Raw genomic sequence first — 71783 nt, 5'->3', positions numbered from 1 at the left:
CCTGGTTGTTTCGGCCCTTGAATAAGCATGCTCATGTGAATGTACTTCGACTTCATGCACAACCAGGGGGGAGGTTGTACATCCATACAAACACGGGCCATGTGCTATGGTTGGTGTTCTGGTTGCCAAACGGATTCATGCCATCGGTACACGCGCCGAGCACGATGTTCCTTGCATCACATTCGAAATACCGATAGAAGCTGTTCAACGCTCTCCACTGGCTTCCATCCTTGACGTGTCTCAGCTTCGGATCATCTGCATCGTCGGGCTTCTTCCTCTCCGCGTGCCAGCGCATTAGCTTTGCTTCCTTGGGATCTACAAAATACCTCTGGAGACGGGGAGTGATCGGTAAGTACCATACAACTTTCTGGGGACATTTCTTCCCGACCTTCTTGTATCGAGAAGCATTGCACACCGGACAGCTAGTTTTTTCCGCGTGCTCCTTCCGATAAATTATGCAATCGTTGATGCATGCATGGTATCTAACGTGCGGCAGATCAAGAGGGCACACGATCTTCTTGGCCTCATCAACACTAGTAGGACATAGATTCCCCGCGGGAAGACCATCCTTTAGGTATTTGAGATGCTCATCGAGGCTAGTGTCGGTCCATTTGTTTTTAGCCTTCGTCTTCAGGAGTTGGAGCGTGAAACTCAAGCGGGTCACCTCAGGATTGCAACCATCATACAATGGAGTGTTCGAGTCTACCACTAGTTGCTCCAGCTTAGCCTCCTCTCTAGAAGAAGCTCTCTCAGTACTCGTCTCCTTGCGAAGCAATGCTTGAACATGAGGGTCCCGCACGACTGAACTTAGTACCGGCGAACTCTGCTGCATGGAGTCCATGTCGTTCTCTCCGCCGCCATGTCCGGCCCCTTCTCCTCCGCCATGTCCGGCCCTTCTCCGCCGCCATGTCCGGCCTCTTCCCCGCCGCCATTATCGATCATCTCTTCGTCTTGCCCCGTGTCATCATTGCCTGCCTCGTCGGCATCCTCAACATCGTCATCCTCATCTTTAATTATCCACCGAGTATAGCCATCCATGAAACCATTCATGAGCAGGTGCGCTTCGACATGACCATCGTCATGGGGGTCGAGCCAAACTATTCCTTTGCATTTTCGACACGGACATAAAACCTCTGTCCGGTTATTTTCTTTCATGTCCTGCACCGCCAACCGCAACCACCTATCCACCATCGTTCCACTAACCATCGTCAACTCTGCATGGTAATAATAAACAAATTGATTATAAAAATGCGTGCATGCATCAAAGTCATACAAAAATTCGGCATGACCTTCCTTTAAAATAGGACATATATAGATCTAGAGTTTGCCCGGAATTCGCCGAAACGGAAATAAATCGACATTTCGGCAAAACATAGGCAACTCAAAAGAACAATTTGGCGTCAACTCATGCCACACACACAATTTCCATAAACATATCACACACACATAAACATATTTCCATTTTGCAAAAGCATGACATTTTAATCACCCCTATCTCGAGATCGAGCACACGGTGGAGATGATGATGTAGGGAGATCAAAAGTGCACAAAGCTCTTCTTGACAAAGATAGATTTAGTTAGGGGGCAAATAGGTCACTTAACTAAATGCTACATCTACCTAGCTAGCTAATTTGGGAGGAGACAACTTCAACTAGTGGAGGGGGAAGGAAAAAGACAAAGGAGATGCATTAATGGAGGTGGTGTAGTTAGGTAGGAGTAATGAAGAGAGAGAAAGGTAGGTAGAAGAGGGAGAGTAATGGGGGAGAAGTATTGAGGAAGAAGAAGAGTGAGAGTGGGAGGATGTGGGAGGTAGGGGAAAGGGAAGAGAGGAGGGGGAGGGGAGGACGGGTGGGGAAAGGTGGTGGGTTGGTGCGGCTTAGCAGTAGCGCGGGACGTAAAACGCGCTGCTGATAAGAAAGTAGCAGTAGCGCGCTTTCCGCACAAGCGCTACTGCTAATCGGGACCAACAGTGTGCCCAATTTGAAAATTAGCAGCAGCGACCTCAGAAAAACCGCGCTACTACTACAGCTTTAGCAGTAGCGTGGCTCGCGACACCGCGCTGCTGCTAAATGTAGGTTGGGGGACACTGTCGGTCGATATTTGTAGCAGCGCGGGTTACACCGCGCGCGCTACTGCTAACCCTTGTCAGTAGCGAGTTTTGCGCACCCGCGCTACTGCTAATTAGTAGCAGCGCCTCTTTTTGAGCCGCGCTGCTGCTAAGATTCTGTGTATAGGGTTTTCCCTAGTAGTGTTCGGCCCACAACTACTCGAAACACCGTTGCAACCCCCGCAACTCCCCTAGTTGATTTCCCTCTGACTCGGTCATCGCTCTCTCGCACGTCCTTTCTCGCCTTCAACGTCGCAGCATGGTATTATTGCAAAAAACTTTGTTGTTCTCTTTAATTATTATAAATAAGCTACAAAACTACACACCGGTAGTCCACTTGGAATGGAACAAATTTCGTCCCACAAATTAAAGTGCTACAAACTACACACCGAGGGGCCCACATGTCATCAAACAAATTTGGACCCATATACAAATTAAAAAATAAAGGACGAGGATCGAACATGCGACCTGGGCCTTCAAGCCGCACGTCAATAGGCAACATACGTAGAACAGGAATGTTTGTTGTACCTCCCTTTGTTCACATAATGTTTTTATATTACCACAGCCTATTTAATTGATAACATGTAATATTATTTTTAGTACTATTCGCCTTCACTTACTGGTGGGTTCCATGTGTGCTCTCTCTCTCTCCTCCCCTTCTGCGTTTAGACGCACGGGCAAACACGAAGATCTCGCGGACGATGTTGCCGTTGACCATATCTGGACGCGTTCACAAGTTACTGCACCAGTTTCACGTGCTAGCAGCACTAGTCAGTGTGTACGTGCAATGCACGTTAATTTGGAAGTATATTAAGTGCATGCGGATATTAAGTAGGATATTATTTGTGTGTTATTACGTGATTAGCACTATTTTTGGCATGAAATTAACTGCATGCTAAACGTGTTGAGCGCTCGACATTGCAGCAGTCTAGGTCGTTGGATGACAAGGAATACATGTGGCTTGATGACGTTTTATATTTAATTTGATACGGCTCTAGCAGAACATTCAATCGACCAAACCATAGATTTTGTTCAGTCTGACTCCGACTTTAAATTATACGACGATCGATCTAAAATAAACGGAAATGATAAACGTTCGGATTTTAAGCATGGCAATCCGAACGTTTTTCATGGCAAATTTAGATTACGCGGCGGCGGCAGGGGCGTCTTCCGGTGGGAAGCGGCTCCTCTGCCGTGCTTTGTGTGTCGTCGGGCCACTGACCGACGGTGATGGCGGCGCCTTGCGCCGTTGCTGGCGTACTCCTGGACGTTTGCCTAGCTTCAAGGAGGGCCAAAATGTTCTGGACTTCGGAGCGAGTCAACTCGAGGGAGGAGGCGACTGGCGTTGGTGCAAGGAAGCGGTCGATGGCGGCCGTCCATGCCGCTGAGGGGGGCACTGGCACCCGCGCGGGGATAGGCGCTGTCAACGGCGCGGCGGCGACATTCGCGTGCACGGGCACCGGCACGGGCGCGCACATCGGTGCACGTGCAGGCGCATGCGCTGGCAGGTGCACGGGCACTGGCACGGGCGTGCGCGTCAGTGCACGCGCAAGCGCATGCGCTGGCAGGTGCACGGACGCGTGAAAGTCGGCGGGGACCTCGTGGAACCCCGTGGCATCAAGCTCGGCGACAATGTGCGGCTCCTAGCCCATCAATGCCACTGGGATGGGCGTTGGCGCAGTCGGGGCGACGGGAGCCGGAACGGGAGCGGGGAAAGGCGCGGCGTCTTCCCGCAAGGCCAGTTCAAGCTCGTCCCAAAGCGCCTTATGTTCTTGAGACTCCGGCTAGGTGTCTTCCTCAGGAAACTGGAAGACTAAGGGCAGACCATCGTTATGCGGCATGGCCTACGTTTAGGTTAGGCTGGTTGGAGGTAGACGATAGGAGAATCGGAGAGGAAGAGAGAAGATTGAAGCGATACCGGGTAGTGCGGGGTTGATTTTAAACTGCGGCGCCGGCGACATTAAAAGTGGGAGCAGTTGGGACGAAGGTGGGCGGCGGAGCCTGGTCAAAGGGCTCGCCTCCCGATGAGCCTGCACAGCGGTCTGCTCGCACGCCTCCCTGTCAGCCGGCGCAGCGGTCTGCTCGCACGCCTCCCGTTGACTCACACGCTTGCTCGGACGGCACCTGCCAATGAGAAGCGGGACTCGTGGCGGCACGTAAACGCCCACGGTTTCAATAGTGAAAGCGTTCGCCTTAACGTGACAGGTCTTTGTTCCAACATACCTTGGCTCTTCATTTGTGCAACTTGTCATAAGCAGCTTGTCTCCAATTGAAGAAAAAAATTACGAAGTAATATTTGTGGCACATCACGTGACCATGCTCAGTTTCAAGAATTTATGGTCACTTTTGGATTTTCTGAAATTTAAGATCCAGGATTCGAAACAATATCATAAACTCCATCATGCAATAAATTTTCAAGCCATACATCTGTCCTGTTGTATTTCTTAAGAAAGGATTTGGTCAAACATTTTGCTTAGTTAGACTTCAGACAAGTTATATATGCAGAGCAAAAGGATAATCCCTCCGTACCAGTGCATTGCCTGATATATTAACTCAAGTACTAGGCACGAAAAAACGGGCTCAATTCTATGCTCATCCTGGTGTAGTAGTAGTAGTACTAGGCAATGCAGTTGACGGGTGACCTTGGCGAGCGGCGACCGAGGGAATTGAACCGTGCTCGGCACAGCAAGTAACGTTGTCTAGTTACTAAAGCATCCCTCCGTTGTTCATCGGTAGTCATTATGGACCGGGGACATGAGGGGAATTTCCTAGGGCTGGAATTCTGGCCGCCAGATATTTCGACTCGAAACGCGGAGGCTCGACTGGTTGGGGTTGCCTAATGTGCATACCACGCATGCCACCAGAAGGACACGAGCCTGGTTTTTTTATTTTTTATTTTTTAGGATCAACACGAGCCAAGGTCTAGCCGGTACGCCGTTGGGTCCTACAATTCGAGAATACGAAAGGAACCTTTTAAATTGCCGAACGAATCTATGTGTATTACAATGCCTGTATTTTCCTTGCAAATACTAATCTCAACGTGGTAATTGATTTATGACGAGTTGTTGAATTAGAGTGAGTTTTTGATATAGTGATCTCAACGTGGATTTCACATTTCATGGTATCCCTGGTATGTTTTTCAATGCAAATTCAAATTTAAAAGATGAACAATATGGAGGTGAGAAAACTTTGTATGTATCAAGCATATGACCACACACACACAGAGAGAGACACCCACACACGAACACAACAACAATCCAATAAGTATAGTGCACCTATTTTTCCAAACCATGCATGTATGACACGAATTCAAAAATACTCCTTCTGTTCCTAAATATTAGTCTTTTAGAGATTTCAACAAGCGACTACATACGGAGCAAAATGAGTGAATCTACACTCTAAAATATGTCTATATACATCCGTATGTGCCAGTCCACTTGAAATATCTAAAAAGACTAATATTTAGGAACTAAGGGAGTAAAATGTAAGACATGGATGGTCCTCAATTCAATATTTAAAACGAACATGAAACTGAAACATGAATATTAAGTCTAGTACTACAGTACATGCAAATGTTGTGTTTAATTAGGCAGAGCTATGATTGTCGGGGGTCACCCCCTCGACCTTAGATAAAATTGTGAAGCTCTGTTTAGGGTTGTTTAGATTATATTTGTCCCCACCCTCCCAAGTCCCAACCACCGATTGGTTGTGCACCCCCACCCCTCCTCCCCGGGAGAATATCATGTGCCCCCATACCTTAGATATGCCGATACGAGTTGCTTGGAGCTTGTAGATCTGAGATATAGCAGCTCACATGATGTCTTAATATTTGTACAGGAAACCTTGATGAGTTTGAGAATTGCACACAATTTGTACAAAAACTACTCAGATGCCCTTGGATCCCATATCCAACGACCTCGAAGCTCGTATCACCGTAGCATCTAAGATGAAGGAGGACATCATATTCTCCTGTATGTAAGAATATCATGTGCTACCACACCTTAGATGCTTTGGTGATACAAGCTCTTCGGAGCCGTTGGATTTGTGACCCAACACCTCCTCGGTGGTTTGAATGCTTTTTTGCAGAAAAGCCCCCAAAGAGTTCGGCCACTGCTTACAAGCACAAAGACTGCTCAGATGCCATTGGATCTCAGATCAAACGACCTCGAAGCTCGTATCACCGTAGCATCCAAGCTGCGAGAGCACCTTATGTTTTCTCGCACAGGAGAATATGAGGTGCTCCCGCACCGTAGAGTCTATGGTGATACGAGTTCACGGAGATCCAATGGCCCATGGTAGGAGGTTTGAATGTTTTTGCAATATACGGCTGAGAGAGTTTGGAAATTGCGCATAATTACAAAGACTACTCCCAAGCCATTGGATCTCACTTCCAACGGTGTAAAAACTCGTATCACCATAGCATCTAAGCTGCGGGGTGGATGTGATATTCTATGCCGCTGTCATTTTTGTTCGTAAACTTGCAAAATACGTGTAACTTGTGCCGTTACTTGTCTAACCGCGCAAAGTGTTTGTTCAAAAAAACCATCCTACACTGAAATATCGGAACAACACACCGGGGTCCCACTTGTCATTAATCAAATTTGGACCTAAAACTAACAAATATGAAAGACGAGATTCGAACTGGCAACCTGGACTACAAAGCGTAAGTCGATAGCCTAAAACAACAATGGTTGTTGGCTTTGTCCCATAACATGATTTTATACAGTATTACGTTGAGTAGAGTAGAGGGAGTGCCTCGTCAACACATGCATGACCGTTGACTCACTTACTGGTGGGTCCCAAGTCTGCGATCTCTCTCTTCTCTCCATCGTCTAACCTTTGCACGGGCACACACGAAGAGCGGCGCTAGCTTGCCATGGTGTTATTACAACTAAAAAAGCTTGGAAAATAGAAGAATCGCCTAGAACAAGAGACGTTGTGGCTGGTCGAGATGGAGCTAACCACACCTATCCTTCGTGCCATGTTAGCATGATGAAGCTGTGTGGCTAGTGGGGTGTTTTCGATCGACTGGCTGGGTCCCGAGGTCGAACCATAGGTACTACGTCTGATACAGTAAATTTTTGCACGCACATTTTTCCTCCGTGCCGAGACATGGCACACCCTACCGCGCGGTTTCAGGGTCCTCCCGGGTGGTGCACGCATATATTCTTCCTGGCGTGGGACGCCCTACCACGCGTTTTCACCGAAGCAAGTAAATGAGTCGTCAAATCACAAAAGACCACTTTTCCCACCGAGTACATCAGTGAAGCATGGTGGCTAGCTAGTTGGGCTAGTTCGACCGATTAGCTAGCCCGCCGCCACATTTGTTTTTTCACCCCTTTTTTATCTACTTGCCGGCAGGTAAATTTAAATATCCACCGCGGCGTTGCTCTGGTGTTTGAGTGCGGCAGGATTTTTAATTTTTTGATTGACAGGAGCAGGCGCGACAGGATTTTTAATTTTTTGATTAACGGGAGCAGGCGCGGCAGCAGTTAGTCATGATGACTCCGCCTGTAAAACCCACTGCTCCCTGATGTGAGAAGTCGTCGACTGGTGTTTTACCATGGTGAAAACCAAAAGAATCCCCGCTCCTCGGCCGGCTCCCTCCGCCTTCCCGTAGATTGCATTGCCTTTCAGCCGTTTCGCCCCCTGAATCACCAATGTCGTGTGCCTCGAGAAACAGAGGGACTTCGGTGGTGTTTAGGCGCCCTCTGCATGGGCATGTCCATGTCTCGGCGCAACATGACCATTGGATCAAACTCAGACGGTGCAGATCAGTCACTGTAGCACAAAGCGTGTGGGTGTGTTTGGTTGCATTCTCATCTCAATATACTCCTCTGTCTAGGTGTGTAAGTCACCTTACGAAAACCAAATAATCCCAAAACACTTAGGCACGGTACATTAACTCCCTCCCAGTTTCTTGTTTTGTGACATATCAACCAATAAGAGACGTGGGCCGTGCATGCTTTCAATTACTTGAGACTAATAAACATGACATGCAGTGGTTAGTTCATTGCATGCAATGCTATTAATTAGCAAAAAGACATTAAGTTTTCTCGTTTTCCTCTCCGCCTTGGTCGCAGTGCACAACGTAAGATGACTTACACACCTAGACAGAGGGAGTAGTTGTTTCCTCTTCATGTATTTGTGTTAACCTACTAGTGTGGACTCATGCACTCTGCCAAACACCCCAAAGTGGGTCGAGAAGGGAACTTTTTCTCCCATCCCGTGCACCCTTCATACACCCTGCCTAACACTATTCGTGCTTCATATGGTTCATGTTTCGTGGAGTACTGTAGCACCATACTCTCCGTGCGCTGTAGACCTAGTTCTGTTAACATTGATCTCACCGTTCATTCTCGACCGGACAGTCGAGAAAGCGGTACTATGTTACTACATTACTGTTCATATAGTTGACATGCGCACAACATCATTTGTTGTCGTCATATCTTACTACACAAGCAACAAGATTATGTAGTACTGATGTATGAACCACTGCACATGCCTAGTAGTAGGAGCACTGTCTATGTTCAAGTGGCTGTCGTGTTTCGCACTCCTCCGTCGTAAGAGTGGAAACGCTTGCTGTAATCATTTTTTCTTCAGAAAAACAGTGGACACGCTCTACCGTGCGGATCCTCCTCCAGCCATGCACTAAACTACTCACTTTCACCGACGTGTGGGACAGCCAGCATCGGGGTCCACCAGCCATGCACTAAATTACTCGGTAGTAGAGTGAAAGTAGACTACCCCAGTCGAAGCGCCGCAGTAATGCCCAATGAGCCGTCAAATCACAAAACCCACTCCTTTCCAGCAGTAAGTTGGACGGACGAAGCAACCATCATTTCACTCTTCTCTCTCAGCTTCCTCTCTACCCAACTCAATTCTCCCTCATCTTGTTCCTCATTTCTTCAAGAAACCCCCGACCTGCTTCTGCCATTATTCTTCTCTCCCAAAGAAGGAAAGGTGAGCGCATCAATGGTGTTGATTCTGGCCAAGGCCCGGTCTTGCAACCCCGAGACTGATCCTATAACTCCCTCTCTTTTCTTCTTTTGGGTTTGTGATTATGGTTTCTTTTCTTTTATTTCTATTTGACAGTTTCTTGATGGACGCTGGAGCACAGGCCGAAGTGATGTCTATGGCTCTGGCCAAAACCGTCGAGGCTCATGGTACGAAGAAGCGCAAGCACCCCGCCGAGACTACCGCAGACAAGCTCAAAGCCATCGCCCTATCCAAGCCCCCCTCTCCGGGATCCCTCATTAAGCAAGTCCAGGTAATATCTCTTCTTGATGATCTTTTTCTCGATCTTGATCGTGTTTTTTCATCTAACACGCAGTACTAGTACTAGTAGTACAACTTTCTGGGTGATCTTGCATGTGATTTTTGTGTGCCAAATGACGGTTCTAAATTCCTCTTTTAACCAAAACATGCGAGAGGTTGACACTGATTTCTTACAGATTACTTTCAACTACTCCCTCTGTCCAAATTTCTTGTCTTAGATTTGTCTAGATACGGATGTATCTAATACTAAAATGTGACTTGATACATCCGTATCTAGACAAATCTAAGAAAAGAATCTTGGGACAGAGGGAGTACTTTATGAACATCAATGCTACCTTTGAAGAGGGTATATTTGCCTCAGTAACTTGTGTTATGGATATTGCAAGTAATCCCTCTGCTCTCATGCCTTTGAAGACATGTTCTAGTGTCTTTGTTCACTCATTTCTGTGCGTATATGTAGTCATATATGGAGTATTATCAAAAATCATCTTATATTTCTGAATGGAGGTGGTAATAAAATATGGTTTCTATTTGAATTAGAACCAGGTCCGCGGTGGAGATGAAGTTCTCAAAGTCATGCCTTGTGAACTGGAAGACCTGAGGATGAGTTCTACTACTAAACTATCCAGCTGCTGTGTCCTTGTCGCCACGTGTCCTGAACTAGTGTTTTCCTGTAGCATTGTTGTCAGGCGTTCTCGAGGCTGTACTTGACCACAACAATTTCCTGGCTGTGCCTTCGATTACGAAGGGTGTGGTTCTTGTAAAGCTTCCCAACAAATCTGATGCGGCCTGTCTTCATGATCATGTTTATGAGTGGAAAGACCACTCTGTTAGGTTCTCCAAGGTTGACGAGATGGTGATGGTGCATGTAGACATCTCTCACGAAGTCCATGGCCTAGACAGTTATGCGGGGTTCATCCCGTAGGTCGGTGGCAAGAAATAGTCTGCAGAGTTTAATTAGTGCAACTTTGCTTTTCTGTAGTAAGTACTATTGTTCAGTACTTGATTTGTGTTTGTGAACCCTGTATTGTTTATTAGTACTGCCGCTTTTGGTGTGTGGTCAGTCCTGAGAACGGTCTATGTTAATGTCTGTCCACTCAATTCAGTCTGTATATTTTGAAGTATCCAGATCATATTTTTTGTGAGGACGGTTTATCAATTATGGTTACACTCCAATATCTGTATGCATTGCAGGGTTTATCGCACCCACCAGGATTTCCAGTCCCATGGATGTTTGGTCCATACGATTTGTCACGACCTTTGGACGGTCCTGCTTGTGGGAGTAGGCGGGGCCCCTGCATGCCACCCGTAGTTGGACGATCAATCTTCTGTTTAGTACTTCAACATAGTGATTTCCTGGTAAGGATTCACTCGTGTCACATCAAGTAAATCTTATTGATTTACTATCTAAATCTTATTGATTTAATGTCATGTTTTCTTTCTTTTCCTGCAATTTTACGATGCAGATTTTGCCATGTGACATTCATCACAGAATAAACCGTTTGGTTTGCTCTACGATGGCTATTTTTGCAGGTTTCACTTCTTATGTCGTGTCAGTAATGAAGGCACTATCCATCACTTATATTACTAGAAAAATTGGCTCTGTTGTCTGAGTACAAGCTGAATCCCTATGATGAACTGCAGTTTGGTTTAACAAAAACGCCACAATTAGTCCTTCTCGCGTTTAAAAGAAATGAAGAAAAAAAAGTGGATAACGGTTACGAAGCCTAGTCAAGTTAGAAAGCTGATCATAGCAGACCAGACACGATCGCCACTGTCTCGCACATCGGTACCACCTTCAGCAACGGATCGAGCACCGGCAGTTGCTCTAGCACTGACAGCGGCAGCATCTCAGTCTGATCTAGCTGAGGATTGGGCACCGACCGCGTCAGCGGATCAGGCTGATCTACCGGAGGATCAGACATCGACACCGGCACCTACTCCGACACCAGCACCAGCTCTACAAGGAGCACCATCTCCGGCAGCAGCTGCGGCTTCGGCACCTGCACCAACACTTGCACTTGCATCTGCTCCGGCCCGTGCAGCGGCAACTGAACGAGGAGTTGCACCGGCAACAGACTGGGCTGCAGTTCGCACTTCATATACCAAAGTCCTTACAAAAACTGACATGTCCACCTTCTTGGTAAGCATTGGCTGCCCAAGTGTTTCGTTCTTTTTTCTTTCCATTTTGTTTCGCATGATTCACTGTGTTGATCTAACTGTTTGGGTATGTCTTCTTGTTTGCAAACAGAGAAATCCTAGAGCAACGAGGGAGTCATTCAACAATCCGAGCGACAGCTGCCAAGTTTATCTTACCATGCACAGCCTTGGTGTGAATGAACCTGCTCAATATACCGTAAGTACAAAGGATGGTCGCATGATGATTGATGCTAAAGGATGGTCAAGGTTCAAATCTAAATCATATCTTGCGGTAGGGGATGATCTCAAAATCGAACTTTCTCGGCAAGGAGAGCTGGTCCAAATCAACTTTGAAATTCTTCAGTAGCAGCACGCAACTGCCGAACTGATCTATCCTACGAGAGATTTTGATGTAATAATCTGGCATGGTGAAACAAGTGTCCTGTGTGTATAAGTAATACGACAGTATTATTTATCACATGGTATATCGTTGATAGAATTGCAACTCTCATTGTTGGTTAGGAACTATCGTTCGATTTCATTCCAACAGCTGCCATGCTTTATTCAATTTTGTGTATTCGCCTTGCGATCGCATGTAAAACCAACGCCATACCGATCGCTTGCAATATGAAAAGCGCTGAGGTAGAACACATGGGACCCCAAACATGCAGGGTGGGCCTGCGGCCCAAAGTCCAGAACCATGAGCCTGTCTGAGTATTATATTCTCAGCTGAACCCCCGTAATGCCCGTGCGTTGCAAGTAACATCAAGATGCATTTGTATGAGTATTTTATCTTGTGAGAGAAAAGGATGAATGAGGGAAGGCCTTATTTGCAAATGTTGAGAGGTGTGTGGGTACCTTTTTTGCAAAATTGCCATAGTTTCCTTCCTATCCGTCAGATATAAATCGGACGACCTATATTGCAGGATGGCAGGCACACCATCATCACCAACTCGTCTATACTGTGTTAAAAACAACTCTGTTTTTTATAATTATATATGTTATATATATTCCCCTTGATTTTTCTTATGTATAAAGTTGTGATATAAAAGATTTGTATATTTCTTTACAGAGGGAGTATCTCTCTGTCAAAAATATATTTTTGTGTAACTAGTTACTCCTGTCTTTCTACTTCCTTTCGCTGATATGTGGGGCATCCGGCAACGGGGTCCACGTGCCATATGCACAAACTAGAGTGCACAACTGCACGGTAGACACACCCGGGTCGTAGCGCCGCAGTAATGCCCAATGAGCCGTCAAATCACAACCCCCCCCCCTTTCCAGCTTTAGCAGTAAGCTGGACGGACGAAGCGGCAATATTTCGCTGGGCCTGAATCCCCTTCTCCCTCATCTGCTTGTTCAGAGAAAAAACCCCTCTCGGCGATTGCATAGGGTTTTCTCATGGAGAACCAGGTACGAATTCTTCATCCATCCCCGATAAATCCAAGTCCCTTGGTCGCGGGTAATCCTAGGATGGCAGCCGCCGCCGTTGATGCATTTTTCTTCCTACTGAATCTAGTGTGTTTCATTTGCAGTGCCCAAAGTGCGAGGACCCTACAGGTTTCTGCGCCCTCAGCGAGACGCCACACTTGTTCCTTCTCATCCTAACACAGGATTTTAAAACGCGCATAGTATGTTCCTAGAATCGTCTTTTCTATCCGGGAGGGTGGGGTTTTTTTGAACATGCTGTCGACTAATTTGGAAATTTGGATTGCTATATTTGGATAAAAGGTACTACCAGTACGATGGTCAACACTGACGTGGAGGAGGAAGTTATTTCTAGATTTGGATAGGGAATACATTGTGTTCTCATATTATTTTTCCTGCAGTGCATTATTTGCTCTGCCAGAACACATGTACTCAAGATGCTCGGCCTTGACATAACTGAATGCACCAGTTTAATGGTCACAGTGAAGACAAGCCATGGATATAAGTTCCGAGTTGGGTTCATGAACCAAGAAGATCGCTGCTTTTTTATGGCCGAACTTGGATAAACTTTCTCAATTGTTACAGACTGAAAGTTGGCGCACGAATGTTGATGGAAATAGCAGAACCTGGTCTCATCTTCACTGCGATCTTCCACCCCGACGTCGTTCCAATTGTTCATCCATGTTAGTTTTGTATCTGGTTCTTGCTTGTTGCCTCGATTACTTCTTAATCTACCTATTCTGTCTAACTAATCATAATTTAACTTTAGAAGTAGCAACGAATCTCTCACGAAGATGCTACTTCTAACTAATATTTTCTTATAATTGGTGGCACGTGTAGGTTTTTTCAGAGTTAAGCAGGTTGCTCGTTTGTTATTCTGTAACAACTCGGCTGTTACTGATGGCACTGAAGTTGACTGGGACGACATCCACAAGTTCCTACACTTTATTGATCGTCTTGAGGTCCTTGTGGGGCGTTTCAATGGTGGAAGGCCACGTGGGATATGTGTGCCACTGCTGCACTCGTTGAACAAGCCCAACTGTGTCGAGAAACTTATGGTACGAGCTGTTTTCTGTTATATATGTTGTTCATAAACTATTGCTTATACACAGTTTTACAGTTGTGATCTTCTTGAAACAGAAACTGCCCAGTTCTATTGTTCCTATACAGATGCCTGACCATGGTCGGGTCAGACTTGCGCTTGGTCACAACATGATGTTTATGTCAACCTACTCCATTCCCCTTGGAGGTGAAAAGATACCTATTCATGGGTGGTCTCAAATAATGAAGGTCCGTCCATCTTGGAGAATAGGACAGAAGTTTATGTTCCTGCTTTTCCATGGCTCTAAAGCGAATATCCCGTTTATTGACCACATTGCGAGATGAAGCCGCTTTCAGAAGGTTGTGGATGCGCAGGGTGGCGCCTGGGCCTTGTCCTGGGGCTTGGCGGCCTCACCCTTGGTTAACTGTAGGCAAAGTAGCACTGTTCGAGGCGTGCTTTGTACGGTTGAACCTGTATAAGTACTCATACTGCTTTCAGCTATGGTTGTTAAGTGCCCCTGCTGGTTTCAGTTAAGGTTGCTAAGTACTCCTGCTGCTTTTACAGTCTGTCATGTTTCTTCAGTCCTTTCTTCCTCCAGCCGCCAAAACCAAACCAGCGCCGGCGGGGCCGCCTGCTTCCGCCTCCCATGGCTGGCTGCGCCTCAGCGCACGCACCGCCGCCTCACCGTCTCCTAAATCATTAACGCTGACGTCCGAGGCCTCGCCGTCGTCCTCCGCGCGCTTTGGTGCGCTCGCCGCGGCGCCGCCCTCTTGCGTTGTCAACATGGTCAACAAACAACAGGAATCGGCAGAAGTACGTGGAGAGGATGACAGTACGGGCCCACCATGTCAGCGTATGGAAAAATAAAATGCTTCCTCCTAGTGTTTTCCTGACATATGGGACCCACGACATTGTGAGCGTATATAGTCAATAGACAAGAGAACAGCACAAGATCGGCTGACACCTGGGACGTAGCCGCTCGAGCAGTATTTTTTTTGTTATTGTTGAGACGGAGAAGGGTTTGAACTGGGTTGTGGCCCGTCTAGCCCAGGCTTATATTTTATGTTCACCATGTGACCATCCCAGCTATTTTTTCTTTGTGAAAATGAGCCCAGTTTAATTTTTCTAAAGAATACCCAATCCAGGCCTATTTATTTTTCTACGCCCTGATGGGCTGCAACTCTTTCAAGACACCTGCAAATCTTGAAAGTAATATGAAATTTGTTGTAAATATAAAAACAGATGACAAATTGGCAATTACTTTATAATTTTTGAATTTTTTCACATTTTCAGATTCCTATTTCGCTGGGCATTAACCTAATTTAAATATATCTTCAAAGTACTTTAAATCTGGCTCGACATTTTGATATTAAAAATAGTTTGGAACCCACAGAAATATGCGAAATTGGCCCTGGCCAACCAAAAAAACGGACTGCAATAAATTGCATAAGAAGTCGCAACGAGCTATATATAAATTATTAAAAAAGAGGGAATGGTCTGACTTATGGGCCTATTAAGTTCACGCGTATGCAAGATTTTTTAGTTATTATATACGTCAACAAACGATTCTAGCAGACGTAACCGTTGGATGTCAATCCAACGGCCGTCGTGTTTCTTCAATCTCTGATCATCTTGCTCCAGCCGCCAAATCTAGCGCCGGCGGGACCGCCTGCTCCCGCCTCCCGTGCAGGCCTCACCGCCCCCTACTACTCCCAGCGCTGGCCAGGGCATCCCTCTACTCACCCACACTCCCTGTTATTCTGCGGCAACGGCAGCCTCACACCGCAGCCGAACTAGTGAGCCCTCGTACTCCTCTCCGCGCGGGCATCCGCTGTCGCATCTTCCCCGGCTCCGCGTCGTCCCCTTCCTAGGCCTCGCCATCGTCCACCGTCCTGGTGCTCTCGGCGCGGTGTGGTCAACGTGGTCAAGGAACGACTTCCATCGGAAGAGTACTGTCTTGAAGAGGCTGACAGCTGGGTCCACATCAGCCGCAAGGAAGTGCCTCCTTATTACGCGGAAAATAATTATTCCTCCACCTGACAGCAGGGACCCATCGGACGGGCCACCGTATTTGGCGAAAAAACGTTCCCCCCTGACTGTTGGGACCCACCAGACGGGCCACCGTATTTCGCGAAAAAAATGTCCCCCCCCCAGCTGTCAGCTCGGACCCACCGGAAGTGCCTCCTTATTACGCACAAAAAAAAAAAGAATACTCCCCCTGCTAGCTGGGACCCAGTATAGTGGGAGGCTGACTTGTGGGCCTACTAAGTTGACAGGGATGGAGGGCTTTGTCAACTTAGTCAATATGCACGATTCTAGCTCCATTGACCGTACGATGTCCATCCAACGGACGCAGTGCTTCTTCAACCTCTGGTCTTCTTGCTCCAGCCGCCCAAACCAGCGTCGGTCGTGCCTCGTGCTCCTGCCTCCCGTGGCCGGCTGTGATGCCGCAGAGGCCTCACCGCCCGCTACTACTCCCACCGCTGGCCAGGCCATCCCTCTACTCACCCACACCCCCTGCTATTCTGCGGCGACGGCAGCCTCACACCGCAGCCGAACCAGTGAACCCTTGTACTCCTCTCCGCGTGGGCATCCACTGCCGCGTCTTCCCTGGCTCCGCATCGTCCCCTTCCTAGGCCTCGCCGTCGTCCACCGCCTTGGTGCTCTTGGCGCGGCGTGGTCAATGTGGTCAACGACCGACTTCCATCGGAAGAGTACTGTACGTGGAGAGGCTGACAGCTGGGTCCACGGCCGCAGCAAGGAAGTGCCTCCTTATTACGCGCAAAATAATTATTCCTCCACCTGACAGCGGGGACCCACCGGACGGGCCACCGTATTTTGCGAAAAAAAACATTTCCCCCTGACTGCTGGGACCCACCAGCTACATCTTCGCACGCAAGGAAGTGCGTCCCGGCAAAAAAAACGATTCACCCCCCTGACTGCTGGGACCCACCAGCTACATCTTCGCACGCAAGGAAGTGCCTGACAATCGGGACCCACCTGGTCGAAGCATACGTGGCGTTTTCATTCTGGTCGCGAACGTGTACGTACATGCTGGTCGATGTAGAGGCGCGCACGTGTCGTAGTAGAGGCACGTACGTAGCATGTACACGTACGTACAACGGCCAGGGTGCAAGAAAGTAAATACAGCCATGTACGTACATACGGGCGGGGTCTTGAACGCCTACTCGCGCGTACATACGGCCAGGGCTCGTGTACATGGCTGGGTCGGAACGGAGAAACTGTGTCGTCGTCGTGTTCATGGGGAGCCAACCGGCTGGGTCGGAACGGAATGCGTCATCGTGTTCATCGGGAGGGCTTGGACGGAACAGCCGATGGAAACGAGGCCTGGAGTACCACAGAACGGAGGAAACGGCCTTGTGTTCGACCGGCCACAGTCGAAACGGGATCCTGTTCATCGGGAGGGGTCTGGCGTACCGCAAAACGGAGGAAACGGACCTCCTACGGTCGAAACGGGGGTCCTGTTGATCGGGAGGGGTGTGGCGTACCGCAAAACGAAGGAAACGGACTTGTGTTGGAGTGCTACGGTCGAAACGGGGGTCCTATTCATCGGGAGGGGTGTGGCGTACCGCAAAACGGGACTCCACGGGATACTGTTCATCTCCACCGTCGACCCCCTCCAGTCTCCACAGGCTACTGTTCATCCACCGTCGACCTCCTCCTGCCTCCACCTGCGACTGTTCATCCACGGGCTCCTGTTCATCCAGCCTCCACCGCGCGCTACTCCACCGGCTACTGTTCAACCAGCCCTCTCCATGGGCTCCTGTTCAACCACCCCTCCACGGGCTACTATTCATCCAGCCCTCCACTGTCTATTGTTCATCCTGCCCTCCACGGGGTGGTCCTGTTCATCCAGCCCTCCACGGGGTCCTGTTCATCCAGCCCAAACCGGCTCGATCGATCGGAGTCCTGTTCATCCAGAGGCAACACCACGGGGTCATGTTCATCCACCCCCACCAGGAACTGTTTATCCAAACCCCCCAAGAACGCTCACTGTTCATCCAGAGGCAGCATCGATTGGCTTCAGTTAGTAGCAGTAGCGAAGGAATCGCTCGATCGGGTTCAGTTAACAGCCATCGATCGATCGCTCGGGTTCAGTAACGCATAGCCTGCAGTGCAATCGCTCGGGTTCAGTTAGAGCCCAACGCCTCGCTCGGGTTCAGTTAGAGCCCAACGCCTCGCGCCCACGCACGTGCGTGTACGAGAGAAACGCGCATCGCTCGGCCCCGACCACCCACCGTAACCGGGAACACCCTGATATTTTCCTCGCCCTCGCTTATACCACGGTTTTTTCCGTCATGGACGGCCCAAAGAATGTCATGCAGCTGCGTCTTTCGGCCCGCCCAGGACGAAAAGCCCATTTTCTGTCATGATTTTTTGTCATAGAAGTAGGACCCCACCACATCTATGATGATACCGTGTTTTGTCACAATTATTGTCATAGAAGTGTCATAAGTATGACAGAAATTTTTTTCGTTCGGCCCAAAATGTCACGGATGTGTCTTTTTTTGTAGTGTAAAGAGGGGACGTTACTGATAATGTCAGCATTAAAGTCATATAAATGATCATTAAGACTACAGAGTGAACGTACGACCATTGCCATCCAGAGTGACTTTAGATCTTCTGTATTCTGAGTGGTTTCTGATGTGGTCGAGTGATTATACCCTGGTCGAATGGAATTGGGTTATCCGAGTGGAACTCATAGTCGAGTGGGCTGCATCATACGATGATTTCAGTCGGTAGAATTTGCTGTCCTTTGAATGTCTTTGACTGTAAGGCAGTGTCCTTGGAAAGGGTACTTAGATCAGGTCTATTGCCCTACCCTAGGTACATGTCATCGTCAGTACCCGCCATCAACCAGATGCTCTAGCGGTCTCGGTGACCGTGGAAGCCATCCACTTTCCTTTGACTTTGACGACACCTTCTCCTTTGGCCATGCAGCGGCGGTGCACTTCCCGGCTACGACGAGCTTTCCATTCTTTGCCAAGCATCAACGACCCATGGTGTTGCGAGGAAGCTCCGTGCAGTGGAGCTGTGGTGGTGCGGTGACGCGGCAAGGTACATAGTGGTGCAGAGCAATAGCGAGGCATGACAGTCGCGAAGCATCTGCAGGAGGAGGAAGAAGAAGTGGAGGGTGGTGAGAGTATAACCTCTCCCTCACTCCGTCCATTCCCCTTTATTAGTGGATGGAAGGTGATATGATGGTAGGCAATCCTTTTCGCATGGCAGGCGAATCCTCTTGTATCCTGTTAACTCCGTTAATCCACGGGGGAGTCGAGGGGTCCGCCGTTGCTGCCCGCTGGAATTGAGGCGCAGGCCACCGGGTGATGGGACATGGCCTAGGTGGGCTCCACCCAGCCCACATGTTTCTTTGGCCGACAATACGGGTGTGTTTGGTTGCATTCTCATCTCAGCATAGTTGTTCCCTCTTCGTGCATGCTCAACTCAACACCCCTCTTCATGCATGCTCCTAGTGTATTTGTGTTGAACTAGTGTGGACTCATGCACCCTCCATACACTCTACCAAACACCCAAAAGTGGGTCGAGAAGGGAACTTTTGGACTCATGCACTCTTCATACACCCTACCAAACACACCCTACATGTCTAACGCGTGGTCTGCCTGACCAGCTGACGAGACTAATCTGGTCTAACTGATAAGACTAGACATGTTAAGTATACAAGTGTTATGCGGGAATTTGACTCAGAAAGGCAAAGGCCTACCGCGTTGGAAGCTTTTTGGCGCAGGTCGGCTATTTTCATCAACAATTCAAGATTGGAGTTGTTCGTCCAAATTTCGGAAGCAATACGACAAACGGAGACCTGTGGCGAATTGTTGCTGTTAGGTGAGCTTTGAAGAACCAGATTCAACCTCGGCAACCTGGAGACGGTGTGTAGTCTGGTGTTGGTCGAGGTGCAACCAAGCTTGAAGAACGATTTAGGGGCTACTGACGGTGTTATGACCCAGCAGTGCCTCACCTTGACGGTTGCCGACCTAAGTAGGCCAGCCCGAGGCACCATAGGTCAGTTCTGCCCTTGGCCATCAGTCCGGCCCATGGGCCTCGTATGAGAAGACTCTGCAAGCCTTATCATCCAAGACAAAGAAGACGGAGCCGTGGAGGACTCCCCTCCGCCGACGTAGCTGACTAGGTTGTGTAACGCTAGAGCAGGGGAGCTTCGGCAAGAGCAATACCAAGGATGAGCAAGCCGATGACTATGACTTTGCAAGTCTGACCCTGATCCGCTTTTAATAGAATCTTTGGAGGATTATAATCTTTAGGTCCCCCCCCATGTCACTTGTTTGATTCGTATCCTTCTGGAATTGTCACGGCAGATGTCCTAGTGTGAGGACTTAGTCGTGAGGCCAACGCATCTATGCGGTAGCTTGAGAGGGGTTGATCGGAATCGCGAGACGCAACACAAGACAAGGATTTAGACAGCTTCGGGCCCCGGGAAACATCATCCGGTAACACCCCTACATGCTGTTTGAGGCTAAGTCTCATTATGATCACGGGAGAGTCGCCGGGAACCGGCTCTCGGTTTCTAGCCCTAGAGATTGTTTCTTGTCCCTCTTTGGGGTGCCCTGCCCCTCCTTATATAAGTTAGAGGGGCGGGTTACATGTGGAGTGCTAGTAGGACTAGGACTAGTCTATCTTCTCTTACAAGTTAATTACAAGTCCGGGTCTTGCTTCCTCGTAAAGGAAATATTCGTCATCCCTTTCCTTTTAATCCGGCCCATCATAACGTGAGCCGGCCTTCTGGACTTTAGGCCTTGTTGTCCATCTGACCCGCCCGCCGGGTTACTAATGAGTCGCCAAGATCGGGCAGGTTATCTGTGAATCGCCAAGCTCCGGGCGGGTCACCAGTGAGTCGCCAAGTCTGGCCGGGTCGTACCGCGGGGTATATCCCCGACATTAGCCCCCAGTTTAATTTGGATTTATCCATGTTAAAATGATCCTGCAACATAAACACAATAACAAATTTGACAGGTTGTGCTCCGGGTTAAATATTCTTGTAAACCGGCACCTGATCATCCTTGAGTCCTTGACATTTTCTCCTGAAATATCCGGGTCAATAGGCCAGCTTCATAACCCATTTGCTGATATTGGCTCTTGTAAATAAAGAATCCATTTGAATTGGCTTTTAATGCTCTGACTTGACAAAAATATTAGTCTCTGAAATATTCAACTGATATCCAGCCGGCTTGAAGATGTAAAACTTGCCAGTTTATGATTACCACCATTGTCGGGTTATAAAAGCTGATAATTCCGGGTCACGATCGTTGCCAACGCAGGTTCATGATTATTGATGACGTCGGGTTGTAGACACAGGGTCATAATGATTGGTGATGCCGGGTCAATCTGGTTTGCTCAAAACAAAGAATTTGAAAATATTTCTTCGATAATAATATAATACCTGTAGCCCCCAAGTCTTGAGTAGAACAAAGTGATGGCTTAAGACTTGCTTCAATATAAATGCTGCCACTTTGAAGAAATCCATATTGTTCATCTCAGTCACTAGTAAAAACTGAATACTCCATATTATGTAGCCCCCAAGTGTCGGGTTGTCATGCTTGCAGCAACCTGGGACTTGTAATTGCCTCATGCTCATATAAACTTCAACCAGCGTAGCCTCCAAGGGCCGGGTCATTATGCAATAATGAGCAGGGACTTTGTAAATATGATCATTGACAATAACAGTATATGATGTAATCTCCACCATGGGGCTTGAACCCACGTCCACAAGGTTAAGAGCTTTGTACTCTACCAACTGAATAGTGGATCTTTCAATATAATGGATTAAGGCTTGTGTACCTCGAATTTTCGACAGGAGCAATTGGTAGCCTCTAAGGGCCGGCTCATTTAGAATGTGATGAGTCGGGTCTTCAATAAGTTGAGCAAAAAATGACTTTGCATTAGCCCCCAAGTGCCATGGTGCATGCTGGCAGTGACATGGGACTTGCATATTTGATGTAATATCAATTTGATTAATGTAGCCCCCAAGTGCCGGGCCGTAAGCCTGCAGCGACTCGGGACTATTCTTTCCATTGTAGAATAAATCATATCCATTGATAAAATAATAGCCATTGCGCCAAAGCGACTTTGAATACCTCATCTGCTGATAGGTCAATCCGGAGTTTAAATACCCGGCGGCTCTTGGCCGATGGCGATTTAATACGCCTCCATTATAAGCCGGAATTTGTACAACCCGGCGGCTTATAGCCTTTGAGAAAATCAAGAATTGATAACCCTTTTGAGACACCAATTTCCATCTATGATGATGGGCTTGAATTTAATCATTTATGTAAGTCATAGCTCTGTAAATCCTACAAAGTTTAAACAACATATGCCCTGGCGACTTAACATCAAAAACCAGGGCGGGTAACCACCCAAATGTAGTCTTATCCTGCACGCAAGTAGATCACAAGAACCCTTGGCGGTTTACCGCAGGGCATGTCATAATATCTCACATATAACCACTGTGATATTGAATTTTCACTGCCGGTTTATGTGACCTATGCAGTAAGGGTGATAACCCAATCTTTAGAAATCAAGACTTCCAAATGTTTATGATTGTCATATGATGGCGACTTATCATCCGAAGTCAAACCGGGTTAAATAGCAACCACTCATATACACTTTAGATATGATCAAAAGAGCTTCAAATAAAATCCAAAAATTGTTTGCAAAAAGAGACTTATGCTAAATTCGACTCTGATTCGAATACGATCAGGGTCACACCAAAAGGGTTAAGCTAAATTCGAATACGATCAGCTCCCAATGGTCATTAAAGCAGGGTACCTATATTTGAGTTGTGCTTTGTGACAGACTCTCTTTGGTCCCTTTTTTCTGAGAACTCAAACTTTGCGAGAGATAACTTCTTTTTGAACCGGAAATTTGTAAACCGGATATTGAGAGCTCCAAAGCTTTGTAAGATATAAATTTACCTTGAGCTGGATGTTTGAACCGGATTTGAGAGCTTCAAAACTTTGCGGGAGAGAGATATCTCTTGAACCGGATTTTAAACCGGAATCTTTATTTTGAACCGGCAATTTTCTGACGGCCTTTAAATTTTCATCAATATGGTAGGAGCCTCCGGAACCGGGTTATCATTCCCTCCAACGACCCGGAGTTCTTGAATGCATTGAAACCGACCAATGATGCCGAGTCATATCATTGTAGCCCCCAAGTCTCAAGACGACTCGAGGAGTTGGCTTTGAGATTCTCCATATTGACCATAGCATAAGGGTTATATCATTGGTGTTGACAGCGCGATGTGAATCCACAGAAGGTTCAGGTGACTGCAGCGGGTTATAAATGATCCCGTATGAGCCGTGTCAGCAACTCGGCCAATGGTTCCTTCCAACTGGATGTTCTGAAGTTAACCAAACTGTAGTGGCGGCGACTTGTGCGCATGCCCATTGAGCCGTCCAATGCCGACGGCGGCTGATAACACATGACAATTTTCCTCCAAGCTGTTGGAAGAAAAAACCGGGCTTCCCAAGCAGTGACTTGCTCATATTCAATAATCCGCTCATGCAGACAGGTGCAGTCCTGGTGTGTCGATGTAGACCCGGCCGCAATAGACAGATGGAAAAGACGACCGCCGCGTCAGAGGCAGCTCAAACAGATGAACCGGCTGCGGCGCTGTAAACCGGCGCAGGCGAGTCAACCATGTTTGTTTTGACGTAGTGAACAAATGTCCTGCATCAACAATAGTGCAGACCAAGGCAAAGATAAACTGCTCTTTGACAAAAATACTATGTGTTAAGAACAAACTTGGATGAATATCACCTGATTCGCCCGGGCAACAGATGAGCTGGCCACGGCACTGTAAGCCGGTGCGGACGGGCGAGTCGGCCGCGGGGGGGAGGGGGGTGAATCAGCCGCAGGAGCAGACAGATGAATCGGCCGCGGCATTGTAAGCCAGTGCGGACGAGCAAATTATCCTCCTCGTTGTAAGCCGATGCGGACGCGTGAACCGGTCGCGAGGGCGGGCGGGCGAGTCGTATGTGGTGCTGCAATGCGGCGCGGACGGGCGAGCCGGCCGGCGCGTTGATGTAATCCGGACCATGACACACCAGTCCGTGAAGCCGCGCGATACCGCCAAACGTGCCTCCGTGGCATAACACCACTTTGTAACGGATAATTCTCCTGCATACAAAAATACCGTAAGGCAGAGTAGTTGTGCTCATAGTAATTAAAGTATACTAAGAAAATGCATAGGAGAAATAACACCTGATGTGTCTAGGCCGGAAGTAATCCGCCATGAAGTTAATCACAGGTGAGTCAACCGCAGCACTGTAAACCGGTGCGGGCGGGAGAGTCGGCCGCGGCATTGTAAGCCAGTGCGGGAATCCGTTGAGTAAGGACAACCACCTGTGCCAAATAACGTTTGGCGTGTCTCCATCTCCGCGGTATAATGCCACTTTGCGACGGGTAATTTCCCTGCATACAAAATACAACAGGGCAAAGTAGTTTTGCTCGGATGATTTAATATGTGCTGACAAAATACATAGAAAGGATAGCACCTTGTATTTTTTGTTGGACGGATGAATTGGCCGCGGCGTTTGTAAACCGGTGCGGACGGGTGAGTCGGCCGCGAAAGCGGACGTGCGAGTCGTCCGTGGTGTTGTAAGCCGGTGTGGACGCGTGAACCGGTCGCGAGGGCGAACGGGTGAATCGTCCGTGGCGTTTGTAAGGCGGCGCGGACGGGCGAGTCGTCTGTGGTGTTGGATGTGGCGGGGGCGATGACTTGCGTATGTATCCATCCCGCAGCACGGCACGGACAAGCGCTAGTGCAAAGATAATCTTGACGCACGCCCCTTTGCGACACCTTTATAATGTATACTTGTCATCAACCTTGATCCACGTAGTGCAAGTAACATCAGTAGTTGAGGTGACTTGTTTTGACCATCGTGGAAAAAGAAGCAGCCACAACCGAAACCAGAGAAAAGAGCATCGGAGCCGACAACTCTCCTCTTAGATGCAGAACAGCTCGGCGAGGCAGCAGCGGCGGCCTGGCAACAAGGGCGGTCGGGCCAGCGAAGTGGAGGCACAGGCGGCTCCAATGATTCAGAGCAATGGCGGCTTAGAGGCATGACAGCGGCGGTGGTTCCAGCGAGGCCAGCTTGGCGTACTGGCGGTTTGGAGGAGGCTGTGTGGAGGCGACTTGGCGCACCGGCGTGGCTCGCAGGCGAGGGCAGGCGGAGACGCGGCACACTGGCGTAGGCGGAGCCCAGCGGCGGAGGCAGGACAGCAAGGCCGCCGAGTCCGAGTCGATCCTCCGGTCCCGTGCTCGTCCTAGTCGTGGTCGGTTTGACCATCCCCGATCCGTCTCCTCCAGGTTGTGGGCTCATGGCCCTTTTTTTTGACCTACAGCTGCTGCAGGATATGCATGCATAGTTCGCCCGGTGGGCAGTCCGTGATTTCAGTTCCAAGTGCTTTCAGCTTATACTGACTGCTTATCCTTCTTGGTAACTTCCTTGGGTAGACGTAGTGTTTAGAGAAAAAACCAATCTGAACTTGCAGCTCCGCTCGGCCTTCATGTGACAAACAGAGTACTAGTTGACAACGACTTGAGAGATCAATCATGACATCGACCACGTACTAGAAGTATAGTATTAGTAGATCAAGTAGTATCAGTTTTGATTTTTATGTGAGATGTTCCTGATCCGTCAAATCTGGAATAGCAGCGAAAAAAGACTGCGGTTGCCTTGGGCCCGTGGCTGCCGTCAAGTAAAGGTGAATCACGCGTGGAGCTGCTGTAAGTCAAGCACCTGCAACGCTGTGTACAGTACGCGAACGAACCAAAACGGATTGATGCAACTGATTGAATTCCTGTCGGTCTCGGCCACACAGCACAACGCTCCAAAAATTGATCTGGTTTTTGGATTGATGAATCGCTCTCGTCGGCCTTGGCGACTCTCCAGCGGTTTCAGCAAAAATCAATCTGGCTTTTGCGACTCATCCGGTCGTGGCGGCGCATAACAGGCACTCTCATCCCCTTGATTCAGAGTAGAGCTTCACGCACCGTCTGTTAATTATTTAGCTGATTGCGAACTTCTCGATCCTTAGGAAAATCCCTCCAAGAACTCAACACCACCGTGCGCGGGCCCCACGGTGGGCGCCAACTGTCGTGGAATTGTCACGGCAGATGTCCTAGCGTGAGGACTTAGTCGTGAGGCCAACGCATCTATGCGGTAGCTTGAGAGGGATTGATCGGAATCGCGAGACGCAACACAAGACAAGGATTTAGACAGCTTCGGGCCCCGGAAAACATCATCCGGTAACAACCCTACATGTTGTTTGAGGCTAGGATTTTTATTAGGAATCATAGAATATCTAGCATACACTCAAACCTTTTAAAAGAATAATTGTGTTTCCTGGGGTGCAACCTATATATTCGAATTGACATGATATTTCAGTCCAGTGTTGATTCTACTCCTACATTTTTAATACAATCATGTGAATCAAAGAGGCCCTTGGTGTGAGGCTCCATCGAGACACAACTTTACCACACATGCATGATATGGAGGCCTCTAATCAGATATGCATTAGATGTTTAGGGTCGAGAGTAATAATTGGCACATTGTCAATTTAATTTTCTCCTATAATATAGAGTGTTTACCATCCTCGCTATATATTCTTGATTCACACTTTTTTTCAAAAAGAAGGATTATGCCCGGTCTGTGCATCGAGCGATGCACACGGTCATTTCTTACAAAAAAAACATAGATCAACCCAAAGCGACCTTCCCGACGAAAATCATCGCTCCACCTACAAGATTGATGATGTGCCCTAACCTCACGTCATGCACAGTAAGAAATCCGATAGCCTCACCAAGCCGCCCGCTGGCTAGCCGGGAGCACCAACCGGTCTAGCAGACCCTCAGTGTGCACCGCATGCACACGCTGTGGAATTTATAACCATCTTCTTTCGCGGTCCCATCTTCATGAGAAATTAACGCACTGATCTTGCCAGACCCTTCTGCCGTCAACACCACCACGTCGCCGGACAGCCAGCGTCCTGCGCGCGCCCAGCAAACAGTTTCCAGCGCCGAGACCCCGTTGCACCTTGCCGCCAAGACTCACCAGCATCGATGTTGTAGATGAAACGCCACTCCACCTTGGTCACCGCACAAGAAGCATACGAAGACTGGGCTCTTTCACCAAGTCAAACACTTGTCCCCCCAGCTGATGTATAACCGCAAAGATGATGCCCCCCTTGGGGCGATGATGCAGGAACATCGCCATCATCCAATCTGGAAAGCCCGAACCTGGTGTTTTCCTCGGGGCACACAGGGAACACGAATCACCCCATAAAGCCTTCATTGAGGGAACGAAGCATGTGAGCGCCACCGTTGACGAATCTGACCAAGGCCGAACCAAGCTTTCACAGGCAAATTCGCGCCTATCCCCGGCTGGATCACCAGATCAACCTCCTCCATCATCTAGCATGCCCATGGGTAATGTCTGCCGCCGAGAAACCGCACGACTGGAGCCGCATCACTATCCACGACACCCGCGTGGATCTTCGCCGCAATGGAGGAAGGCCCCGCTACCGCCATCGTCCCCTGCCCGAGCTTTGTCCTGCGGAGCTCCGGCGGCGGCGAGGAGAGGGGCGGCGGTGACTCGAAGCCTAGATTAGATCAGGAAGGAGGAGATCGGGAGGGAGGTTCGAGGAGAGGGGCGGCGGTGACTTGAAGACAAGATTAGATCAGGAAGGATGAGATCGGGAGGGAGGGGGTCGAGGAGAGGGGCGGCGGTGACTTGAAAACTAGATTAGATCAGGAAGGATGAGATCGGGAGGGAGGGGGTCGAGGAGAGGGGCGGCGGCCAGGCTTCGACGCAGTGATTACAATCTTTTTAGAATCATCTGTTAAGTTGGCTAATCAATGTACGGTGATTCAAAAGGATGTAGAGCAATTGAACTTTCAATATATATATTTGGATTTTGTAAAAGTTGAGAGTCATGAAGTTTTGAATTCCTAAAAGTTTGTTTTGAGTGCTTTCAAATTTCAAAATTCACAAGGCTATCACACAATTTATTGAATGTATATGCATTTCTAAAGTTCGACAATTACAGAAAAGTTGCCAAAAAAGAGAAGAGCTAAAAAGTGTAAACTTACCCAAAAGGGTTGTCGGAATCCAACTACACAACACTCGAAACAGGCTTTCGTCCCCTTTATAAATAAAGGCACAAAACAAACAAAATACACAGTCGAAAGATACAAGGTGGTGAAGTAACCCTCTTACAAAGCATATCCCAAGCTACCCGGAACGCGAAGAAGGCAATGAACTAGGCTACCGAAGGAGAACCCAGGAGAAACTGAGAACTACCCCATGCAACCACCTAGGACACCTAAGCTCCTCGACAAATGCCCTCAAGAGGTAGAACAGACCAACGTGTTGTCGCTGTCTAGCCACACCGGACAAGGGTCTTCACCCGGAACTCTGACGCGGAGAGGAGATCCACAACGACGTCTTCCCTAGCGGTCGACTGCCCCCTCTCATAAATCCAAGCTTTTCAACATTCTTGGATTGTCTCGTTCGTCTACATAGTCCATTCAGTATGGCATGAAACACCGGTAGTAGTCTTATAAATACCTAGTCTTGACAACTCGTAAAATGGACAATCAAGTTGATGTATCTTTTCTTTGGGAATCATTGTGAGTTTTCTGTGTCCTCCTCTGATTTTATTTTGAACGCAATTCTTCATTGCGTCTGACGTTTATCGGGGAAGAACGCCCGACGGATTCTTTAGAAAGAGGGTGTTCATAAACGGGACACGTGGTGTCCGATTTTGATGCGAGTAATCGAGTGAAAGTCTTTACAATGAGATGGACCCATCTTTTACCAAATGATTGATCCGACTGACCCGGGGTGAAATTAATAATGCCCTGCTACTAACAATTTCTCCGAGAGGCAGAGAATTGGAGGAAGGGGCATTTCGTCGAACACATGGACGACGACTGTTGGGGTTTAAAAGAGAGACGAGCGCCCCTCGCCCCTCCTCAAACTCAAACTCAAACGCATCCCGCCCGCCAGCAAAAGCAACTGACAACCGTAACAGAATCTCTTTCTTCCTCTGCAAGCTCCCCTCGCGGCCATGGGCTCCGCCGCGCCGGAATCCACCGCCGCCTCCTCCTCCTCTTCGGCGGGGTCTGCAGCCAGCGCCGCGGCCCTGCCCGCGCCCGAGACCACCGAGGTCGGCGCCTCCTCCTCGACGGGTCTCGCCACCTCCGTGGCCCCGCTCGCCGCCTCCTGCTCCTCCGCGCTCGAGCCTACCGCCTGCGCGACGCTGTTCGCCGGTTCGACCTCTTTCTCCGCGGCCGCGCTCGACTCTACCATCTGCACGGCGGTCTTCGCCGGTTCCGCCTCCTCCGCCGCGACCGCGCTCGACTCTACCGCCTGCACGACGCTCGTCGCCGGCTCCTCCGCCACGACCACGGCTTCATCCTCGGCGACGGCGCCGGCCACGCCCAACGCCGCCTTGCTCCGGTTTATTCCGCCTGGCTCAGGTACAACTCTCAACTCTGGCCCCGCCGTTTCTTCTTCGATTCGAATCACCGTGCACGCGCGCGCGTCTTGTTTGTTGCTAATCAACCAGTGATTTGGGTGATTTTGGGTTGCTGTTATTTTTCCTTCTGCAATTTAATGCTGTCAATTCTCTTTTCCGTTTGGTGGATCAAATCAACTAATCGCTTACAAATCCAGCACATACGCGTGATTTTACAGATTTGTTTGACTGACTTACTGAAATCTAGCTCCGTACGTGTCTGTTTCTTGGATGTGGATCAAGCTCCCTTTGTCGATGAGTTCTAGATTCTGGTTCACCATGTTTCGCTGATGAATGAATGCGTTAGAGCATGATCTGTTGCATTGGTGGCTAATGGAAGAATTAACAAGAAGTGCATCAGATTCTAGTCACTTAATTCTTGATGTATACATTTTCTGATTGGTCAATCAGCTAGTTAGCTACAGTATACCTTGATCAGGGAAATCTTAACCTGTGGTTCTTGGATAGGTCCCTTTTTTAACCCTTTTTATCTGAATCCCAGGAAGAAGTAGATGAGCCTAGTTTATTTAACAGGCATGCTATCTTATTAAATCAGGGGAAAATTAGTGCCTGGATAGCTGCTGTTTTCTTTGTCAGTGGATGTTCAGGGTGGACACAGCGATTTTGGTGATTTACGGTTGCTGTTAGTTTTGCTTCTGCAATTTTAATGCTGTCAATTCTCTTTCCCGTTTGGTGGATCAACTAATTATTGCTTACAAATCCAGCAGGCACGAATGCTTAATTTTACAGATTTGTTTGACTGACTTCCTGAAATCTAGTTCCGTGTCTGTTTCTTGGATGTGGATCAAGTCTCCCTTTGTCGATGAGTTCTAGATTCCCGTTCACCATGTTTCGCTGATGAATGAATGCGTTAGAACATGATCTGTTGCATTGGTGGCTAATGGAAAAATTAACCAAGTGCATCAGATTCCGTCCATTAACACGGTTCTAGTCACATAGTTCTTGCCTCAAGGTAGTTAGCTACAGTATACCTTGATCAGGGAAAGTCGATGGTCAAAGAATTAACATTCATTCTCCAAATCTTAGCCTGCTTCTTGGATAGGTCTCTTTTGTAACCCCTTTTTATTTGAATCCCAGGAAGAAGCAGATGAGCCTAGTACCTTGAACAGGCATGCTGTCATATTAAATTCAGAGGAAAGTTAATGCCTCGATGGCTGTTTTCTTTTGTGAAGTCAGTGGATGTTGATCAAGTCCCCCTTTGTCAATGAGTTACTGATTCCCGTTAATTAGAAATAAGAGAAAGTTTTGCTATGTCGAACCGTGCCTGCTGTTTGGAAATAAGCTTATTGTTTCTTGCATCAAGGAAGAACTTCACCATCTTTCCTTGATGAATGAGTTATTGATTTCCGGTAGAAATAAGAGAAAGTTCTGTCGCATCAGGTGGCGGTATTGTCAGGGTTCGACAACTAGTGCCTAATTGATGAATGAACTAAGTGCATTATATTGGGTCCATTAACATGATTCTAATCAATTAATTCTTGCCTCAAGGTTAGGGCGAACATTCACTGTTTGCTCAATTTGCTAGTTAGAAACAGTATAACTTGATCATGGAAATTCGATGGTCAATTCGATAGCGAGGAATGCTTATTTATACTAATGTTGTTGAATTAATATTCATTGAACAAATCATGACCTGTGGTTCTGGGATATATTCCTTTTTGAACGATCCGAGGAAGAAGTAGATAAGCTTAGTTTCTTACTTTGTTATAAAGGCATGCTGTCTTCTTAAATCAGGGGATAAATTGTCTCCTCGATTGCTGTTGTAACCAGTCAGAAAATAATATTGTTTTATTCTTGCATTATGGTTAACCGACTCACTGCTGGAATTGGTGTGCATCAGCATTTGGGCATGTGCCGGACCCCTATGCCATGTGCCCAGCTGACACGGTGTTCCCAGCGCTCCTGAGCTGCCCTGTGGCGCCTTCGCTGCAGGCACAGCTTCCCGACAAAGATGCACCGGTGGACACGAGCCCGGTGTACGTCAAGGGGGATCCGTTTGCCAAGACGATGTACCAGGATAGTGAAGTCGGGCCCAGGAAGCGGAGCCGTGATGAGGAGGATATTATACCTGTGGCAGAGCTCAACGAGGTCATCAAGAACGTGGCGGAAACTGTTTTTGACGAGCAGCATAGGAGTTTTGAGTACATGGACAGGGACTGGCTTACAAAGGGTGAGTATGAAACGTTGGAGTTCAGAAAGAAGGCTCACCCACCTCAGTTCTACGAAGTCAAGGTAGTTATCTGCTGGTCTCTTATTTCACCATCTTCTTCAAGTCTTACTGCTGCCGAAATTCATTTGCGCGTCTTTGCAGAAATCAAAGCATGGCGGACTTAAGCTCGGACCCCGACCTGGTAAAGCAACCAAACCGAGGATTGGGATCAATGGTTTGGGGCGGATCGGGAGACTTGTGGCCAGGCTTATTTTACGCAGCAAGAACATGGAACTAGTCGTCGTTAACGACCCTTTTCTGAGCGCAGATGACATTGTATGCCACCTTTATGTTTTTGTTCATAATTGAGTTACTATATTTGTTGTTTGACTTACTGTGCATCAATTGGTGAATTTGCAGGCTAGATCTCTAGAGGACATGCCTCCTGATTTATTCCCTCCCACCAAAGTTCTATCTATTTCGTATGAATCTCCATTTTGTCAATAAATTCAGTTACATTTACAGGCCACCATTTCAAGTACTAAGCCCTAACACGTCGTTTCCAATCTTAGTGAGCCTGAAAAAATACCCTGGGGCAATCTCGGCGCAGACTACGTTGTGGAGAGCACTGGAATATTCACTGACACGGATACTGCCAGCTCTCACTTGATGGTATATACCACTGGTTTTTTTGTTAAATCAAAAGCTATGTATTTAGCTGTTCAGCGTGACCAAAACAGTAAATCAGTATAGTAGGGGCTGTTTCTTTTCTCAGGTTTTTATTGGGTTTAATAATCTCAAAGTTCGCGGATGTACATTTCCTATCTGTATCTCGAAGTAAAGAAACATGCATTTGTCTTGTGTGCTAGGGTGGTGCCAAGAAGGTTATCATCTGTGCTCTGAGCAATGAAGCTCCCACATTTGTTTACGGTGTCAACGGAAATATTTACACGCCAGATATTAGCATCATCTCAATAGCTGATACCGCTACAATTTGTCTTGCTCTGCTCGCCAAGGTTTACAAGTTTCATCCTCTGTTTAGCTGCTAGCTCTTTGCCTCAATTTGGTTTGTATAGTTGCTGATGACTTTGAATTGTTTTCAGATCCTCCACACCAAATTTGGCATCAGAGAGTGCCAGGTGACTATAACCGGACCATCCTCTAGTGCTGCAGAAATTGGCAGGGTAAGAATCAACCTAGTATTTATGTGTTATTATCATCTTAAAACAACTGATATTACAGTATCTGTTCAGCAGACGTCCTGATTGTTACATTTGGTAAACTGCAGGCACTCAGTTCCGCTATTCCTGATTTAGTCGACAGGTTCCATGTGACGGTGAGCCATGATCCTCAGGTGAAACTGTCTTGTGTGGAACTGGCCGTTAGGCTTGACGAGTGTGCTGACTATGAGATGATCAAGGATTCTGTCAGGTAAGTTCAATGCCCAGTTGGCTGTCAAGTGACTTTTCCTTGTCTGTTATCAAGTAATAACTGTGAATTCTCACCTGGAACTGCTATTTTCAACAAAGGATGGACATTTTTATCGGAATTTTGTTATTTTGTGTACCCCTGGTAATGTGCAATTCAGTCAAGTTGCTAGTATCTCTGTTCCCAAGTACATTTTCTACTGAAAGGTATATTTTAAATGTCTGCTGGAACTGGTGTTTTCGACAAAGGATCGGCATGTTTTTTGAAACTTTGGTAATTCCATGTACTCCTTGTCTTGTATGTATGAAAGATTGCAAGCAGAACTGCAAGCATCTTTGCTTCAAAGTGCATTATTTTCTGAAATGTGTGTTGCTGTACTTTGCAGGAAGGAGTCTTCTTCAGAGGAACTTCACTATGTACTAGCTAACCTGGAGGGAGGAGTGGGTCTCAAGGCCACAGATTATTTAGGAGATTGCAGGTAATTGTATCATGTAGTCACCATGTATGTATCATCATGTGCTGCCGTGGTTTGGGGGCATTCATTCATCAGTTTCTTGGATGGCCTTGACAAATGCAGGTCGTGCTTGTTTGATGCGGATGCTGGAGCTATGCTGGGGGACGGTTCCTTCAAGCTCTTCGCATGGTTCAACCACCAGCGCAGCTACGGGTAATTATCTTTTATCATCACGCACGCAGATTCTTCAGAGGAAAACACCTTATGTTCTTATGTACCTTGTGTTGCAGCCAGCGCTGCACTGACATGATTCTACACATGGCGAAGAAGTCTAGAGTTGATTGAGGAAGAGCTTCTACGACAGAAATGGGAAGAGTTTAGAAACACAGCCCTCTGCACCCTTTGTTACACCTTGTAAATACTGCTATGTTCCTCTGCTTGTACTGACGAGGCAAATGCTTATCAGTGTTGAGTACTACACACATGAGAAGAGACGGTGAATGTTAGTCTCCTAGATAGCTAATCAGGCCATGCCATAGGTTGCCTGTTATTTTGGCAAATATTGAGTGGAAGTCAGCAATGTGGCTGGCTGTTTGTATGAATACAGATGTGTGTAGTCTTTGTAAATTCTTCCTCATGAACTACATCGGCTGTTGGTAGTGTGCTGACGGTTAAGGTGAAGTCAATGTACAGTTTTGTTCATGTGCTAACAAGTTCTGTTCATTTGCCTTGTTTTTTGAAATTTGTACAAATTAAGACTGAATATAAAAATGTTGAAACTTGTCTTGAATTTGGTCATCTTCGCATCCGCCATACAATTTTGAAAGTTACCGCAACTCATCTTCAAACAAGGCCGAAACGATGAAAGTTTATTTATCTGGAAACTTGCCAATTTCTTGAAACCTGATAGCAACCCACATAATAATCATTATCTTATACCTTTGAATAACTAGCAAAGTGGATCATGCAAATGCACCGGCAGTAGTTTTTAAGTGAATGTCATTTTCTTTGTCCAACTACTTATATATAGTGAGATTACATACATTCTAGAATCTAGTTAGATATTTTATTATTAATTATTAGTATTATTGTTATTATTACTACTACTTTCACATGACTGGTATTTAAAATCAACCAGATCCCAAAGAATGAATATTAATGCAAATTTAACACTTCGAGGCCATTCCTGTTCAACATTTAGATATCATTTGCAATCCAAAATGGAGTAATTTTCTCTTGACATTTAGATATCATTTGCAATCCATCAGTTTAGTTGATGCATGTGTTAGTGTCACTCACAAGCGTGAACCCCATCAGTTCAAATGATGTCTGTTGGTGTCACTCACAAGCGTGAACACATATAACCAAATTGACAGTAGTTTGTGGGTGAATGCTATGACGCTACCTATGTAGGCATCTGGATATTTACAATTCAAATGGTTCAAACCTCACAAATCATATTCAAAATATATTATTGCCTGTTGTAGACAAATCAGAGCAGATAGTCATACCAATGCAACGTGCAATACTTCAGCTCCATCACATCCACCAGCAATGTTTATGCCTAGAAGCATAAAACTTCAACTGATGACAGTGCCTAGGAAGAAGCAAATGGATGATGGAAGGCACGAGTAAGTCTACACAGTTGAGCTGACAAACGTGACTTGAGAAAAATAAATCACTTTTTATAGATGAATTATGGCTCAACTTTTATACTTGCAATATAAAAAAACTACATTTGTAAATGCAAAAAAGATTCCTGAAAGCAGTATACTTAGATACTTCATAATGAAAGAACTGCATCTATTTTAGATGCATGGAATGTTCTGAAAGCAAATTGCTTAGATACTACTTCATAATGAAAGTAGTTTACTCAGCTACTCCCTCCGTCCCATAATATAAGAGTGTTTTTGACACTATAGTAGTGTAAAAAACAACTAATGATAATTTAAGTCTGTCTATCTAGCAAAGGGACAATCAATGATTAAGCTTAATTGTTAGTGACTTAAGAAGCACACAATGTGTGTGTCTATATATATATATATGTTTGAGCCATGTAGAAAAAATAATTGGATTGGGTAACTCCTACAATAGAAATACTGAGTATGAAGAATTACCTGGTGAATAAAACCCTGTGAAAGGATGGTAGTCAGTGATATAGCATGTTTCATGAAGTATCTTGGATTGCATTGACCTAAATTGAACCATATAAAAATTGACGTCCACATATATAAAAAACACGTCAGCATCCTCTGAATATCCTAGTATAGTTTCCGCGCCTCTGACAATTTGAGGAGGGAGCGCAAGAATATTATGCATTTCAATGGTCTTCCACTCCATCCATGTGGCAACACCATGATCATTGATTTTCCTCTGCCATATTTGAAAGTGTGGATAAGATAATATGACAAAGCCAACAACGCCATCCTCAACTTGGATGATCTGACTATGGATGAAACAATTTTTAACCGGTGGCCCCACTGAGCACAGCTAGACATTGCTCCACCAAATCAAACACAAGCATGTCATTCCTCGTAGTCAACCAATAGAATGCATTACCAATAAGTGACCCAGGTCTACGAGCATTAAAAATCCGATATGGAGCGGCTGTTGAGATGAGGTTGCCCCATGCATTGGTCTCCGAGGAGTAGACACATGCGAGGGGTTGATGGTCGTCTCTATACATGATCACCAAGACCACCTTAAAGGGGTTGGAGTGACAGCCGCCGTGCACGTGGCCCTGGTCATTGGCAGCACAGAGAACTGCCCCGTTGATGCAACGGGGGACTATTTTGAACTCCGCCGGAACGGCCATGCGGCGCTGCTCGCCAGTGATAGGGGTGCACACGACGAGCTCTCTGTGCACCCAAGCACGTATTTCTCTGAGGAGGGGATGCCGGGTGCGCCGTCCTCGTGGTAGCAACCGTAGCGTCCGAGGTTAAAACGCTCACGAGGGATGCGATCGGGAGCATCGAGGATGGAGGTGAACACAATATTGTCACGTTGGTACTCGAAGAAGCCTAGGAGGGGCGGGTCCCGGTGGTGTGCGTAGAAGCTGCGGAGGTAGCTCGGGTCTGTGGCCATGCGCCGCCACCGCTTGCAGACCGCGGAGGCGCGCGGGAGGGAAGACGGTTGTGGCGGGAGGCGGAGGAGGATCTCCCACAGGAGGTCCTCGTCGTCCATCACGGAGGCCGTCGAGTTGCTCTCGCTCTTGCTCATGGCGGCGGGACGTACGAGGAACGGAGATCTAAGACGTACGCTGGGGGTAGAAACAAGGATGGATTTCTTTGGCCCGATCGGAGATATATATGTGTGTACCGTACGATGATTGATCTCTGGCATCCAACTGGCTAAGGAAACAAAACAAACTTGGGCACCATCGTACGATGATTCCCTTTTTTTTCTCGCCTTTTTCTTCTCGGCTTGGTAACATTGAGCTCCACCCCGTGGGAACCCGCAGTTCATCGGAGTGTCAAAAACGCTAGCTCTTATATTATGAGACGGAGGAAGTATTATTTTTTCTTTTTAAATCTGATCGGCCTGAAGGGTTTGAAAAGATAAATTAGACCAGAAACAATTACAGTGGAAATCCATTGTCTAGTTAAGACAAGCATTCTGTTTTTTCACTCAAGTGAGCAAAACAATTATAAATGAAATCCAGTCCCACGAGAAAGTAGCAAAGCCAGGACTCCTGTAAGAGGTTGTGCAAGATAAAGTGACACTCAGCAAAAAAATTGTAAATCAAACTAGTGTTACCCATCACCAACTGATGCTCATATACGGTGTGGCTGGCCGCGTGCCAGGCGGTGGCATGCGGCTTGATCCGGGGAAGTCATGGATGCTGGAGGTGCCCGCTGGTGCCACGACTGGTAGGCAGAGAATTTGGGCACGAACGGGCTGCTCGTTCGATGGCAAGGGCAACGGGGCATGCTAGACGGGCGACTACGGTGGCTTGCTCGCCTGCAAGGGCCCATGTCAGCCGCCCAGGACGCTCGCAAAGTTCACGAGTGGCCAGTTCAACAGTACAAATTTTTTCGACATCTCCCTTGTCCAAGGTTTCTTCAACGTGTCCATGGACTTCCTGCCAGTGCGGGCCCAGGGAGGGGCAGGGTGCAGGGAGCACGCTGCACAGCCAACATCACTTCGCAGTGCCCGAGCCAGCTTAGCCCGGGGGGGGGGGGGGGGGGGGGGGGGGTGCAACAATCCTTGCATGGTGTTCAACCAGAGCAAGTACTGCTGCACTGGGAAGTTGAGCAGTTGTGAACCCACCACCTACTCGTTTTTCTTTGTGCAGATGTGCCCAAACGCGTAAAGCTACTCTAGGGATGATAGCTCAAGCACCAGGTTCACTTGCCCAACAGGCACCAACTACCAGATCGTCTTCTGTGCCCTGAGCGACCTGACATCTTCTACCCCAGATCCTCCTGCACCTGCGTGCCATGGACAGATTATCATGGGCATAACTAAGGGCCTCTCTTACCTTCATGAGGAGTGCATGAAGAAAATTGCTCATTTGGATGTCAAGCCACAAAATATCCTCTAGATGAAAACTTCAATGGTAAGCTTTCTGATTTTGGACTATGCAAGCTAATTGATAGAGACATGAGCCAAGTGGTTACTAGAACGAGAGGCACACCTGGCTAGTTAGCTCCAGAATGGTTGACATCGCAAATTACAGAAAAGGTTGATGTGTACAGCTTTGGTGTTGTGGTCATGGAAATCATCAGCGGAAGAAAGAATGTCGACTCATCCTGGTCTGAAGAGAGCCTGCATCTTATTACCATGTTGGAAGAAAAGGTTAAGACTAATCAGTTGGTGGATTTGATTGCAAAGGACAGTAACGACATGCAAACACCTGAGGTAATTCAGATGATAAAGCTTGCAATGTGGTGTCTGCAGATTGATTGCAAGATAAGGCCTCAAAATGTCTGAGGTTGTCAGTCTTGGAAGGTACCAAGAATGCAGAGACCAACATAGAGCACACTTTTGTTGTTACAAATCCAGTAGCTTTTGCTATTACTGTGAATGTGAGCTCCTCGGTTGCACCTCTAGCTTGGGATGTATCAGGTCGTAGGTGAACTGATAATCCTGACAAGATATATCTAGATTATGGCAGGAAAAAAATCCAGTGTGTTTTGATTACACAAGTACTGTTGTGCGAAAAACGCGGTTACCATGGTTACCAAAAAATACAGACCAAATACCGTTTGAAATTTTCAAATGTAATTCGAATTCAAATATTTGGCGGATGACAAATAACTAAGGCACTGTGATTTTACAAAACGTGCTCGTAGCGCAGTGGCGTCTACTCATAGCCTGACGTCCTAGTTGTCTTTTTGGTCTCGAGTTCAAACCTTGAAGGCCAAACAATCTTTTTATTCCGTTTATATCATAGAATTAGGCAAAAAAAAGATGGCAGCAGCGGGATTCGAAGACATGACGCTGCGCTTATAGGCCGTGGCCCACGAACGACTAGACCATTGATTAACAGGTGTCTTTTATCAGTTTCCACACTACTTGACTATACGTTGGTCGTTTAAATTCAAAATTTTCAAAAAATATCGATTTTTTTGCTGGAAACGCCCGTTTACCCAGGGGGGGCCAAAAAACTCGGTAACCACGCGGTAACTCGAAATATCGAGCGGTAACCAAAACCTTGCTTGTCGCTCGTCAAGATACGTCCGTTTGAGCGACAAGTAATTCCAGACGAAGGAAGTATGACGTAAGATGTATGACCGAGACACAAGTCACATAACGTGCTAGCGTATCGTACGACAAGCCAGACATGAATTACTCTCCTGCTCATGGAAAGACCAACCATGCCTAGAGGGTGCCGAGTCTGACTGAACTATCTCTGTTACTGTTGTGACAATGTAGTGCTCCCTATTATCATGGTATATGAAATCAAATTTCATAACATTTTTGCAAATCTAGTCAAATAAAAGTTGTGCTGCTTAGCATGCCACTGGGGTGAATTCAAGGCGCAGTCGAGTAACCATTCATTCCCTCTCTGCCGAGTGCTAGCTCGGAATCCTATGCACGAGTAGTTAGTTGATTGGTAGGATAGTCCTTGCACAAATCCGTAAGTGGCATCATAGGCATATTCCTACGAATCAAACTTTCCATAAAGAGAGAACAAAAAGTAAGCTTCACATTCAAAAGAAGGCAGGGAAAAGAAAGGGACCTCCGATCAACTGCAACGAGCAAAAAGATAACAATACTATAAAATGGCATGGAGTTCCGCTGAGTAAAGCAAAAGGAAAAGCAAGGCTACAATACATACAGTCCAAAGGACGCAAACCTTGGTGATGCTAAATCAAAGAGACTGGCTGGCTGCTGCTTGACGAAAATCTGTGTCAAAGCTGCAATAAGGTTGCAAAACTTGGGTGTGCTTGTGCAACACTGCTGAGATAGAAACAACACCACGGAGAGATAACGCATAGCGTCCAGGATTATCATTAGGCTAAACAAGCCACATGTAGGGTAAACAGATAGAAAGTTCTGCTCCCAATATGTGTGTCGCGATACTGCTCTTTATAATTCCAACAGAAATTAATCGGCTAGAGTATAGAGTATAGAACATCACTAAAATGAAATTCTGCCCATATACATGTCTTGATTGAAATGTGAAAATCATCATCCGTCGATAAATTATACTATAATTGGTTTCACTAGTAAGTCCATGGAAAATCAGTAGTCTTGTTGTCAGGGATTTCCATCTCTCTGAACTTCATCATTCTGGCCACCAGCCCCTCAACTACATCTGAATCTGGCGCAAACATCGCGTGGGTGATTCCAACCACGCCAGGGTTCTGACTGTTGAGCACCGAGAACGTCGTCGCAAGGCGGAGACCATAGTTCATGATGAAGTGAACCAAACCACGGGGAAATATGAACACATCCCCCTCACACAGTCTCTTCTGAAACAGCTTACCGGTGGTGTCAAAGAAACCGGCCAGCACGCTGCCATCATGGACAAACATCATCTCCGACGCCCTTGGGTGAGAGTGGGGAAGCACTATCCCGTAGGAGTCGATGTCGGTGCGTGCCATCGACATGCCAAGGGTGTTGAGGCCAGGGAACTCAGCAGCGGTGATGATGTTCGCAGATGACCGGACCATGTTGTCTAGTTTCCCAGCATGGTTGAGAAGCAGTGTCTTGAAATCAGAAGCCAGTATAGTGCTAGGGTGCTTGCAGATGTAACCGTTCATGAACAGCTTCCTTCCACCCCGAGGCGCCATGGGGCACACATCTTGAAGAGGTGGACTGTCTGACAGGCTTGGTGGTGTATAGAGGCCAAGGAGGAGGACGTAGGAAAACAGGACAGTGAAGAGCTTCATCTCCTGGACGCGGAGATGGGAGTAAAAATTCATGGGTTTAAATAAAGTGATGAGAAAGGAGTGCAACCAAAGCCAAATCTGTGCAGCCTGTATCAGATTTCTTGGAGTTCGCTACAGAACTTGCTTCGGATTGTGGCCAAAGTAACAATCTCTGAACTGTGGCAAAAGGGTGAAGGTGTTAATATGAAGCTTTCCGATTCTAGCGACGCCCCTAAGCCATTTGGTTCATCTCCAGGCTACCCTACGCTGCAAATCTAGATAAATTGTCACGCTGATGCTGAAAATGCTTCAGACTTGGTCACTTGGCAAGTCTTCAGTAATGCGCGCATTGTATATGATGCTTGATACTCAATTCAATTAGTGTTCAGTGGTAATGGTGATGGTATCCGAGGAGACGTTCATCGCCTACTTTGTATACTGGTAAAAATTGGCGTGTTTCAGAAATTGCTTCTCATTGATTGTTCAAAAAGTAAAAAACCAAAGTCTGACTGTCACTGAACTAGTAGCTTTGCTGCTTGTGAACATATGGAATGATATAACGAAGGTAATATGATAACATCCGATTTCACAGGTCACAGTGGTTCGCAAATCAGCAAAACGAAGGTATGAAATCGTCACGGTGCATAACGAGTCATCACCAACCAGTCGACATCACCGGAAGGAGGAGGAGAAGATTCACCTTGTGGATGCTGAGGAGCCCAAGGTCGAAGGCGGACCCCGCGGGGACTCAACGGAGACAAATGTGGAAGTAGAGGAGAGCGGTGGCGTGCCACAGGAGCAAGCGGGCGAACGGACGGTTTCGTGAGAGGCTCGAGGTCGCCGCCGCCGCCGCAGGCCGCGCCGGAGCTCCGTCGGCCGGTGATAGGGAGGCAGAGGAAGGGGACCAAACCTCGCGCCTCGGGCCTGTAGTGGGCCCCCAGTGCAGGATTAGCTCGCCGGGGAATCCCCTAAAAAACAAAAATAAGCAAGTACTGCTAAAATGAAAAAAGATGTATGTATTTACAATAGAAACATAACGTCCATTTAAAATAATCCACCAAATTGAAATGTACTATTAGAAAAGGTTAAAAATTAAATGTACTTTTAGAAAAGGTTAAAAATTGTATTCTTTTTCTTTTCTTTTTTCTTTTTACGTTTTTTTGTTTCTTTTTTCTTTTCTTTCTTTTTCTTTTCTTTGACTTTTTCATTATTTCCTTTTCAAAATTATTTTCTGTTTTCAACCATTCTTCCAGAATTTTAAAAAATACTTAAATTTTTCAAATTTTGTTCACATTTTTTGGAGAATGTTTATGTTTTCGATTTTTGTTCAGAAACTCCCAAAAAATAGAATTTTAAAATTTATTTGCTGCTTTTAATTTTTTGCGAAAATTCAGAAAAGATTAGAATTTCAAAAAATGTTTGCTTTTTAAAATTTTCTTCACAAACTAAAAATTTCAATGATTTCAAAAACTTTTCCCATTTTTCAAAATTTGTTCACAAATTCAGAAAAATGTTCACATTTATAAATTTTTCACAAAATAAAAAATGTTCCCATTTTCCAAATTTGTTCACAAATTCAGCCAGTGTTACATTTTAGGAATTTGTTGGCAACTTCAAAAAATTGTTCACCGATTCAAAAAATGTTCGGGGGCAATTTAGATTTTTTTGGTAAAAATTGTTCGTAATTTCGAAAAGACGTTCATATTTTTAAAATTTTGTTCTTTTTTTCGAAAAATGTTTACAAAAGTTTGTTTGAAAATTTCATGAATTGGTTTTAAGTTTTGTCGCCGCTGTTAGTTTCTTTAATTTTCACGCTGTTATTCTTTCACTTGGGTTAGCCAGTCACGGTGGCTAGCACGACGTTTGCATCTACAGAAGGTGGTCAGTTCGATCCCTATCGCAGACTGTTTCTGTGGTTTTTATCTTGCGAAGCAAAGCCACCGCAAATGGGCTGGCCCAGGGTGAGTTGCGGCATGTGTGAAGCCGTGACTCGCGACTCCTTGCCGCAATAAGCGGCGTATAGGAGGTCCTGATAGAGGCGGCTAGGGTCGTGGAGACGTCGTGTCGGTTTGTCTAGCGTTGGCACGGTAGGCCCAAACACAACAAAATACCTACTCACAAATAAGCCGACCACTGCGCAACACTCTCGACGCACCTCAGGCCAGAATTTCTTGGGAGCTTAGAAATTGTTGTGAATGCTCTACTCCAACTGCTTAGCCCCACGTCCTCTTTCTCTCCTCAAAAAGGCAATTTGGGCGGTGACCCTTCTGCCGGCATCTCCGTCAATATGGCTGTGGGTCCTCTGCCTCTCTGGCAGTCGCTCCGGCGATGGGAGGGGAGGGACCCCGCCGCTGCTTCTCTGACGAGTAGTTAGTCTGGGCTTCGTTTCGTTTTTTGCAGAGATGTCGCATCGGTGGCGGATCGATGCCGCGTCAGAATAAATTGGCCCTGTTTCTTCCCCACCTGGTGTTCCTCCAATAGATGATGCTGGGAAGCAGGTAGCCTCTTATTCTCGTCAGGCTCCGGATCTAGCGATTTTAGGTTGTGTCGGCTGGTGTTTCTCGTCAGGTCTCCATTGATTGTGTTGGAGACGACGGTTAGGCAAGGCGCATGGATCTCCATTGATTGTGCTGTTACATTTCTTGATTTGGAATCCTTTGTGCAAATCTTCAGGTCTTATGTCACTCCGTTTTTCTGTAAGGGTGTCTACGTATGTACTTTGTGTATTAAATTTGTTCAATGAATGAATACGTAGTGCTGCTTAAAAAAAGTTATGTACTCCTAGAAAAAGTTATATAATTAATCATCATGAGGTAAATCCCTTAAAAAAAATAATGAGGTAGGAGTAAAAACTGAAAAAGTAAAAGCATAATCGAGCCCTGTGTATTCTAGGTCAGGGGCGGCGCCTCCATTCCGTTCCATTCCAAGCAGGGCGCAGAGATGAGCCGCCGCCGCAGCCCACGCCTGAATCGCCAGACCCACGCCAGCCAGGCCGTGGCGAACGCCGGAATGGCCGTCCGCCGTAGCCCGCGGCTCCACCCCCAAACCCCCTTGAGCACCGGAGCGACCCGCCGACGCAGCTCGCGGCTCAACCCCCAAATCCACATCGGTGAGGAGGGCGCCGGGGTGACCCGCCGGCGCAGCACGCGGCTCCACCGCCAACTCCACGCGAGCGATGAGGGTGGCGCCGTAATAGGCCTCCGCCGAAGCCTGCGGCTCCACCCACAGATCCCCGTGAGCGAGGAGGACGCCGGAGTGACCCGCCGTCGCAGCCCGCGGCTCAATCCCCAAATCCTCGCGAGCGACGAGGGTGGCGCCGTAATAGGCCTCCGTCGCAGCCCGCGGCTCCACCCCCGCCTCCACAGGAGTGAGGAGGGCGCCGGAGTGACCAACCGCCGCAGCACGCGGCTCCACCCCCAAGTACACTCCAGCGAGGAGGGCTCCGGGATGACACGCCGTCGCCGCCGCCGCGGTACCTCGCCGGCTGCGCCTGCCTCCCTGCCGGACGACGACGACATGCTTCGGGAGATCCTCATGCGCCTGCCGCCTCAGCCGTCCTCCCTCCTGCGAGCCTCCGCCGTGTGCAAGCGCTGGCGTCGCGTCACCACCGACCCCCGGTTCCTCTGCAGCTTCTCTGTCCACCACCGCAAGCCGCCACTCCTCGGCGTCTTTGAGAGAGATGGCTACGACATCGTGTTCACTCCGGTCCTGGACCCTCCCGACCGCATCCCTCCGGAGCGCTTCAACACACTACATCAGATACGTGGCTTCCGGAAGGCCGACCTACTCGGCTGCCGCCAAGGCCGCATCCTCCTCCTGGAGATGGACTGGTTCATTGTATGGGACCCCATCACCGGCGAGCATCACCATGTCGACATTCCACCAGCGTTCGATAAGTTATCCTACCTCTATGGGGCTGTGCTCTGCGCTGCCACTGACCAGAGCCACATGCATGGCAGTTGCCACTCGAGCCCCTTTAATTTGGTCTTGATGTCCCCGTGCCAAGGCTACGAAGATGGTACTCCACCCATCGCTTGTGTATACTCCTCGGAGACTGGGGTATGGGGCAATCCCATCTCGACAACAAATCGATGTGAGTTTGCTCGATGTAATCCTGGGGTCCTTGTTGGTAATGTCCTCTACTGGACGTCTAAGAGTGTGAATGCCAAATCAAAATATTTGAATTTGGATCAGCTCGGAGACGACATAATTGAGTTCGATTTGGATAAGCAGAGTCTTGCTGTGATCAAGGGGCCTCCAGGTCTTAATCATTCCACCACACATCAGATAATCCAGTCAGGGGATTGTGATGTTGGTCTTGCCATATTGTCTCACGGTAGATTTGAAATGTGGGAGAGGAAGGTCAGCTGTCACGGTGGTGCCACATGGTTCCTGCAGAAGATTGTTGAAATGCATACTGTTCTTGGGCTCCCTCCTCAGGCTGAAGGATCGGTGAGAGCGGTCGAAATACTTGGGTATGATGAGGAAAATGGTGCAATGTTTTTATTTGTGGACAACAATGTCTACATGGTTGAAGCAATGTCAATGCAATCCATGAAACTTTATCAATGCAGTCATCACAGCTATGCCAATGACATTCATCCTTTCACAAGTTTCTATGCACCAGGTGACTGCTCATCATTATTCCTTGTGTTTTGGTAGTAACCTAATCTAGTAACATTCTATATACTTGGTTGCTGCAATACCTTCGTTGTGCTTCCCCAGTGTCCATTAACAACTTAAACTTAGTTAGAAATTGTTCCTTTACTAGTTGGACAAACTTGTAGCTGTACTGTGTTTTTATGTCTTTGATCTTCAGAGATACCAAATCAAATGTCAAATGAGTAACTCAGCTGTTGTGTTTGGGTTCTCTAAGCTTGTTACGTTTGTTTGTCGGGTACCATCTGTTTTGGTCTTGATTAATGTTATCTCTATAACAAATAACTTTTCCTTAATCTATACTTTCTGAAATAATAGTTTTTTGTGGACTTATTGAAGGTCCCTGCTGCAAGTGACTAGTACACTTGTATGCCACACAAAATAAATTGGATTTCTTGTCTCTAGTAGGCTAGATTCATTTACAGCTGAACACCAAAAAATCACTGTTGTTTCCAGAATTTATTAGTTTGGGCATGTTTTGATTTTTGTATGCTTGATATATTGGATTAATTCTAGGCAGTTTTTCTTATGAGTTAAAGCTTTCATTATGATGTAACTTAATATTACTGCTCTCAGGAATGGTCTTCACATTTTAAAACAGACGTGATCTTGTTTATATGTTGTTAGCATCAAAAGTGGGTTATAAATATCTATAAAAACTATGAGAGCTAAAATGATTTGTTATTATGAAGTTATGTTTGTGCCTTCGCCTATCCATATGTCTTTTCCTTGTAGCTTTTGTTTATTGCCTGACTTCTTATGCTTCTGGGTGTAGCCATTCCTGGTGGACGTGGCGGAGCTGGAATGCTGCAAGATATGTAGGATGACTGTCTGGTCTCCTGTGGTAATATGCTGGAATGGTCCTAAAGGTAACAACATCTTCAGGATATAGTTTGTGATTTCTGGATTGTTTGGTTTTTTTGTATGGAAAATATCTGTCTGCCAATGCAGGCAGCTTGCATCCCACAAACTATTGCCCATTCGGCTATAGGGATTCATGCATGTCAATAGCACATACACAAATTTTAAACGATGGTGGCCAAGGCAAAATGACTGTCCCTTTTGGGCCGTAGCTCATAAATGATATCCAGATGTTGCACATAGTGTTGTTGCTGTTAATATTACCTGCTTGTGCCTGTTTTGCCAGCTAGAGTTCTCCCTTGGTTTTGCTATTTCATAGTCAGCTAGCTGAAAGCAAGACATTAAAAAAGGGCAGCCCGGTGCATGTAGCTCCCGCTTGCGCAGGGTCCAGGGAAGGGTCTGACCACTTTGGGCCTATTGTTCGCAGCCTTTCCCTACATTTCTGTAAGAGGCTGTTTCTGGAACTTGAACCCGTGACCTCATGGTCACAAAGCAAGACATTAGTAGCATTTTTTGGAAAAGAAAAGCTAATAGTATGTGCATGGTTAGGGGAAACTTCTGCTGTGAAGAGCAATTGTAGATAAAGAGAAAAGCATATATGGATTCCCCACTACTAGTTGGACACCAAATATATATGTGACAAAACCAATACGATGTGTTTGATTTTTGTCTATGTACAGGCATGGTTAAAAAGGCACGCCTAGGCTCTAGACGATAGAAAAATGCCTAGTGCTTAATTGCGGTTAATATGCATTACGCATAAGCAGAATATTCATACTGAAACAAGTGATTTACCTATGCGGTTTATATGTGCCTTTTGTCAGAAAGCACAAGGCAGTGGCAAAACGTACAATTAACGGCTAGTGTTTTTTTAACTATGTATGGAGGCGACACGGTGTATCATGACATCAGAATATTCATACTGAAACAAGTGATTTACCTCGGTGATAGCTTTCGTAGACCTCTGCCCATTCTTTGATCTTAAATCAGAGCATGGTCCCTTGGGCTTCTTTGTTACTGGTTCATTCAAACCATCATCTGCAAGTATTTCATTCAAACCATTTTGTTGAAATAAACATTTCTGCATTATGAACATATTAGACAAATCAGAAGAATGGGATTTCCAACCATAATCCAGAAAATGTAAAACTTCATTACATTACCTAGCGAACACAGGAAAAAGGTATCTTCACATGTCACTATGTCAGAGCACTCTATAACATGGCCAATCAAAATCAGTAGAAACAAGGGAAATGTTTACCATCTTCACCACCAAAGCCTTCAAAGTATTCCATATCTTCCATTTCACCCATCTCGATATCAACACATTCAGCATACTCTATCTCACCTTCCTGTATTGGCACTATGTGGGAAAGCTTGTGAGCAGTGAGAACATAACAAAGTTAGCTTATGTCTCAGACTCGGTACTGTGCTTACTTCTTCCTCTTCTATCTGAGGAGCCACATAATCTTTTTCCATGTCAAGGATAGTATCAAACTGATTGAAGGGGTAATTATAAATGTGACCATAGACACCTTTCCTCAGACTTCCCTTTAGTTCGCTTTCAGCACTCTGACTGATAGCCGGAAGATGTTAGAACATGGGAATATAATCAATGAATAATAGACGAGTGATAGAGATTATCAGAAGAAGAAGAAGAAAATAACCTTCTCTAGTTGAGCAGCCTTTTCAGCTTTCTCCAATCTTCGGAGATTGCGCTGAGTGTTTTTCCTGGGGACTGTCATTATCTTCTCTGTAACAGAGCATAAGAATATCTGTCTGCCAGCGCATGCAGCCTGCATCCCATGAACTATTTCCCATTCGGCTATAGGGATTCATGCATGTCAATAGCACACAAACAAATTAAAAACGACAGTGACGCCAAAGGCAAAATGACTGTCCCTTTTGTGTCGCAAATGATATCCACGTGTTAATTACTCCCTCCGTAAAGAAATATAAGAGTGTTTAGACCACTACTTTAGTGATCTAAATGCTCTTATATTTCTTTACAGAGGGAGTAATATATTACTGCCTTCTGCCTGTTTGGGCATGCCTAGAGTTCTCCCTTGGTTTTGCCAGAGTCAGCTAGCTGAAAACACGACATTAGTAGCATTCAACTATCCCACCCAAATAATGTACATTGTCAAAAGGCTTCAATGGTGTAATTCGCTGTCATTTGTAATCCTAGGAGATAGCGAAGAGTATGATATCTGTTACGTTTTACGAGCTTGGACACACATCTTGCTCATAGGCTTTTTTAACCATGTATGCTGCATACACATCAGGTTATGCATGTATGTACTATATTTACTAAGGGATTGGCAATTTTGTTGTCTGCAGGTGAAGTAGTCAAGGGCTGCTGTTGCCCCTAGTCCCTACCGAGTTTGTCGCGTTCCATCAATGTGGTCGGCATTGTGTACATACGTTATGTGGAAGAAATTGCTGAACATGTGCCTTCGTTGAGTAAGTTTGTAATGTGACAAGATGCATTTTAATACCTAAACGAGGGAAGTAGTTCAGCTTCCCCAAGACATCATGGTTCACTTCAGATTCCGTTGCAATATCTTCTTTTACATGGTTGTGCTTGGCAGATCTTTATTTGGAAGCACGCTAGTATGCACCCTGTTTAAGTATGAACTGTTTAATTTCCGTTTTTATTAAATATGAACTCTGGTATGTAGTATGAACTTTGGCAAGCGTTTATGTATGAACTCCGGTGATCTAGTTTAAGCGCGAACTGCATGTTTGAATATGCGGTATTTGTTTGAAGGATCTATTCTGGCTCAGCGTCCGGCATCCTGCAAAATTCGTTCCCGGGATGGCCGTTTACCGGATCTGCTAGAGATGCTCTTATACCCTTGATGTTTCCGACGATGACTAAGGACTTCCAAATGTTTTGCCTTTTGCATGTCCTTCAACCCGACCTGCATTGATGTTGGCCTAGCAACAACTAAAGCATCAAAGGGACGGGAGAAAACAATACACTGGTAGCTCCGGCTACATGCCATTGATCCAGGCTACCCTTAGGGGTCGGGCTGGTTTTGTCGAGCCAGAAATCTATTGTGGGTTCTGATTAGGCTAACAAGTATCGGTCTAGTTCATGATCCTTCCCAAGCCCAATGGCATACGAGCATCCCCCTGCCCCCCCTCCAGCTCTGCCAACCAGCTTGGTGTATAGTGATCTCTACCTAAATTACAAAAAAATGTTACATGAGAGTCATATATATACCATCCTAGCTTAGGATGGACGTATTTACATGCGTTTTTAATATCAAGATTGCCATGGGTCGCCACCCAAAGTCAGTGAGATTGAGTAAAGTGGACTCGTCCTTTGCTGGTAAACAACCACCAGAGCTTTATTGGGCACTCAAGACAATACAATCACTTCCATCCAAGAATAAAAGGTTCCGAAAATTATGCAGTTCATCGAGTGTTCCATTGATGTATAGAAGTTAACAAGAGTTGTTCAAAAAGAAAAGTTAACAAGACGTATACGAGCTTGAGATTTGCATGGTACACATTTAAAAAAAAATGTGCAAGACACAATAGATATGCTTTGGGTCCAAACTTTAGACCATTTAAAAAAAATATGGTTTGGGCACAAATTTCGCAAGCTTCTCGTTGGTCGTCGTAGAGATATAGTTCCAAAAATCTTACCGTAAAATGGATGCCCCATTTATTTTGAGTAAAATACACCACAAGTCCTAAAACTATTCAAAGGGTGTCAAGTTAGTTCTAATACTATGAAAATGCTCATATGAGTCCCAAAAGTTTGCTAAGTGTGCCACCTGCAGTTCTATCCGCGTAGGTTCTATCTGCATTGCATCAGCTTTGACTTACACAGGTGGCAGGTTGACTATTGCCATGTGGCAACATATCTTATAGACCACCCCAAAATGTCCTCTCTTCTAATTTTGTGGCCTTCCTCGTTGCACAAAACCTACGCGGATTCCGTCTACCCATCAATCTGCCCAAGCCATCTATCCCATTCCCCCGATTCTCTCGCACGATCTGGTCGCCGCCATCCCGCATCTACGTCATCGTTGGCCTTGCTCTCCCATGCGACGGCCCCAGACCCCTTCCCCATGCGGCGGCGGCTGCCTTTCCCGAAGTGCACGGTGACGGCAGTGCAGGTAGGAGGGCGGTGGTGGCAGCAAGCAGCAGGCAGGCTTCGGCCTCAGTCCTCCTCCTTCCACCCCGACGCTGAAGTTTAGACAACTTCGTCCCCAGCTCCTCCCCAGCATAGATGATTCTCCCTGGGCAGCGAAGTTAGATGTGTCAGTGGTTCCAAGCACATGTCGCTAAAGTTCATCACGTTCATGATGTTCAGGTGCCGAGGTGGACTGTGGCTATTGGAGGGGAGGAAGGGAACAGAAAGGATGTATGCAAGGAGGAGGTCCACAAAATTAGAAGAGATGACGCGCGCGCGGGGGGGGGGGGGGGGGTGGGGGGGTGGGGGTTGTGCAAAAAAAATGCTGCATGTCAGTAGTCAACCCGCCACCCGTGCTAGTCAAAGCTGATGCACCATGGATAGGACTGCAGGTGACACACTACCAAACTTTTAGGAGGACTAAAAAGTCGTGTAGGCACTAATTTCTACCAGAGCTTGTCTGGATAAGAAAGATTATACAACATGACACCACCATAGGATCGATTGGATGTAATATAAGACCACATTTGGATCAAACATTGTCTAGCTGCTGAAATGAATATTCTAACTGTGCTCACCCAGCATGCCGCTTTTCTCCTATAATTCAGTTAGTTCAGACCAAATAAGTTCCATTTTTCCTCTCTCTAATATGATAATCTGTATCTCTCAGGCAGGCCCACACTTGCCCAGATTAATCTCCTGCTATTAATCTCAGGGACAAAAAGAGCACCAGCGGATCATGACCACAGTGCATCGACTGTGATGGTATGCTTTTCATACCACATCTGAGAAGAATACACAAGCATGTAAATTTAGGCGATACTTGGGGCCTGAAACACACATTGCTGAATAGAAGAGCTGCCAAGCACAACCATACAAAGGAAGCAAGATACAACTGAAATCCGACTTAATAATACTTGGGGAAGCAGAAATTCCCTGGATTAGGTATTCAAAAGCATCTTGCTACATTAGAAACTTGGCTAGACTAAGACATGGCAATATTTTTAAGATAGCATATAAAAATAGCAGACACCATTGATTTGATGTGACAAACTCACTGAGAACTGCAGCAGCCATTCCTTCACCTGTTTGGAAACAAAATTATCAATCTTGTCATTAGCCTGATACTGAACAGTACCTATGTAAAATAGTACAGTGCATGAGCAAGCTTTGCATAACAAACTCGTGATCAGCTCTGCAACATAAACAAGAGCTCTATAACAACTATCATATTCCTGGCTATATGTCCTATGAATACCAATGACAACAAAATAAGTCTTTCGGCCTTTTAACATGGCTTGTTGTGAGTGGGGGAGTTGAATGATGCGACTGTTGTTTCTAATAACAATTAGACTACTGATAACTTGCTTTCAACTTAACAATTATGAAACAGCTAAACCAAGGGAGACCTATGTACATGGCCTAGGCACAAGGATAATTTGAACACCATCACAATATACAAAGCCTGGGCAAAGCACAAGTCAGAGTGCTCAGGATGCTATTTTTTATTCAAAATTACGACAAACAGTCAATTGAGGAAACACAGTCCAAATCTCACAAACTATGTTCCAACAATCTTCTTACCCTTTGAAGCATTTCAGCACATTAGCCCATCAAACCAGGCAGTCACCCTATGAATCATGCAACTGTTCAATTCCATTACCTTCACCGACACGGCTATGTCTAGAAGTATAAGAAGTCAAGACAATTAATAGTTTTGAGCCCCTTCTCCAAGGCCGAGGTGTGGGCGGCGGTGTGCGTGTCGCCGGCAGAGAGGGCCCTAGGGCCTGACTGGTTCACGGGCACGTTCTTCCGGGCGTGCTGGCCCACGGTCAAAGACGACATTATGGCAGTGTTCAACAAGTTTTACCGCATGACCGGAGGGGATTTCGCGTCGATTAACAAGGCCATGATCACCCTGCTGCCCTGGAAGAATGAGGCCATTCAATTAGGAGATTTCCGTACAACCGGAATGGGCTCGCCCGTCGTTCCGTTGGAGGACGGGTATGCCACAGCTAGCGGCTTCGCCAGCGCCCTCGGCTTCTTGGCAAGAAGATCCCCATGGCCACCACCACATAAGGGATGCTCCATCTCCTTGCTGTCGAGCTCGCGGCTCCGCTGGTTCGCCTTCTTCTTTTTCCTGTCTTGCTGCTGGATCCACCAGGGGGGAGGAGGACCCCAATCCCCCTCGCGCCCCATCTGGTCCGGCGGAACACCACGCGCCTCCCTGTCGTCCCTGTCTCTGAGCCTGCCCCGCATCGCCTTCTTGCCTTGTCTCACAGCTCCCGCTCCCTCCTGCGCTCCGCCTCCAGATCCGCCGCCTCCATCGGTCGCTTCTCCGCCCGCCAGTCCCCCATCTTCCACGGCAAAATAAGTGTCTTAACTTCAGTACAATTTTATACTAAACCTAGTACAAAGTTGAGAGCTGAGACACTTATTTTGGTGTGAAGGGAGTATGTGATAACGTTCCCATTGCAACAAACTGGAATTCATCTTAAAAAAAAATTAACTGGAATCGCTTCAGTTATTTGAGACAAATGTTTCAACACCACCCGAAAATCGCTTGCAATGGAACTATTTATTTGCCTAACTTGAACCACATTTGATTAATCAAAACACATTGATACAGTCCTTGAACAAAGATTTATAAAGGAAATCCGATTGTTTGTTGGTTTACCGGTCACTGTTTTCCAGTTTCCTGTAATTACTAATTTTATTATACTAGCAGCCTGGATATTTTTTTGCAAGTTTCTTTTGCAGTACAACATCCATACTACCTTCCCATTCTGGTACATAGGGGGATATGCACCTTTTGTTGCGCGGATGACTGTTAACCAAATCAGAAATGCACTCCAAATCTCCCTTGGGTCTAGCTGAAGAGAAGAGCTACGTACTAACCACAACCATGACAAAAAGGATACAACGGAATCTGACATAAGCTGACCTTCCCTCCATTCCTAAATATTTGTCTTTTTAGAGATTTTAAATGGACTACCACATACAGATGTATATAGACATATTTTAGAGTGTAGATACACTCATTTTGCTCCGTATGTAGTCATTTATTGAAATCTCTAGAAAGACAAATATTTAAGAACGGAGGGAGTATAAAGCAGCATGTTACACTACAAACTTATTTGGACTAGGTCATACGTTCAGTAAATTCTTCCACATAACATATATGTACACAAAGACGACCACATTAATTCAACACTCACAAACTTGTGAGAACAGCAGCAGCAGCCCTTAGTTACGTACTTCACCTGGAGAAGAAGGAATTGCCAGTCCGTTGGTGGAAACAAATACAGACAAAACCTAATAATAGCAGTTTAGCAACATACATGGTTTAAAACAGTCTATCTATAATGAACAAAATGTGTGTACAAACTCATAATAGAACAAATATCATACTCCTCGCTCTATCTACTGGGATTATAAATGACAACGAAGTAAATCACCCAGGCCTTTTGACATTGTAGTTTATTAGGGTGTGACACTCAGCGTCGACTGCCTATATGGCACAGTTTGCGGGACAGACGACAAGCATCATGCCTGCTGCTGTTTGGAAGGGTTGGGCCCCTCCGAAATGCAAATATTTTGCTTGGTTGATAATTCAAAACAGAGTATGGACGGCCGATCAATTGCACCGTCGTGGATGGCCGAACTGCAACCTCTGCCCGCTTTGCAGGAAAGTCCGAAACCATGGCACACCTTCTCTTCCAATGCAGGTTCTCCCAGCGTGTCTGGATCGAGGTTGCAGCGCGGCTTGGTCTACAGGGTGATGTGGTGAGGAGCTGGCAAAATGAGGCTTCAGTTCGAGAATGGTGGATTAAAAATGTGATTGATCGTGGAGATAAGAGAAAGGCTCTCGCCTCCTTGTTCATGCTTATGTCTTGGGAGATTTGGAAAGAGTGCAATGCAAGGGTTTTTCATAACACCGCCGCAACGACAATGATGCTCGTCGCGAAGATCAAAGAGGAGGCCCATCTTTGGGCTATTGCCAGTGCCACCCACTTGAGTACTGTATTGCCGCGAGAGTAGTTGTGACGCCCCCGATTTGACCGTACACTAATCATGCACGCAAATGTGTACGATCAAGATCAGGGACTCACGGGAAGATAGCACAACACAACTCTACAACATAAATAAGTCATACAAGCATCATAATACAAGCCAGGGGCCTCGAGGGCTCGAATACAAGTGCTCGATCATAGACGAGTCAGCGGAAGCAACAATATCTGAGTACAGACATAAGTTAAACAAGTTTGCCTTAAGAAGGCTAGCACAAACTGGGATACAGATCGAACGAGGCGCAGGCCTCCTGCCTGGGATCCTCCTAACTACTCCTGGTCGTCGTCAGCGGCCTGCACGTAGTAGTAGGCGCCTCCAGTGTCGTAGGTGTCGTCGTCGACGGTGGCGTCTGGCTCCTGGACTCCAGCATCTGGTTGCGACAACCAGATAGAAAGGAAAAGGGGGAAAAGAGGGAGAGAAGCAACCGTGAGTACTCATCCAAAGTACTCGCAAGGAAGGAGCTACACTACATATGCATGGGTATATGTATAAAGGGGCATATCAGTGGACTGAACTGCAGAATGTCAGAATAAAAGGGGGATAGCTAGTCCTGTCGAAGACTACGCTTCTGGCCATCTCCATCTTGCAGCATGTCGAAGAGAGTAGATTGAAGTCCTCCAAGTAGCATCGCATAGCATAATCCTACCCAGCGATCCCCTCCTCGTCGCCCTGTTAGAGAGCGATCACCGGGTTGTATCTGGCACTTGGAAGGGTGTATTTTATTCAGTATCCAGTTCTAGTTGTCATAAGGTCAAGGTACAACTCCGGGTCGTCCTTTTACCGAGGGACACGACTATTCGAATAGATAAACTTCCCTGCAGGGGTGCACCACATAACCCAACACGCTCGATCCCATTTGGCCGGACACACTTTTCTGGGTCATGCCCGGCCTCGTAAGATCAACACGTCGCAGCCCCACCTAGGCTCAACAGAGAGGTCAGCTGGGCCCATCGCCCTATGCACACCTGCACGTTGCGTACGCGGCCGGAAGCAGACCTAGCCCCCTTAATACAAGCGCGAGCTTACGGTCCAATGCGGCGCGCGCCACTCAGTCGCTGACGTCAAAAGAGCTTCGGCCGATACCACGACGCCGGGATACCCATAACTACTCCCGCGTAGATGGTTAGTGCGTGTAGACCAAATGGCCAGACTCAGATCAAATACCAAGAACTCGTTATGCGTGTTATGTCGAAGTAACCGCAGACGCCGACCAGGGCCAGGCCCACCTCTCACCTAGGCGGTCTCAACCTGCCCTGTCGCTCCGCCACAAAGATCCACTTGCGGGTACTCCTACGAGCCGACCCGACTTTAGTCATCACATGTGTCATGTATATAGTATATAAATATATACCCATGATCACCGCCCAGGTGATCACGGCCCGATAGTATAGCACAGCAGACGGACAAGAATGTAGGGCCACTGATGGAAAACTAGCATCCTATACTAAGCATGTAGGATTGCAGGTAAAGGTAATAACAGTAGTAGCAAGGATAGGCTATGCATCAGGATAGGATATCGGAAAGCAGTAACATGCTACACTACTCTAATGCAAGCAGTATAGAGAAGAATAGGCGATATCTGGTGATCAAGGGGGGGGGGCTTGCCTGGTTTCTCTGGCAAGTAGGAGGGGTCGTCAACTCCGTAGTCGAACTGGGCAGCAGCAGTGTCGGTCTCGTAGTCTACCGGAGAGAAGAGGGGGAAGAAACAGTAAATACAATGCAAACATAAGCATGACGATGCGTGACATGACAATGAGCAGTGCTAGGTGTGTCCTAACGCGACAGTAGGTGGTACCGGCGAAGGGGGGGAACATCCGGGAAAGTATTCCCGATGTTTTGCGTTTTCGGACAGATGGACCGGAGGGGGAAAGTTGCGAGTTCGATAGGTTTGGGAGGTGTGGTGGACGAACGGACTGCGTATCCGGATTCGTCTCGTCGTTCTGAGCAACTTTCATGTAGAAAACATTTTCATCCGAGTTACGGTTTAAAAGATATGAATTTTCAAAGATTATTTGAATTTCTGGAATTATTTGAATTTAGCAAAAATGAATTATGACGTCAGCATGAGGTAACGCTGACGTCAGCAGGTCAACAGGTCGGCTGACCAGTCAAACCAGATAGGTGGGTCCAGTGGGACCCACATGTCATTGACAGGGCACTAACAGAGTTTTATAACTAACTTAAACAAGGTTATTAGCAGGTAGGCCCCACCTGTCAGTGCCTATTTAGATTAATTAATTAGTTTTATTTTATAAAAACATTTTATGTAGTTTATTTACGCGGCGGGGCCCGCATGTCAGCGTCACAGAGACGCCCAGTCAGCATGTTGACTGGGTCAACCCAGTCAACGGGGCCCGCGGGGCCCGCTGGCAGTGACCCGGGGTGGCCCTAGGTGTGCCACGTCAGCGGCGGCCGGCGGCACGTCGCCGGTGACGCCAAACACGGCGGAGGGCTTTGGACCTCGTCGGATTTCGCCTACGGGCAACCATTTCGCGCGCGCGAGGGCGCGTTCGAACGAGCGGAGCAACGCGCGTCGAACAGCGGTGGTGGCGTCGCCGGAGTTGGCTGGAATCGGCGCCGGCGTCGAGGCCAGCGGCGGAGCGGCTTCGGTCGAAGACGGAAACGGCGAGGCAGCACGCTATTGCGCAAAAGAGGAGGCTGGGGAGGAACTACGTGGTGCGGCGAGTCTAATGGGTACGGGCCCGTGACCAAACCGTCACCGGAGACGCGTCGGCGGCGAGCTCCGCGGCGACGCGTTCGGCCTCATCGTGAGAGCTAGCTAAGGTTCGCGCGAGAGCAAACGGAGAAGGGTAGGAGGTAGAGGAGCTCACCACGTGGCACACGGAGGCCGGTGAGAGGCTTAGTAGCAGCAGCAGTCGCCGGAGTCGAAGAAGACGGCGGCGACCCGAGGAAGAAGGCGACGGCGTTGGGGGTGATGTAGGGGGTCCCGGCTCGAGCAGGTGGTCGGGGAGGACGGGCTCGACGCGGCGGAGCTCGTGGACACGTCGGGGAGGAGAACGGGGCTTGGTGGCCGCGGGAACGACGGCGGCACGTCGGCGACCGCGCTCGAGCGGTGGGGAAGGAGGGAGCGGCGTGGATCTGGGGGGGAGAGGGAGAGGCGCAGAGGCCGAGAGGGTGAGCGGGGGCGAGTGGGAGAGGGGCCCGAGGAGGCGGGGGCGCTGGCGTCCTTATCCTCGACGCCGGCGGGGGGGGGGGGGGTCCGGCGGGGACGCGCCTGTTGCGACCCCGGTCGGGGGAACAGGGGGGAAAGGGCAACCCGGGGAGGTGGGCCAGGCCGGCTGGGCCTGGGGTCGGCCCAGTTGGGCCAGGGGCCAGGGGGGGCTTCTCCTTCTCTTTTTTTTGTTTGTTCTGTTTTCTTTTGTATTTTCTTTTTATTTATTTATTTTCTTTTCTGTTTTAATTCATTTAAACGCATTTAGGCATTTTATAAAAATATGTTTTCTTTAGTATAATTACCCTTGTAATATTTGGCACCCACCGAACATTTTGTTTCAATTTTTGAAAACCTTTTTCTGTCGGCATTAATTTAAATTTGAATTTTGAAACGGTTTTGGATCATCGCACGGTTAACAACAGTAACCGAGGTGACGTGTCATGATTAACGTGAGATTACTGTAGCATGATTATCCGGGCGTTACAAATCTCCTCCACTACAAGAAATCTCGTCCCGAGATTTAGGAGGTAGAAGGAAACAGTGCGGGGTATTCATCACGCAGGCGATCCTCGCGTTCCCAAGTGGCCTCATCTTCAGAATGGTGCGACCACTGGACCTTGAGAAACTTGATCGCCTTCTGACGTGTGCGGCGTTCAGCTTGGTCGAGAATGCGGACCGGATGCTCCTTATAGGAGAGGTCCTGCTGCAATTCGAGCACTTCATGATCCACTGCTCGGATTGGGTCCTTGAAGCAACGGCGGAGCTGTGACACATGGAACACATCGTGAACCTGAGAAAGGTTCGGCGGAAGCTCCAGTTGGTATGCCACTTTTCCACGCCTTTCGAGAATAGTGAATGGGCCAATATAGCGAGGAGCTAGTTTGCCCTTGATCCCGAAGCGGTGAGCACCCTTCATAGGTGTGACTCGAAGATAAGCCTTTTCGCCAGGTTGATAGACCATGTCTTTATGATGACGGTCATACTGACTCTTCTGACGTGACTGAGCAGTCTTGAGATTCTCACGAATAATGCGAACTTGTTCTTCGACATCTTGGATAATATCCAGACCAAAGAGTGGACGTTCCCCAGTTTCTGACCAGTTTAGAGGGGTTCGGCACTTTCGTCCATATAACACTTCGAAGGGGGCCATCTTCAGACTAGCTTGATAGCTATTATTATAAGAGAACTCAGCATACGGGAGAGATTCCTCCCATTTCTTGCCGAAGGAAATAACACAAGCTCGAAGCATATCTTTGAGAACTTGGTTGACGCGTTCAACTTGCCCTTGCGATTGAGGATGAAACGCAGTACTGAATGACAGATGAGTTCCCATAGCTTCTTGGAAACTTGCCTAGAATCTTGAAGTGAATAAGCTACCACGGTCTGAGCTGATAACCAATGGAATACCGTGGAGTGAAACAATCCTGGACATATAGAGCGTTGCCAACTGGCTAGCAGTGATCGTTTCTTTGACCGCCAGGAAATGTGTAACTTTGGAAAGCCGGTCAATGACGACAAGAATAGCATCATTACCTTTCTGTGATTTGGGAAATCCAGTGACAAAGTCCATCTCAACATGGTCCTATTTCCATTCAGGAATAGAGATAGGTTGCAGAGTTCCAGCAGGCCTTTGATGTTCTGCTTTGATACGACGGCAAACGTCACACTCAGCAACATATCGAGCAATGTCTTGCTTCATATTAGACCACCAGAATCTCTGACGGATGTCTTGGTACATCTTTGTACTACCAGGGTGGATACATAGAGGCGTATCATGAGCTTCTTTCATAACTTCCTGTGTCATATCCAGGTTCTTCTCTGCACATGGCACCACTAGGCGGCCCTTGAAGTATAAGGTGCCATCTTCAGCAATGGTGAAGAATGAGGGCTTTCCTTCTGCGAGGTAGCGCTTAATCTTGTGGGCTTCAGAGTCATACTTCTGTAGCCTTTTGATGCTGTCCTCGAGATCTGGTTTAGCAACTAGGGTATTGAGGGAACCCTGGGTAACAACGTGGAGGTTCACCTTGCCAAACTCCTTAGGAGGGGGAGCGAGTGCACCCGGAGGAACAATATGGAGGTTCAGCTTCCTGAATTCTTCAACAAGCGAGGGCTGAACTTTGTGAACCTGGAGGTGGTTGCAGTAAGACTTGCGGCTGAAGGCATCAGCCATTACATTAGCCTTGCCTGGAGTATAGGAAATACCCAAGTCAAAGTCTGCAACAAGCTCCATCCATCTCTGTTGACAGAGGTTCAGATCTGGCTGAGTAAACAGATACTTCAGACTTTGGTGGTCAGTGAAGATCTCGCAACGATTACCGAGAAGGTAATGTCGCCACTGCTTCAGCGCATGAATGACAGCAGCAAGTTCGAGGTCGTGAACTGGGTAGTTCTCTTCGTGAGGGCGCAATTGCCGAGAGGCATAAGCAATCACTTTGCGGTCTTGCATTAGGACACAGCCTAATCCTTGACGGGAAGCGTCGCAGTAAATGACGAAGTCCTTCTTAATATCAGGTGGAGCTAGAACTGGGGCAGAAGTCAACTTGTCTTTGAGTGCCTGGAAACTTTCCTGACATTTGTCTATCCATTGGAACTTGACGCCCTTATGCAACAGGTTAGTCAGAGGCCTGGCGATCTTGGAGAAGTTCTCGACGAATCGACGACAATAGCTGGCGAGACCGAGAAAACTTCTGACTTGCTTAACGTTCTTGGGAGGAGTCCAATCAAGAATAGCCTGAACTCGCTCGGGGTTGACGGCAATACCATCCTTAGAGATGACATGCCCAAGATAGGTTACTTCCGGTAGCCAGAATTCACATTTGGAGAACTTGGCATATAGTTGATGCTCTCGTAGCTTTTCCAGCACAAGTCGAAGATGTTCAGCATGTTCTTCTTCGTTCTTGGAAAATACCAGGATATCATCCAGATAAACCACAACGAACTTGTCGAGGTAATCCATGAATATATAGTTCATCAGACGAGAGAAGGTGGCTGGAGCATTGGTTAAACCGAAAGACATGACGGTGTACTCGTATGAACCATATCGAGTCACGAAGGCGGTCTTTGGGATATCCTCTTCGCGAACACGGATCTGGTGGTAACCCAACCTCAAGTCGAGCTTAGAGAACACTGACGAACCCGCCAGTTGATCATACAGATCATTGATCCGAGGAAGAGGGTATTTATTCTGAATGGTAGCTTGGTTTATAGGACGGTAGTCTTGAACTAATCGGTTTGTCCCATCCTTCTTCTTGACAAAGAGAGAAGGTGCTCCCCAAGGAGAGCAACTTGGGCGAATGAATCCTTTGCGAAGAGATTTGTCGATTTCCTCCTTAAGCTCAAGGAGTTCATGCGGCGGCATTTTGTAGGGTCGCTTGGCTATAGGAGTGGTGCCCGGTTTCAAGTCGATGATGAATTCGACAGCTCTAGAAGGGGGAATCCCTGGAAGTTCTTCAGGAAAGACGTCGAGGAATTCACGTACAACGGGAATGTTTTCAATGCCCTCGAGTGGTGCAGCATTCAATGCATTCAATGCATAGAGCCTTGCCTCGGCATTTTGCACCAGATGGGCTTGGTAAGTAACTATCTCATCTGAAGGGTGTAGCAGATGGACGGTCTTAGTGGCGCAAACTATAGAAGCAGTATGCGCTTTCAACCAATCCATACCCAAAATGAGGTCGATGTTAGACGACTTCAGGATAATGGGAGAGGCACAGAATTCCAGCCCTTCGATTTCCACGGGGACGTCGATGCCAACCAGGGAGGTTTGACACTGTCCCACGGGGGTTTTGACCAATACAGAGGTGTTCATCTCCTCACATTTAACGTCGTGCTTGTATGCAAAATCTTTTGACATGAATGAATGCGATGCACCTGTATCAAATAGAACGGAAGCTGGTACTGAATTTACGAGGAGTGTACCCATCACAGTAGCAGGCTGGTCTTGAGCTTCGTTGAGATCAATGTGGTTGGCATGAGCACGACCATAAGACTTAGCATTGTTGTTGCGGGGCTGGTTGTTACCACGGCCAGTTGCTGGAAGGGCAAGTTGATTCTGATTCTGATTGCAGTCCCTGGCACGGTGACCTGGTTGTCCACACTTGTAGCACAGACCATTATTGGGAGTGGGAACAGGAGCTTGGGATGGTGGAGCTGGAAGTCTTGACTGCCTAGATGGTGGTGGAGGCAGACGAGGTGCAGCATAGGTCTGCCTTGGGGCGGATGCATTTGGACGGTACATGCTGTTCGGGATCCATATCTTACGCTTCTGTGAGGGCGAGCCCGAAGATGAGCCCGTGTCACGGTTGCGCCTGTGAGAGCTCTGGTATTCCTGCAGACCAGTTTCGACATTGATGGCCTTGTTCACAAAGGTGGCGAAATCAGCAAAGTCATGCACTAGAAGTGCGAGCTTGATGTCAGCTTGAAGGCCATCACGGAACTTCTCCTGTCTGCGTGCATCAGTTGCAATGTCCTCTTCAGCATAGCGAGACAAGTCCAGAAACTCCCGTTGATAAGCTTCAACAGTTTTGTTGCCTTGGGTGAGGTTGCGGAACTCACGCTTCTTCCGGTCCATGACTCCCTGAGGAATGAAGCGGGCACGGAAAGCTGCTTGGAAGTCTGGCCATGTGATGATTGTTCCAGCTGGCAGAGTACGCCTGTGGCTGTCCCACCATTGAGGTGCGGGTCCCTTCAAGAAGAAGGAAGCAAAGGTGACATAGCTGGCAGGGGCTACATCAGCAGACTCCATCTCATAGGTGATGTCACGGAGCCAGTCATCAGCATCCAGAGGCTGAGTTGAGCTGCGGTAGATGGCTGGGTTGAGGCGTATGAAATCTTGAAGTGTCACTTGGGCTGGCTGCTGGTCCATATTGGGGCGAGGAAACTGAGCCATCATATTTTCCATGAATTGGCGGTTCAGTTCGAACTGTTGGATCATACCAGCCATGTACTCAGGTGGTGGTGGGGCATTGCCACCACTACCACGACCACTTGGTCTAACCATCCTGCTAATATATAACAGGGGTTCGGCATTGAGAAATTTGCAAAGACAAGGTTCATTCATGATGAAACATGCATAATGAAAGGAGCACGATAGCTACTACATAGTAGTCGGCATAACTTACAAAAGGGGTCATGCATAGAGTTCAGTACATAGACTAAAACATCATAGGCGGCACACAGGCTCGCGGAGAATGCATCTAACACTACAAGCAAGCCTACATCAGTCCCAAGAGGTACTGTGGAGGTAATCGTAGCCCGACAGCTGGTAGTGAGGCAACGGATAGCCCTCCACGTCAGCAGACTGGGGGCCGCGGATACTCAGGTGTAGAGCCCGACACTCAGGTGGCAGAAGAGGACCAAGTGCGGGAGAGTAGCCTCCCACCTCTGGCCAACCGACACCGTGGGGCATCACGGTCCTGGCTGGGTAGATCGCAGTACACGGTAGCTGTCCAGACCGGACAAAGGGGTGCAGCAGCGTCAGAGCACGGTAAAAGTGCTGACGGGTGGTGTACATCTCGTGGCGAAGAGCTCGGTTAGCTCGATCCAGCCCATCAGCATGCAGAACCAGGTTCTGATGGTAGAAGGGCTCTCGGGTGACAGTGGAGTAGGCAGCAGTATAGTATCCCTCCGCACCAACATCAAATGCGATAGCAATGTGCCTGAAAGGGGAGGTGTCCAACTCCCGATACTCTCCACGAAGACGTGTCAGAGCAGCATAGGCAGCATCGTGGACAGCCATATCGATGGTCACACCAACACCATGTGCGGTGTGCAGCACAGTAGAGGAGTCATACTCCCGCGAGTAGAGGTGGACGATGGCACGGTACTGCTCCTGGTTAAAGTCCTGGTACTCCTCGTAGACGGTGTACTCAGGGTGCCAGCGATAACCCAGATAGGTCATCATCTCAGCTAGCATAGCCGGTGATCCCGAGGCACCAATGGCCGTCGTGTGGCGCACGACCTGCCTCGTGGGTTCCATCTGAAAGCAAAGACGTTTCAAAGGAGTCAAATGACAGTGTGTGAATTGTTCAAAATACTATCCTAAGAAACAACTATGGCTTATCCAACTTTGGGGTGAATGCGGTCACGGGATCCTAGTGTTAGAGTTAGTAAATTCGTTTAACCCAAGTAGAAGAAAGTTCAGAGTCCCAGAGTAAAGGTCGAGGAGTAAAAGATCCTAGTACCACCCAATGGCGACGTGGGCCCGTAAGACACACAGCCATGTTAGTAAAAGTTTTTGTAATGTCTAGACTCGACTTCGGCCAAGTAGTGTGGAAAGGGGGATTCCTACAGGCAGTCGGCTCTGGTACCAACTTGTGACGCCCCCGATTTGACCGTACACTAATCATGCACGCAAATGTGTACGATCAAGATCAGGGACTCACGGGAAGATATCACATCACAACTCCACAACATAAATAAGTCTTACAAGCATCATAATACAAGCCAGGGGCCTCGAGGGCTCGAATACAAGTGCTCGATCATAGACGAGTCAGCGGAAGCAACAATATCTGAGTACAGACATAAGTTAAACAAGTTTGCCTTAAGAAGGCAAGCACAAACTGGGATACAGATCGAACGAGGCGCAGGCCTCCTGCCTGGGATCCTCCTAACTACTCCTGATCGTCGTCAGCGGCCTGCACGTAGTAGTAGGCACCTCCAGTGTCGTAGGTGTCGTCTTCGACGGTGGCGTCTGGCTCCTGGACTCCAGCATCTGGTTGCGACAACCAGATAGAAAGGAAAAGGGGGAAAAGAGGGAGAGAAGCAACCGTGAGTACTCATCCAAAGTACTCGCAAGCAAGGAGCTACACTACATATGCATGGGTATATGTATAAGGGGGCATATCAGTGGACTGAACTGCAGAATGTCAGAATAAAAGGGGGATAGCTAGTCCTGTCGAAGACTACGCTTCTGGCAATCTCCATCTTGCAGCATGTAGAAGAGAGTAGATTGAAGTCCTCCAAGTAGCATCGCATAGCATAATCCTACCCGGTGATCCCCTCCAAGTCGCCCTGTTAGAGAGCGATCACCGGGTTGTATCTGGCACTTGGGAGGGTGTAATTTATTCAGTATCCAGTTCTAGTTGTCATAAGGTCAAGGTACAACTCCGGGTCGTCCTTTTACCGAGGGACACGGCTATTCGAATAGATAAACTTCCCTACAGGGGTGCACCACATAACCCAACACGCTCGATCCCATTTGGCCGGACACACTTTTCTGGGTCATGCCCGGCCTCGTAAGATCAACACGTCGCAGCCCCACCTAGGCTCAACAGAGAGGTCAGCACGCCGGTCTAAACCTATGCGCGCAGGGGTCTGGGCCCATCGCCCTATGCACACCTGCACGTTGCGTACGCGGCCGGAAGCAGACCTAGCCCCCTTAATACAAGCGCGAGCTTACGGTCCAATGCGGCGCGCGCCACTCAGTCGCTGACGTCAAAAGAGCTTCGGCTGATACCACGACGCCGGGATACCCATAACTACTCCCGCGTAGATGGTTAGTGCGTGTAGACCAAATGGCCAGACTCAGATCAAATACCAAGAACTCGTTATGCGTGTTATGTCGAAGTAACCGCGGACGCCGACCAGGGCCAGGCCCACCTCTCACCTAGGCTGTGACGCCCGGGTAATTAAGCTACAGTAATCCCCACTAATGATGCCACATCACCTCGGTTACTGTTGACGAATCTCGCGTTAGTTCAAATCCGATTCAAAATTCAAATTCAAAATAAAGTCAAAAAAAATAAAAGTTTTCAAATATTAAAACTAAAGTGTTCGGGTGGTTCCAACTAATTCATAAGTAATTATGGTGGAGGAACCACACTTTTATAAAACGCATAAATACTCTAAAATGTTTTGAATAGTAGCAAAACAATTAGTTGAATTCCTTTTACAATAAATAAAATATTAAACTATTTTATTTAGTTACCCAGATTAATGTGGCAGTAGTATGTATTAGCAATACCAATTTAGGAACCATTGGTGTATTTTGTAAAACTAAAATAAAAGAAAACTAGTCATATCACAGAAAAGAAAAGAAGAGAGAGACCCCCCCCCCCCGCTGGGCCACGGCCCAGCAGGCCATCGGGCCGCCAGGCCGGCCCAGCCGCACCCCACCCCCTCCTCCTTATCCCACCAGGGGAAAACCCTAACCCACGACCCACCTCACTCCTCCCCCCCCGATCCCCTCCTTCTCCTCCCCCGCGCCGTCCGGATCGGGAGCTGCCCGATCCCGTCGCCCCCTCCCCCCCCGACGCCGGCGACCCCCGCCGCCCCGTCCGCACCTCCCCGACCTGCCGCGCTGGGCGCAAGGCCCCCTCGCCGCCGCGGGGTCGTCCCCGACCCCCCCCCACCTCAACGGATCCCGTCGCCGTCGGCCGCCTCCTCGCCCTCCTCCTCAACGGCCGACCCCGACCGCCACCGAGCAGCTCGCATAGACCCCACGCTCCCCCCCCGTGAGCACTCCCCCCCCATCGGTCCCCTCTCTCCCCCTAGTCCCCTCCCGAACGCCGCCGACGCCCCTGGCCTCCCCGTCGCCGGCTCCGGCCGCCCCTCGCAGTCACGCGGTGCGCCGCCCGCGGCCATGCCGTTCCCGGCCTCCCTCTCTCCTCTCCTCCGCCCGAGCCGCTCGCCGGCGAGCACGCCGCACCCGAACATCCCTTTCCCCCCCCCCTGCCGTGGATCTCGTCGCCGGCGCCCCCCCCGGTGACCAAATGGTCACGGGGCCGAGCCCGTGCTGCTCCGCGCCGCGCAAGCCCCCCCTCGGCCCCCCCCCCCGTAGCGTGCTCCCGTCGAAGGCCCGAGGCCCTCCGCCGCGTTCTGGCATCGCCGGCGTCAAGCCGCCAGCCACTGCCGACGTGGCACGAACCGGGGCCACGCCTGGGCCACTGACTGGTGGGCCCAGGGCCCCCCCTGCCGATCTGGTTGACTCGGTCAGCTGGGCTGACCGGTCCACCCCCCCCTCTCTGCCGATGACATGGGGGCCCCGCCCCAGAACGTTTAAAAAATAAATAAATAAAAAAATAATAATAAAAAAATAATAATAATAAAAATAAAAATAAAATAATAAATAATAAATTAAATAAAAACAATAAATATAATTAATTAAAAATAAAAATGAAAATGAATTAAAACTAATTAACTAATTAATTAATTAATTAATTAAGTAAGTAATTAATTAGTCTAATTAATTCTGATTAATTAACCCTAATCACTAATTAACCTAATTAACTAATGTTAATTAACTCTGATTAGGTTAATTAGATATTAGAGAATGACATGCGGGACCCACCTGTCAGGGTTGACTCGGTCAACCCTGTTGACTGATGATGTCAGCATGACATCATGCTGATGTCATAAAAGCATTTTCGAAATTAATTAAATAATTAATTAAATTTCTGAAATTAATAAAATCTTTTAAAAATCATATCTTTTAGTCCGTAATCCGGATTAAAATATTTTCAACATGAAAGTTGCTCAGAACGACGAGACGAATCCGGATACGCAGTCCGTTCGTCAGCCACACACCCCTAACCTATCGAACCTGCAACTTTTCCCCTCCGGCTCCTCTGCCCGAAAACCCTAAACACCGGGGATACTTTCCCGGATGTTTCCCCCTTAACCAGTACCTCCTCGTACCACGTTAGGGCACGCCTAGCATCACTTCTTGACATGTCATGCATCGATATGCATCTGTTTACCTTGTATTCATTGTTTCTTCCCCCTCTTCTCTCCGGTAGACTACGAGACCGACGCTGCTGCTGCCCAGTTCGACTACGGAGTTGACGACCCCTCCTTGCCAGAGCAATCAGGCAAGCCCCCCCTTTGATCACCAGATATCGCCTATTCTCCTCTATACTGCTTGCATTAGAGTAGTGTAGCATGTTACTGCTTTCGTTAATCCTATTCTGATGCATAGCCTGATATTGTCGCTACATCTGTTGATACCTTACCTGCAATCCTATATGCTTAGTATAGGATGCTAGTTTATCATCATTGGCCCTACATTCTTGTCAGTCTGCCTTGCTATACTATCGGGCCGTGATCACTTGGGAGGTGATCACGGGTATATACTATACATACATACATACTTTACAGATGGTGACTAAAGTCGGGTCAGCTCATTGAGTACCCGCAAGTGATTCTGATGAGGGGGCTGAAAGGACAGGTGGCTCCATCCCGGTAGAGGTGGGCCTGGGTTCCCGACGGCCCTCGACTGTTACTTTGTGGCGGAGCGACAGGGCAGGTTGAGACCACCTAGGAGACAGGTGGGCCTGGCCCTGTTCGGCGTTCGCGGACACTTAACACGCTTAACGAGATCTTGGTATTTGATCTGAGTCTGGCTACGAGCCTATACGCACTAACCATCTACGTGGGAGTAGTTATGGGTATCCCGACGTCGTGGTATCAGCCGAAGCACTTCAGACGTCAGCGACGGAGCGGCGCGCGCCGAATTGGACTGGAACGCCACTAGGCTAGGTCTGCTTTCGGCCGCCCACGCAACGTGCAGGTGTGCTCAGGGCGATGGGCCCAGACCCCTGCGCGCTTAGGTTTAGACCGGCGTGCTGGCCTCTCTGTTGTGCCTAGGTGGGGCTGCGACGTGTTGATCTTCCGCGGCCGGGCATGACCCAGGAAAGTGTGTCCGGCCAAATGGGATCGAGCGTGTTGGGCTATGTGGTGCACCCCTGCAGGGAAGTTAATCTATTCGAATAGCCGTGATCTTCGGTAACAGGACGACTTGGAGTTGTACCTTGACCTTATGACAACTAGAACCGGATACTTAATAAAACACACCCTTCCAAGTTCCACAGACAACCCGGTGATCGCTTTTCCGCAGGGCGACGAGGAGAGGATCGCCGGGTAGGATTATGCTATGCGATGCTACTTGAAGATGTTACTTGGAGATGCTACTTGGAGGACTTCAATCTACTCTCTTATACTTGATGCAAGACGAAGGTGACCAGAAGCGTAGTCTTCGACAGGATTAGTTATCCCCCCTCTTATTCTGGCATTCTGCAGTTCAGTCCACTAATATGGCCTCCTTACACATATACCCATGCATATGTAGTGTAGTTCCTTGCTTGCGAGTACTTTGGATGAGTACTCACGGTTGCTTTCTCCCCCCTTTTCTCCCTTTTCCTTCCTTTCTGGTTGTCGCAACCAGATGCTGGAGTCCAGGAGCCAGACGCCACCGTCGACGACGACCCCTACTACACCGGAGGTGCCTACTACTACGTGCTGCCCGCCGACGACGACCTGGAGTAGTTTAGGAGGATCCCAGGCAGGAGGCCTGCGCCTCTTTCGATCTGTATCCCAGTTTGTGCTAGCCTTCTTAAGGCAAACTTGTTTAACTTATGTCTGTACTCAGATATTGTTGCTTCCGCTGACTCGTCTATGATCGAGCACTTGTATTCGAGCCCTCGAGGCCCCTGGCTTGTATTATGATGCTTGTATGACTTATTTTATTTGTAGAGTTGTGTTGTGATATCTTCCCGTGAGTCCCTGATCTTGATCGTACACATTTGCGTGCATGATTAGTGTACGATTGAATCGGGGGCGTCACAAGTTGGTATCAGAGCCGACTGCCTGTAGGAATCCCCCTTCCACACTCCTTGGCCGAAGTCGAGTCTAGACATTGCAAAAAAAACTTTTACTAACTTGGCTGTGTGCCTTACGGGCCCACGTCGCCATTGGGTGGTATTAGGATCTTTTACTCCTCGATCTTTACTGTGGGATTCTGAACTTTCTTCTATTCGGGTTAAATGAATTTGCCAAAAACAAAACTAACTTTAGGTTCTCGCAAGTACTTTCTCCCGGAGAGCCCCTCACTTCAGATGATCGTCTGCTAATCAGAAGATTCCGAAGTTACTATCTGATGTTCTCTCGAGACTTTGTGCCCATCACTTTTGCTATTCCTGACCAACGATAAATCCTTATGGATAACTACTTACACTTGCCATTCTTTTAACTAGAATTGGTTCTCGACCAATCCAATTGTCGTTGATTGTACCCTAAGGATATACAACTTATCCATCCTTGATCAGAGCGTCTGCTTCTGATCCTTTGATTTGGAAATCATAATTCCTTTGTTATCTAAGCATCAAATTACTCTGATGTTCTACAATATGATGCTCGTGCATTCTTTCTTCCTCTGATGGAGTACCGACACTCACATCAGCTCCGTTGTGGATCACCCGATCCATTGTTGGATTGTTATCCGACAGTGTCCTTCATAATTAGTCGCTTTGTGAGTTCTTTCTCCGATACATAATGCCTTTGGTAAATTGTATCCTTTCCTTTTGTCAACCATGCTCTGCTTTCGAGTTGGTGATATTTACCCTTGAAGCTTATGTTATATGATCGTAAGAAGCCCTGATGGGATTGAACCAACGCCTTACCTCACCGGTGTGAACCCGAAAGATTTCACGAGTCATACTTATCTGGTATTGCACCAGGTAAAACTTTCAACAACTATTGTCATCTTCGAAATACGAGAGGTGAATGAAAGGTTATGCATTGGAGAAGTGGGAGTCGACCTTGAACTTTGTGTTCATGCCCATGGACACGATGTAGATCTTGTTATTAAGGCTCCTCTTAAATTAATTACTCCTTTGGTATAAGTTCATCTTATATCTGGGATCTGGCCTTTTGCAATCGTGGCTCCGACCATGTTCTCTTTTAAATACCATTTCTCGTGCAAGTTTTAGCACTTGTCTTCTGTAGAGCAATAACCCCAGTCAACTTCTACTTTGATCTGTCATCGAGTATTACCCCCTGGTATCTCGAGATTATCATGGAACTGCATAACTCCTTATGAGTTCTTCATCAAGTGCTACCTTCCCACTGATTCCAATTTTTCGCGGGCTCTGAGTTATTGAACACTCAAAAACACCGATAACTGAACCGAGTCCGCTCTTCGGTTCAACAACTCTTCAGTAAGCTTCTATAAGTACGAGTTTGTACCCGATCACGCCATTCCTAGCCTGTTTGGCTATATCATTGTCGTGACGATTCTAACGGTGCTACCTGGTCCTTATTCTCGGAGCACCAATTTTCGACGATGAACTAACCTTACGTCGATCCTCATCGTCATACCATTTCGCCTTGAACAACAAGCTTGGTTTCGAGTTGTGTCGTACCCTTGGTTCCAATAACCTTTCACTTCATCATTACTTTGACTTGATGTCATCGCCGATCGATTACATCTTCATGAACTCTCGCGACAAATGTGTCGTGATCATCATGAGCACTATGAGCTCTTCCAGGATATCGATTGAATTCATGATGAGAAATACCATCCTTGCCCTCGGTGATCTGTATTATCATCGACCACTTTATTGACTTCCCTCCAACACAAACTTGTCGTGTTTTGTGTTATACCTTGAGTTCCTTGCTATCCAGCATCTGTTCTTCTTTACCTTGGAGTATTACCCTTTACATGTCAAGAGTGTGGCAAGAAATTCACCACCCTTAAGAATTCTTGACACAAGTGATACTTATTAACATCACCATTCTTTCCTTGGTCCTCGTGTTGTTTCTAACCGGAAAACCGACAAATGGTCTGTGAGGTGTAAATTCTAAACTTCTAGCAACCCTATTGCATTGAAGTTTATTACTTATTGAATCATCATTCGAACATTGATCGTGCTACCTAGTCCAGATTCCTGGGTACACCCTTCTATCATTGTTCAGTTGTGTATGTTTCCCTCGAGCATACATCATTACATCATTTGATCCGCCAAATGATTATCTCCTTGTTCACATAATTGTGGGAATCCATCTTTTTGGAATTCTCGATGAATGGTCGCTGAGTCCATCATCCACATCCTCATCTTCTCCTTGGTTAATGATGAACTATTGTTTCGAAACTTGCTCCTATAGTTCATTTCCCGAGAATCTTACAATGTCATCTAGCCAATTGTGTTA

At 47.4% G+C, this 71783-nt stretch overlaps 3 protein-coding genes and 1 pseudogene across 4 annotated transcripts; 3 read left to right on the top strand and 1 right to left on the bottom strand.

Annotated features, from left to right (window-relative positions):
- The first annotated feature begins 29045 nt into the window (after positions 1 to 29045).
- Positions 29046 to 34269, top strand: LOC123073903 (glyceraldehyde-3-phosphate dehydrogenase, cytosolic). Of its 2 annotated transcripts, XM_044496902.1 has the most exons (11): positions 29046 to 29535; positions 31435 to 31826; positions 31906 to 32079; positions 32164 to 32225; positions 32316 to 32415; positions 32613 to 32759; positions 32847 to 32927; positions 33032 to 33174; positions 33557 to 33649; positions 33749 to 33838; positions 33916 to 34269. In XM_044496902.1, the coding sequence occupies exons 1-11, from the start codon at positions 29124 to 29126 to the stop codon at positions 33968 to 33970; spliced, it is 1749 nt and encodes a 582-aa protein (XP_044352837.1). In that variant the 5' UTR covers positions 29046 to 29123; the 3' UTR covers positions 33971 to 34269. The 2 variants fall into 2 exon arrangements, 1 of the variants encoding a protein (XP_044352837.1); XR_006435786.1 differs by lacking the exon at positions 33916 to 34269 and having other exon boundaries at positions 33032 to 33444; positions 33749 to 33797.
- A 2573-nt stretch (positions 34270 to 36842) lies between these two features.
- LOC123076090 (uncharacterized) lies at positions 36843 to 38703 on the top strand (annotated as a pseudogene).
- A 1513-nt stretch (positions 38704 to 40216) lies between these two features.
- Positions 40217 to 40965, bottom strand: LOC123073902 (germin-like protein 11-1). Its single transcript, XM_044496901.1, has one exon. It carries the CDS (start codon positions 40963 to 40965, stop codon positions 40297 to 40299), a length of 669 nt encoding a protein of 222 aa, XP_044352836.1. The 3' UTR covers positions 40217 to 40296.
- A 2855-nt stretch (positions 40966 to 43820) lies between these two features.
- On the top strand, positions 43821 to 49012 carry LOC123077072 (uncharacterized). The gene is made up of 3 exons (XM_044499277.1): positions 43821 to 45571; positions 46379 to 46472; positions 48805 to 49012. Exons 1-2 carry the CDS (start codon positions 43885 to 43887, stop codon positions 46423 to 46425), a joined length of 1734 nt encoding a protein of 577 aa, XP_044355212.1. The 5' UTR covers positions 43821 to 43884; the 3' UTR covers positions 46426 to 46472; positions 48805 to 49012.
- The last annotated feature ends 22771 nt before the right edge of the window (positions 49013 to 71783 follow it).

This window comes from Triticum aestivum, chromosome 3D (assembly GCF_018294505.1).
Source record: "Triticum aestivum cultivar Chinese Spring chromosome 3D, IWGSC CS RefSeq v2.1, whole genome shotgun sequence".
NCBI classification, from domain to species: Eukaryota; Viridiplantae; Streptophyta; class Magnoliopsida; order Poales; family Poaceae; genus Triticum; species Triticum aestivum.
Note: the sequence above shows the minus strand (reverse complement) of the source record. Positions and strands in the feature narration are given on the sequence as shown.

Coding starts and splice junctions, on each gene's coding strand:
- LOC123073903 (XM_044496902.1), top strand. CDS start 29,124: ATGGGCTCCGCCGCGCCGGAATCCACCGCCGCCTCCTCCTCCTCTTCG. Junction 32,226..32,315: donor ACCAAAGTTCTATCTATTTC/GTATGAATCTCC, acceptor TTCCAATCTTAG/TGAGCCTGAAAAAATACCCT. Junction 33,839..33,915: donor AACCACCAGCGCAGCTACGG/GTAATTATCTTT, acceptor CTTGTGTTGCAG/CCAGCGCTGCACTGACATGA.
- LOC123073902 (XM_044496901.1), bottom strand. CDS start 40,965: ATGAAGCTCTTCACTGTCCTGTTTTCCTACGTCCTCCTCCTTGGCCTC.
- LOC123077072 (XM_044499277.1), top strand. CDS start 43,885: ATGAGCCGCCGCCGCAGCCCACGCCTGAATCGCCAGACCCACGCCAGC. Junction 45,572..46,378: donor CACAAGTTTCTATGCACCAG/GTGACTGCTCAT, acceptor TTCTGGGTGTAG/CCATTCCTGGTGGACGTGGC.